General features: G+C 37.3%; 1 long non-coding RNA gene across 1 annotated transcript; it reads right to left on the bottom strand.

Moving 5' to 3' along the window:
- Nucleotides 1–22,888: 22,888 nt before the first annotated feature.
- On the bottom strand, nt 22,889–37,517 carry LOC308634555. The gene is made up of 3 exons (XR_014019025.1): nt 37,325–37,517; nt 34,636–34,711; nt 22,889–30,460 (listed from the first exon to the last, which is right to left on the bottom strand). It is a non-coding gene; the product is annotated as an uncharacterized lncRNA (long non-coding RNA).
- Nucleotides 37,518–72,089: the final 34,572 nt, after the last annotated feature.

Raw genomic sequence — 72,089 nt, 5'->3', positions numbered from 1 at the left:
TTCCAGTTCTGTATTTTCATCCCTCCCTCCCCCCACTCCTCTCTACCAGTGCAATTTACTCAGCAATCTGGAAATATAGCTGGTGCTAATTCTGGCCCAGGCCTGGATCAGATTGCCCATTTACCCATTACTACAAGCAGTATGGATAATCTTCAGATACACTGCTTGTGTCAGGCCACAGTTAAGTATATTTTGTTGAGTTCACCAAGTCTATGACCTAAAAGCACAAGAATCTTATCAATCAATACAGAAGTTAGGCCAAACAAACTGGGTGGTTGGTACTGGTAAATATATATATATATATATATATATATATATATATATATATATATATATATATATTCTGCTTTTATAAACCCAAAGAAATTATCCTTGCAGTATTCTAAGACAGTCTTCTCTTTGCTCACACGGAGCCCAGCCCAGCCTGTACCCCTTCTCTTCAGTGTATCCCATTCTACCTTTGAAGTCCCAGTTACCTCCAAAACCCATATGTTGAACAGGAATAAACTCAACTCATCCCTACTTCCCAAAATATCTTCTTGTGCAGAGTCTATGAACCTGAACTAGTCTCCTTGACCCATTAGGACTAAGTACAGTTATGCTTTCAGACCTGGAATAAAGAAAGAAGAAATCATCCTGATGATGTCCTACTGTCCTCTGCTTCAAAAGATGTCAAGAGGATGATAAATGGGATTTCCAGAGAGTAATGATCCAAAACACCTCTACACCTGCCTCTGTGTCCCCAAAGGCCAAGTCTGTTATGCTTTGGGGCCTGCAAATCCATATTTTCTACTGCCCAGTATTTTCAGATATATGATCTCTGGACCATCTGCTTCAGAGTCCACTGAGGGAATTCTACAATGCAGAGTTCCAAGCCCACAGAATGGTCCACACATTTTAAGACTGGGCATCACACATCTGCATTTGTAACAAGCTTTCCAGGAGATTCAAATGCACACTAAGTGGTTAGAACCACTCTTAGGCACTCCAGATGGACCCACAACCAAATGCCATGCAGCAGAATATTGTCACTGAGTGCTACTACCAATCATAGACTAAGGTACAATTATTCATGCCTGGGTCTCTAAAAGTCTCACAGAAAATAGTATGTCTTCCATATTATTCTGAGAAACACACTAAAACTTTACTACTGGGGGCTTCCTGGACTGCAATGGAGACATATGCTGAGAGATAGATCCAAACTTTACTGAGCATACGCCTATATGATTAAATAATTTCCTTAGACTTTGATTGGCCCATGGGTTCTATACAGTAAGGGAAGAGACTCACAGAGCCTGAAAAGAGGACTCAAATGCAATCAGAGCACTCCCATGAGTGGACACTTTATGAAGCCACCCTGTGTCCTTGAAGGAGTATGTGCATCCCATTAAAGGATCAGCCTTGATTTCTAAAATATTTACCACTTGACATGTCCAGTCACATAAACTTGTACTGAGGGTGCAAGTTTGTCCTATGTTCCAATTCAGAAAATCCAAAAGTCTTCAAGAGTTCATCAGATGGAGAGTCTTTGGGATGATTTCAGGGAACCTGCGATCCCTCAGATTTTCTAGAGAAAGTCTGGTAGATCTTGTACTGACCTTACATATTCCATCCCTGAGGCACACTCCAAGAAGAAGCTAATGGTGACACCTTGCAATAGAGTCTGCTGGCATTCTCTGGACTTGGTGATGATTGTGAATCCTAAGACCTAAGAACATTGAGGTCTATCCTGCACAGACCTGCTGTCCTGGGGGTTCACGGATTCTGCAAGCAGAAGGTTTGATATATGGAGTGAGTGACTAAGAACTTGCTGCCAGGGTACCACCTGCAAGCCTGGAGCTGAGAACCTTAACTGCTGGTGGTAGGGGCGAGATGGTATAAATAATATAGTAAAATTCTCCTCCTCAAAGGGACAGGCATGTCAGAAAGGAGCCATGCAGAGTTTCGTCTCCTGTCAAAGAAGACTGAAGGGAAGACTAGATGATTACATAATTTCATTGGACTTAAGTGGCCCATGGAGAGAGAACTGAATGCCATAAAAGAAGGAAAGGATAGACAATAAAAGTGAAAAATATCTGTGAATCCCATTTCCACCCATAAAAGACGTTTTCTGGGCCTCAAAAGTACAATATTGTCATTTCATGCACAGGAGTAGAATGGATGATATTTCATGCACAAGAGATGATACCCAATATGTATACAAGAGAATGTAGAAGGTCTAAAAAATTTAAAGAAGTTTAAAAAATCAAAGAACAAATGTAATCCATCAGTATGATATTTGTTGAAGGAATGTCCTTCAGCCAAATACACAGAGAGCTTTAGGAGTGGGTAATGGGATACAAGAGAAGGGCTGATGCAAACTAGATAACAACTTTAAGTAATAGCAAATGTACAGGGTGGGAAAGAGATAAAATTTGCTATGAGTAGAGGTATCTTTAAATAGAGTTTTTGAATGTCAAGGGGACCTGCAAATACTAGGGGAAAGAATAAAGATAAATAAAGAAAATAAGGGGAAAGAATCAAGAAAATAAGGGGAAAGAATCAAGAAAAGACATATTGATAATAATTTCAAGTAATATGAAGAACAGATAAGAGTGAATTAGTAGTGTTTACTTATTTATTTATGAAACCAACACTTATTAAGTTCCTAATATATTCATGTTATAATATGCATGCATGTATAATATGTACTTTGCTTGGCATATGTTAGGCATGTACACACACACACACATATATGTATGTATGTGTATATATATATATATATATATATATATATATATATATAATATCACATGTACATATAATTCCTGCTTTCACAGTACCAATCAAATCTACCCAAAAGTAAGTAGTGAATTTAATATTTTCTTTCTAAGCTCTGTTAATATTCAAGCACTTTTACTTTTTGATAATTATTAAATAGTCATTAGTCAAAGATCATTTTAAATCAGAGGTCAGCAACCTGTGGTCCAAGGTCTCTTCTGTTTCATCAACTATATTTATAATGAAAGATTCATGGGGACATAGCAAGCCCAATTGTTTATATACAGTTTGTGGCTATTTTTATAAAACAACAGCAGAATTGAATAGCTGTGATTGAGAACATGTGGCCTACAGAGTCTAACAAATATTTTTTTTCTCTCTTTACATAAAATGTTTGCCTATGCTTTGTTCAAATCACTATCAAGAAGTTGAACAGGTATATCTACAGTTAAATCTGACAGCACACCTCAGACTTAGGACAACCTCATTTCCTTCACCTTTTGCCCAGGTTCCAGTATTTTACTCTGCTGCAGAATAACTTACTTCCTACCTTAGCTCTTGGAAAGGAAGTAGGAGCATCCCTTTCCTCTAAACCTTAGTACACAGAGTGAGTGAGACATAATTATATCCATTTCTGGAAAACTAGTTCTTTTTAAAGAACTTTAGAATCAATACAAAGAAAACAACAAGAGTAAAAGAACTAAAATTTGCAAGTTTAAGTCACCTTAAATCTTCTTCAAGTAATATGAATTTAAGTTTGCAGTAATACAAAAATCCAAGTAGAGCTTTGTGGATTGGATTGTTCTTAAAAGTCAGAATCTGAACTATCTCTGATCTCAATATTCCACAATATTCTATCAATAGAAAAAAAATAGGAAAGGAATGGCTAATGTCCTAAATTGAGAGGAGTCTACTCACAGGTGAGAAATTTTTGGAGACAATTTTCTTAGATAAAAGACAGGTAGAACTAAAAGTACAGGCAAAATTATACAAACAATTCCTTGGAAACATAAACGTAGATGCTATGGTTTGAAAATGTGTGATACAATGCAGGAATGTTCAGAGGTGGAGTAGTTAGATTCTGAGAACTGTAACCTAATCAGCAGATTAAGCTACTGATATGGATTAATTGGGTGGTAACTGTAGGTAGGTGGGTATGGCTAGAGATGGTATATCACTGGGGGCATGGCTTTATGGTTTATATTTGGTCCCTGGTGATCAGAGAGCGCGCGCTCGCTCTCTCTCTCTCTCTCTCTCTCTCTGTTTTCTGGTTGCCACATAGTGAACTGCTTTCCTCTGCCATGTTCTTCCACCATGATACTCTTTCTCAGCTCAGGTCAAGAGCTATGGACTCAGTCAGCTATGGACTGAACCTCAGAAACCATCAGCCAAAATGAACTTTTACTCCTCTACATTGCTCTTGTCAGGTCTTTTGGCCACAGCGATTAAAAACCTGACTAAAACAATGAGGCTATGTTACAGAGAATAAACAGATGCCATCCAGTGAGGAAGTATTATATTTTATGAGGTCGGAGACCACAGAAAATAAGGCACACTTCCTTGAAATACCTTGAAATGTTCTTTTCTTTTCTTTTTTTCCTTAGTTGTAGTCGAACACAATACCTTTATTCATTTTTTTTTTTTTTAGTGTGGTGCTGAGGATCAAACCCAGGGCCCCGCACGTGCTAGGAGAGAGCTCTACCGCTGAGCCAGGACCTCAGCCCGAAATATTCTTATATTACCAAAATCAAGAGCACATAACATGAGAGTTGAAGACTGTGAGCATTCCTCAAATGAATCTGGCACCTACACCGAAGATGTGTGAGTTCTTTGAAATGAAGAAAGGGAAAAGGAAGTGGTTCTGTACAATCAAAAAGAACAATGGTGCCAGGAACATATAATGTGTCTGGAACAGAGACAGGAAAAAATAAAACCTGGGTATACAAAATTGGAGCTGTAGTAGAACTTCAATACACATAGAGACTCGAAGTCATAATTGAACACAGAGCCTGCACTTAGCCCCAATTCCTCCCTCCACTGAGAAGCCTGCATCAATCACAAAGGGAGGAATAAGCACAGATCTAGGTGATAATGGCAGAGATAAAGCAGAACTGGAAAAAAAAAAACAGAACATATCTCAAGAAGAGAAAATATTCAACAGGAGCTTATGAAAAGACTATTCAAAAGAGAAATAAACATAAAAGGAGGAAATATGGCATGAAAGTGGAAGGGATTTCCAAATAGATGTAAACTGGAAGTTCTATTTAATAACTATTTTGTATTCATGTTAAAAAGAAAAACAGAGATAAACTCAACAAAAGGAAAATTAGCTGATAAATGAGCAGATTCAAAAGAAGGGACTTGACAGAAAGGCAAACAGAAGGTAGGAAACTGAATATAATAAGGAAAGAATATGAAGAATTTAAAATTAAATAAAAAAAATTAAAATCTCCATTGAGATAATGGTGAGGTTGGCACAGTAGACTCTATCAGTTGACAAGTCTAGAGAGCATGTTAGAGGCAGTTTTCTGTAATTTGGGTTGAAATTTAAATTTCATCCTTGCCTGTTGGAAGCCCATTGGGAATAGCTGCCTTTAAGATAGAGCATTTGCTCCTCACCTTTGTGTCAGGTCACCATGACCTGACTAAGGAGAACAGGTTAAGGTCAGTGCGTACCGAAGTGAAGGTAAAAGTTTGGGGTGAAGAAGCTTTGGAAAAACTCACTTCTGCTCTTTGCAAAGAGTGAATGAGCATTTTGTGTGAACTGGACATTGCTCTAAGGGATATTGCCTCGCATCCTATTTCAACTTTCTCAGGACACCCAAAATACTTTGTAATCAGATTTTATTTTCAATTAAGTACAAGAATTCTGTAGCTAAGCAAACCATTCTGCCACAGAATCTGGACCTTAAATCACTTAAGTAACAACACAAGCTGAAAATTACACCTCTTCATAGAAAGCTCAGGACAATCCCTCAAGGACACTCATGCAGGTTTGGCTAAAGGGAAGACCAAAGTCTGGAAGGCAAGGCAGTGAAGAAGGATGCTAAGCATTAAAAATGTCTATTTTCTTTATCTAAGAAAAAAAAAAAAGACTGTTCTTTTGCCAAAGCTCCAAGACAGGAATTAGTAACCACTGTTAGAATAAACTTCAAAACAATATGCATGCTCTGAAATCAGCCATTCAGTGATGACCTCAGGCCACTTGTTTGCTTCTGGAAGTTAACCAATCAAGACAGGCCATCCCTCCAGACAACAGCCAGACACTGATGGTCTCACTCCAGGGACCATGCTCCTGGGTACCTGTCAACAGCAGTCTTAATCCTGACTACATTAACACAGGTGGAAATCTTCAATCCTTAAACACTCCCACTTCTGAAAATCCACCAATTCTGAATGCCAAGATTCCCTAAACCTTCAGTAAGATCAACTTTAGTTTGTTTAGGAAGATTGTGCCTAAGAAGGGCAATTCTCCTTTACTAGCATTTGGGACATTCACCTTGCTTTGCATTTGATTTTTAATTTATTGTTTGTTCACAAATTCTCAACCCTTTCAACAATTGGACCCCAGTTTACTGTTATGCTGTAAGCTTGGACTTGAGAGTGACAAGCACAGTGGAGAAAAGACTGTCAATCTTCTCAAGTTGGGCAGTTCTACGACCTATTCTTTATTTGTGTATATATGAACTCTCAAGTGCCAAAACATATGTGTAAATTTTGGATGAACTTTATGACATTTATCAAATGAGAAAAATGTCCTTTGTAAGTCTAAACAGTATGCAGTTGTTATTCAGTGTACCATATTGAAAGTCTATCGCTCTTTAAATCATATGCAATTGTTATTCAGAATTGAAAATTGGAAGTCAGATGTAAGCCACCATATACTGACAGCAAAGCTTAAGAGATGTATGATTTCCTCCACTACTTCCAAAGGAAGTGATAAAATAACAAATTTTTTGATTAAAATAAACTCAGAGGAAGAAGACAAAATAATCACAGCAGAAGTTGTAATGGCTTCCCACACTGTATATCATCATCAGTCTTTCAGTTCAAATGAGTGTTTGAACATACTACTACTAAAAGTATTTTCAGATTCCAAAATTGCAAGCAAATTTTCAAGTGCCAGGATGAAATCTACTGCAATAACAAAAAAGCTTAATAGTCCCACTTACTATTACAGAGATTATCAAAGATCTAAATGCTTCACCTTTTTTTTATGATTGCATGATTGCAAGCAATCACAATGAAAAAAAATTCCCGTTACTTGTGCAATGTTTTTTTCATGAAAAGAACTGATTTATAAAGCTGATATAAGTAAAATTCCTTCCATAAGACTTCAAAAACAAAAGCAAATTTTTATAGAAAACCCTCCTGTTTAGTAAGGAATTAATAAAATAATGGAACTGCTTTTGACAGAGATAATACAAATGTACATGTTGATACAAAGTTGGAACAAAGGGTCAGCCATTCTGTCCACCCTCTGCTTAATGCTGCTTGGACAGCATTTGTCTCCTTTCTGTTGACATTGAAGTAATATTCACGAAATTGTTCTCTGACTTTAACACTCTCCAAAGTGAATGACTGGAGCCTCTGTAATTGTGCTTCCATTCAAAATTCTTCAATTTTTTCAAATTCAAAAACCAGTAGGGCTTCTTCAACAAATGCCGTTGAGAGCATCCTGTTTATTTTGAAGCACTGAAGCTGTACTTAATTCTGGTGGCCTAAAAAGTTCTTGTTGACTTTTGAAATAACTCATCGAGGGAAGCCTACTTATTTCTTTTTCATAGTTTTCAAAATCTCTTTAGCAAAAGAAATTATGCAAATTTAAAGAAAAGTAAACAGTGTTCTTGAAGTACTCCTTGGTTTTACACAACTTATTGAATGGATTCAAGGAAGAATTGTTGAAAAACGGATCTCTGTAAGTGTCAAGGTTGTTCATACTGGGCACAGCATCATTTATGAACAGGAGAAGAAATTTTGATTTGAAGAGTATAATTATTTCAGTATTTACCATGATTATCTTTTGAAATGGATTTCATCTCAAAGAATTCAATTTTATACATGGATGTTAGTACTAATGCTCCTTCAGCATGGAAACAAATAAACTCATGATGTGTACTGCTGAAGAAGGGAATAAAATTTAACAATAATGCCCTGTTTGTCAGTGAAAAAAAGTTTTAAGTCAATGAAATGAAGAGATTCAATATAATCATGAACAATGGGAAAGCAAGTTATGTCATGAAAGATATATGTTAACATATCTAAATTGAGAAGCTTACCAAGTGGTAAACTTTAGTGATAGTAGATGTCCACTGTGCTAGGTCATTTTTTCTCATTAATAATTGTTGAACTAAAAAAAATAAAATAAGTTCTATGATACCATAGAAACTATGATAAAATGTAAATAGAATACGGATTTTAACTATAAGGAATTTTTAGCAGAGTCTATGCAACAAGGAGCCAAGACAGCAAGAATATCAAGGAAATAAAATTACAGAAATTTCTGTTTGATTTGGATGCTTACAATTTATTTAAGAAAATCAATGAATAATTTTTCATTTAATAGACTCATGTAGTAGTTTTCCTTTATCTCAATATACATATGCACAAGTTACTAGAAATAATCACATTAAACTGACATTTTTGCATTTTTATTTGGTAAATTTGCTAACACTAATCAGAAACGAGACTGGCCTCATTTGCCCAGGGTTGAGGGTGTTGCCTCTATGATGTTTTCAGGAACACACACAGATTGACTCTAGGACTTAGAATAGCTAACCTCTTTCAAAAGCCCAGGCTCCAAGTATTGATCTATGCAGGTCAGTCTAAGAGGGCAAAATTTTTCCTCCTTTTGGACTTTCCATGAATATCTCTATGTTACAGGTGAAGCTTAGGTAAGAAAATAAGGTTTAGGTTTACATTTCAGTAAAGAGCAAAGTCTGTGCTATGGCTGGATGAGAAACACATAGAACACTTAACAACAAAGCCTCAAAATACATGAAGCAAAACCTGACAAAACTAAGAAAGAGACAGACAATCCAATATCCCACTTTCAATAATCAATAGAACAAATGGGCAAAAAAACTAACAAGGAAATAGAACCCGGAAAAACTCTAAATCAGCTACACTTAATACATATATAATACCCAACCAATAACAGAAACAGGTCTCAATTTTAAAAGATAAAAAAAGATACAAGGTATCTTTCTCAACATGAAGTGAATGAAATTAGAAAATAGTAAATGTGGTATATTACATAATGCTCCCTGAAAACCAACTGGTCAAGGAAGAATTCATAAGAAAAATTACAAATAATTTTGAACTGAATTAAAATGATTGGATGGTGCTAAAGTGGAACTTAGAAAGAAATTTATAACTAAAAATTCCTAGGCTAAAAAAAGAGTATTTCAAATTAATATCCTAACTCCCCAACTTAAGACATTGAAAAGAGAAGAGCAAATTACATTTACAGCAAACAAAAGAAACATTCCAACAGAGCATAACAGAATAGGGAAACAATAGAGACATTTTTTAAAGTTGTTTTTTTAAAAATATTTTAAAAGTAATAATCTTTAACTAGACTGACCAATAAAACAAAGATGCCTCAGATTATTGAAATTTGAAATGGAAGAGGAGGCATTACTACCTACCTTACAGAAATAAAGAGGATTATAAGGGAATACTATGAACACTTGTATGCCAATACATTAAATAATTTAGGATGTACAAAGCACCAAAACCTGTCATAGGGAAAAAAAGGAGAGAATCTGGACAAACATTTAGTAAGAAGAGATTGAAATAGTAATAAAAATAAAAGCTACAAAGAAAATCTCAGGCTAAACAAATAACTATTATGAATATGGACACAAGAATACTTAGTAAGACACTAGCAAACCAAATCCAGAACATCAGCCCCTTGCTGCCAAAGATCTTACCTTCTTATTGCCTTTGGACCCTTGCCATGCACACCCAAAGAACACAGGGACAAAACTGAGGGCTTCAGTTGTGAGAATCTGCATGTGGGAGGATCTAAGGATGTTTTCAAGTATCCACATCTAGGACTTTGTGTGGGATTGTGGTTGTCTTTCACTTTAGGTACTGCGTCCTCTCCCATTGCCATCTTTTGAGATTTTTCCTGCAGATTTCTCTGGTGGATGCTGTGTTGGGGAAGGTGAGGAGCACCATAGCTAAGACTAAAATTCCAACACTGACTCAAGACACAGAATCAGAAGTCAGAGCCTCAGGGGCCATTGGGCAACTTTGCCCTTGCCTTGAGGGTGGGCAGAGTTGAGTCAGAAAGCATTTGTGGGAATAAATTTGAACTGAGGCAGATCTGGGCAGGTAGACTCCAGCCAAACTGGGGACACTAAGAGTTTCTTGCCTCCCCTGACTTTCTGTTTCTTCCTCTGTCAAAGGGATGTGGTGATGGCTGGATGAGGGGGCATGTGGTGGGTGCTTAGCAGTACAACTTTGCCTTCTTTGGGCCTTGATTCCCAAGACTTTTTTCATTCTGTTTTAATTCTCCATAGAAACATCTGTCACTTTACAACAGAGCTGTGATGGTCACCCCCTGGCCCTTTTACTCCAGTATTCTCCTATATCCCCCATCTGGCTCTAGTTACTCTGTGAAGGTCCAGTGGTGGGTAGACAAGCACTATGATGGGCAACTGTTGACCTTGGACCCCTAAGTCTTCTCTTGGTGTTTTGTTAAAAATACAACATGCAGCTTGATTTTCTTCAAGAAGATGGGCAACTCCTTGTCCAGGATGAGCTTCAGTACTTCAGAGACATCCTTGAGTGCGATCGTGGTCAATGTAGACAGTGTCCCCAGAAGATGCAGACCTCCATTCCACAGAGCATTCTTTGTGACAGGACGCCCCACCCACAAAGGGTACCCTCTGTCTTTATTTCCACTGGCTTTTGTACCAAGACTCGGGTCTGAATACTTAGATGAAGGCTCTGGACCCATCAGGTTCTCTCCTATTGGACTCCTGACTCCCTTTCCCTGAGGGACTTCACTGACTCCCACATTCATGTACTGGTTCTGCCAATTCCAAAGTCCTAGGAATTATTCTAATTCTCACTGCCTGCTTTGATAAATAGAGTCATTACAATATTTGCTTCTGAGAGGAGGACTTTCTTTTTATTTAGAAAGTTTCTTTATTATGCAAAATTTAGTAATTTATTCTTCCAGGAAAGTATCTGGAAGGAAATCTGGATTTCTGTTTTATTGCTCAAAAGAATATATTGATGAGGGCAGGAAGAGGATGGGGATTGGAGACAGGCCATGGATGATTTTTAAAACCTTGAACTAGAAACAAATCAAAAGATCACAGGAATATAAATGCAGGAAATGCATGCATTATTGCATGGTACTATAAATATAAACATTATTGTATATTCTGAAAGCTGCAAAGAATTTTCTGCCTCCCACCAATTGTAAAAGAGTGGACCTTTCTGAGCAGCTGCTATAAGAACATCCAAAGATTTGTCTCCCATCCATTAGTAGTAAATTGATAGGGGCTTCCTGGTCCGTGGAGGAAGACAAGGAAAAAAAGATGTCAGAAGAAAAATGAAACAAAAACTTACAGAGGTTGGAAGGAAAAACTATGACCCCAGAATTCAGTAGTCAATTATATATGTGCCTACATTTGGGTTACTTTTAAGACAGCAAGAATACATTTTAGAAGTAAAAGGAGACATAAATATTCTACTAGTGTTCTTCCCTTTTAAAAGTTACACTAGCTGAAATATAAATCAAAATAAACATACAAGTAGGTAAGAATTGTTGGCATAAAAGAAACCAGAGTATGTGCAGAGAGCAGGGAAAACATAAATTGAAGAGTAAACGTAGCTATAAATACGGGTATGAATGTCTTTGCCAAAATAATTTGTGAATAGAAGAAACAAAAATGGAGCATTACACAATGCATATAAATTTAACAATAATAAACTGGGTCTAAAATCCCATAATCACTAAGAAGAAGACAAGTTTTGAGAGAGTAGAATAAAAAAGAGTAACTCATGTAAATCAATGGGTCAAAAGTACAAAAAAAGAAGGAAAGAGTAAAAAATACATAGTGAATAGAAATGAAAAAAGAAAGATATCTAAGGTAAAAATGAGGTTATAAGCCCAGCATTTGATCTACTTTCTCAACCAATTGAAGTTTTCCAACTTTGTAATGGGGAAACTTTTAGAAACTATAGGGCCCTCCTTAAATCCTAAAGCTTCAAGTAATAACCAGACACAGAAAGGTGGCCCCAATGTATAATTTTAGTAAAAATATATTCTACCAAAAAAAGGATAAAAATAATTACAAATACTCCATCAGCTCTCAGGTTGTGCCAGGTATTACTTTTGGAGCTTTACACTTTTAATTTGCTGACTCTTCACAACAACCCCACAAAGTAGATATTACTGTTGTTATTTGTCTTCTGGTAAGGGTAATGAGAACTAGGCACAGGGGGAATTAAGTCACCTGTTCAAGGCCAAACAATTAGTAAGTGATGTGACTAGGGTTTGAACTCACTCATTGGATTCCAGAACCGGCTGATGTCATTTGGGGCCTTCTTTTCCCAATAGATATTGTAAAGATTTTCTTATTGAGATATATAATACATACAAAGGGTACACTTATTTTGAATGCATAGTTCAGTGATTTGGCACAGTGAACTCTCCTGTTTAACCAGCACCACTGAAACCTCATCACACTTAGGAGGAGACACTCTCCTAACTTTTAAGTTAGTTTTGTCTATTTTTGTCACTTATGTAATTAAAATCATTCAGTGTATAGACTTTCATGTTTGTCTTCTTTTGCTCAATTTTATGTTTGTGAGGTACATCAATATTTTTGTGTGCAGTGGGAACACTCATTCTCAGTGCTATACAGTATTCCCTTGGGTGCCTACCAAAATTTATTTTCCCATTTTGCTGTTGACAGGTGCCTGAGTAATTTCCAACTTGGGAATCTTGGAAATAGCATTGCCATGAGAGTTCTAGTACATTCTAGTACAGTTGGTTATGCTGTAAGGCTCACTTTGAAAACACTAACGGTAATGCATTCTGCTGTCATATACAACAAATTAGAATAAAAAAATTTAAAAATCACTAATTTGTTTCATTATAACTGGTATATTAGAGCACAAGTTGAGCATAAATGTAAGTTTTTTGCTCCACTTTTGTTTGTGCAAAACACTAGTTGAACACTTAATATTGCACCTGGCCAAACTAATCCATACAATACATATAAGACACACACATGCAAACACTTCAGACAGTTATCTGTCATATCAGTTCATTAAGTATGTTCTACAAAGTTATATTTTATTATTATTTGTAAACTTCTGTCTATTAAACACACATCCACACCCCAAACATTTCTAAGTATCCTATGCTTAGCTGAAAAACATCAAAAAGAATACACAACATTTAAGTTCTAAATATTTAGGAGAACCTAGAAATTTGACATTTTAAAATAAATGAAAGAACATACGATAACTTATGAGCAATAGTCATAAATGAATGCACATTTGAACCATGTAAGACAAGGCTATAAAAATAATACAAAGGGTTTTTTATTTCCCAGAAAGGCTGGAACCACTTCAAATGCTATGAAGTCAATAAGAACAAGCTGAAAGAAATGTTTTTTAAAAATAGTAAGAGAATATGGATTGAAGACCAAACAGTAAAAAAAAAAAAATTACAAGGTCAACCTTTCTTGCAATCAAAGAAAAAGCACCATCTATGCAAAAAGACTTTAAACAGAAATTTTCAGATCCTGTTAAATTGACTATTTTTGGTGATAGTAGCAACTATTTTGTGGTTTTAAACATGCAGCAATTTTCCAAGACTTCAACTCTCACACAAAGCTGAGACTGCAAACCAGAAAGCCACAGTAGAATTCTCAGCAGTGATACAGAAAAAGTTAACTGAAGAAGAAGGCTATGTGCTAGAAATTTTGTATGTGTTGTTTGTTTTTCATGAAACGGGTATCTATTATGCACACATGCCTTAAAGGACTTTTATTTCAAAGACAGAAAATCACAGTCCAAGATTGCAGATTTTGATAACCCCCTGTAGTGGGTTGAATGGTCCAAAAATGCACCTCCGTGACCTAAATCCCAGACCCTGTCACTGTGAATTTATTTGGAAAATAAATTCTATCTATGCAGATAGAAAAGTTAAGAATCTCAAGATGAAATCATTCTGGATTATCCAGTTGAGTCCTAAATCCATTAATTCCCTAGATGGAAGAAGAGAGGACATAGAGAGAAGAAACAGTTATATGGAGATAGAGACACAGGTTAGAGGGAAGTAGCCACAGATCTAGGACTGAGAAAAGAAAAAAAAAAATGATTCACCTAGCAGCCTTCAGAGGAAGTGAAGTCCTGCATATGCCTCGATTTTGGACTTCTGCTTTCTAGAATTGCGAGACAATAAATGTTATTTTAAGCCACTAAATTGTGATAATTTGTTATATGGCAGCCATAGAAACTAAATACACTCATTCTACCATTTCATAATAATTCACAAGCTGCAATCCTTGACATTCACTTCAAAAGGAAATTTTAGATCTTTTTCAACTTAATGTATCATGTTTATTATAGTATTTATGTATTTTACACTATTTAATGTGCTTAAAATTGCACTACCATTATTACGTTCCTATCTTCTTTATATGTCACTGATGAAGATTTTGCTTCTAATTTTACTTGTCCCAGAATCCCTACAGTTTTATTATGTGCTTTTGAATAATGCTGTGACTTTTATGAACATGTATGTTAACATTATAGCAGAATTGACTACATACATTTCAGACCCATATACATACAAAGTTTGCTTGAGTATGTATTCAAAAATGGAATTGTTGGCTCTTAGGCTTTAGATAATGTTGCTCATTTATCAAAATAAATATTCTGCCACTAGTAATGATAAAAGTTCTAGATTTTGCACATCACGTCCAACAACATTTTTAGTGCTTGCCATCTTAGCCATTAAGATGAGTATGTACTGGAATTATTTTATGATTTTAATATACATTTCCCTGTGACTAATGAAGTTGAACGTTTCATTTGTTTATTAGCCATTTGAGTAGTCGCTTAGTGAAGTGTCTGTTGAAATCGTTTGCCTATGTTTTTAATATATTATCTACTAGCTTTTTACTGGTAGCTAGGATTTCTTTATATATTTATGAATATCTTCTCTCACTCTGTTAGTTGCCCTTTTGCTCACCCAATGATGTGTTCTGGTAAACAGAATTTCTTCATTTTAATGGAGTCCAACGATTTTATATTAATGATTAGTGCTTTTATGTCTCATTAAAGAACTCTTTGAAACCTCAGTATTTAAAAAACTCTCTTGTGTTTACTTTCAAAATTTTAGCTCCTTGTTCTTTTGTGTTTAGTTGTGCAAGCTACCTCCTGTAATTGATTTTTTATGTGAGGTAGAGATTAAAATACATTTCTTCAGATGTATAGTTCATTGACTTGAAAATATTTATTGAAAAGACCACTAGTCTCCTCTCCACCATACCATTCCAGTAGGTCTATTTCTAAGTCCTTCATTCTGTTTTATGAATAATTTATCTAACCTGGTACCAATAACACACCTTCTTAATTCTATCATGTTGTAATATGATAGTTTGAGAGCTTCCAGATTTTTTCTCCAAAATTGTCTTTTACCTTTTTAATTTTTTTTTTTATTTTATTGTTGGTTGTTCAAAACATTACATAGTTCTTAATATACCATATTTCACAGATTGATTCAAGTGCTACATGAATTTTTAATTACCTATTAATTTCTGAAAAAAAATGGTATTTTTATTTGCAATACATTGAATCTATAAGTTAGGAACATTGATGTGCTAGTCCTACTAACTCTATTCCATACATATCATGCATGTGCATTTATTCAAGTCTTCTCTATATAAACTTTTGTAGTTTTCACTAGAAAAGATTTTCATATCTTTTATTCAATCTAATCCCAGCTTTTTGTTTGTTTGTTTGTTTTAGGTACTTATTACAGTAAATGCAGTATTTTTAAAATTTTTATTTTTTCTTCTTTGTTGCTATATAAACAAAATTGATTTTTAATACCTATTTTATATCAAGTAACTTTACTAATTCATTAACTATTTCTGATAGGCTGTTATTTCTAAAAATTTGGGGGGTGTTTTAGGTACAATAATATCCTCTACAAATAATGACTATATTTTCCTTCTTTTTCAGATCTCGTGATTTTATTTCTGTTTCTTGCCTTATTTCGCTGGCTAAGATCTCCAGTGTAATGATGAATAGAATTAATTAATAGCAAGCATCTGTGGCAGACAAATAAATGACTTCCAGAGACACCCATGCTCTAGATCCCAGAATTTCTGAATATGTTATTTTCACAGCAAAAGAAATTTTGTGGATGCTATTAAGGGTACAAATCTTGAGATTTAGAGATTATCCTAGATGATCCAGGTGGATCCAATTTAATTAAATGTGTTTTTAAAAGTTAAGATCGGTTTCTCAGCTGTGAACTTCATCTCAGCTCTTTCTCTGTGACAATGTCACAGCTCAGAGAAAAGCTTGATGATGTTTCTGCATTTGACGGTGGAAGAGAGAGCCAGAAAGCAGCTAAGAAATGCATGTGGCATATAGAAGCTAAAAATAGCAAGGAAATGGATTCTCCCCTAAAATCTTCAGAAAAAAATCCAACCCTGCTCTGCTGCTCTGTAGAAAAATACTTTGGAGAAGATAATGCTAAGTGAAGTTAGACAATCCCCAAAAAACAAATGCCAAATATTTTTTCTGATATAAGGAGGCTGATTCATAGTGGGGTAGGGAGCATGGGAGGAATAGACGAACTCTAGATAGGGAAGAGGGGTAGGAGGGGAGGGGAAGGGGGATGGGGATAGAAATTATGGTGGAATATGATGGACATTATTATCCAAAGTACATGTATGAAGACACTAAATGGTGTGAACTTACTTTGTATACAACCAGAGATATGAAAAATTGTGCTCTATATGTATAATATGAATTTTAATGCATTCCACTGTCATATATTTAAAAAATAATAATAAAAGTTAAAAAAAAGAAAAAATACTTTCCTTTTGAGAATCAGCTTTTGACTTGATAGAAAATGAACATTTAAAATGACCCTCCAAGCTTTAATACAACCTAAGCTGCAAATCATAAACAGAGTGTTGTCTGGCTAAACAATCATAAAGTTGGGCATGCACCGTAGTACTCTGTTCTCAGTTGAAAGTAGTATATATGATATTGAGATCAAGCAGGACTTGCAGGCACAAGTACATTGCAAGGGGACATGGCCCAAATGCTCATGGACCCTACTACTGCTATAAATCCTTTCTCTCCTGGCCCACAACAGTGGCTTCACCTGCAGTTTCTTTTGACTAATTGGCTAAGAAAAATAAAACTTCTGTCTAAGGCTTACAAATAACTGTGCATCATATGCAACATACCCAAAAGTGGATGCCTGTGACACCACATCTCTTTCTGGACATTCTTGAAAGACAATAGTCAACAGGCATCCTCCCAGTGATCAGGAATGTTAAGCAATGTTGAGCAATGCATTGATGTTTATTTTTCTCAAAAGTAGAAAAAAAAAGTGAGTTGAAGAGCTAGAGACAATGGCTTATCTGAATAGTCAGATATTTGGAAAGAACATGATTGGAAAATTGTTGGCCAATTCTGAATAAGAGGTATGTACATAGATCCCTCTGAATTGGTAAAAAATGTGAAGACACTTGGGTCATATCTAAATTATTACCAAATATAGTCATCCTCCGTAAAAGAGGATTTTGATTTTCAAAATAAAATCAATAAGATGACTTACTGGGATGCACACCAGCCAGCCTCTGCCCCACCATGTCATTACCCAGTAGGCTCATGGTCACAGTGGCAGTAAATGAGGTTATCAAAATGGATTTCCACTCATCAAAACCAACTGGTTACAGTCATGTTATGTGCCCACTCTACCAGGAGCAGAGACCTACACTGAACCTTTGATAGGGCATCAATCCCTGGGATGATCAACCACTTACTTGGTGGTAAGATGATTATATAATAGACCACTATCATCATGAAAGGGGTGTAACTGTTCTCTTTGGAAAAAGCACTCTAGCTGTGGATTTGCCTGCACACAATGCTTCTGCCAAAACGATCATCCATGGACTTAACAACACCTTATCCACTGACACTGTATTCTGAAAGTGATGTGCAGTAATGAGCTGATGCTTACAGAATTCAATCGTCTTGCTAGTTTTCCATTGTGCAGAAGCATCAAGCCTGATGTTTGATGTCCCTTTGAGGATACAGTTACAGAACCAAGGTTATGTGGCTGTGCCATGCAGGTATGAAGCAATGCCTTCCATGAACTTCCATGAACTTCCTTAAACAACATCCAGTACATAGCTAAAATTCATGGATCCTGAAATCAAAGGATAGAAATATGTTTGTTCCCTTCATGGTTACCCTTAGTGATTCTTGCTACATAGCTCCACATAGAGTCAAATTTGATAAATGTTCCATGGACACTTGAAAACAATATCCATTATCCTACTCCTCCTCGGTAAAAGTTTCTAAATTTTATTAGTTTATTAGTTCAAAAACTTTAGTTATATCTTTCAAATATTCCATATTCTTTCACTGTGATTATAGATTATAAATTTATCTAGTTCTTCTTTCAAGTCTCCCAATTTTTGTTTTACACTTTTGAAGCTATGTTACTATGTGAGAAAAATTATTTATTTTTAATTCATATAAAATATTGAATGTATTCATGGTATACAGAATGATATTTTGATAGCTGTAAACAATTTGTAATTAGCCAATCGGGGTAATTAGTACATCTACCACCTCAAACAGTTATCATTTCTTTTATTGTGAACATTCAAAATCCTCTGTTATAGCGATTTTGAAATTCACAATGTTATTTTAACTATAGTCATCCTATGTACTATATAACATAAAACTTATTTCTTCTATCCAACTATAATTTTGTATCCCATAACCAACCTCTATCTTTCTCTCCTCTTCCCAGTCTTTGGTAAACACTATTCTACTCTCCACTTCTATGAGATCAACTTATTTACCTTCTACGTATGAGTGAGAATATCAGTATCTGTTATTCTGTGTCTGGCCTATTTCATTTAACATAACACCCACATACTTATCCATATTGCTACTCACCCCCTAGATTCAGCTGTGGGAGGGCTTCATCACACTTCTATACTCCCTAAATTCTTCAGCATGCATATTTCATAAATAAGGATATTTCTTCTTTTCTTCTTTACCATCCTAACATGTTGGACAGTTTTGTATAGTATTAGAGAATATCTGTTTTAGTCAGGGTTTTTTTTTTCTGTGACCCAAACACCTGACAAGAGCAATTTTAAAGAAGGAAAAGCTTCTTTGGGACACACAGTTTCAAAGGTCTTAGTCCATAGACAGTCAACTCCGTTGCTCAGGACCTGGGGTGAGGCAGAACATACTTTCAGAAAAGTGTGATGGATAGAAGTATTTCAGAACATTACAACAGGAAGTTAAGAGAGAGAGAGACCTCTTCTCACCTGGACAAAATATAAACCCCAAAGGCATGCCCCTAGGGACCCACCTCATCCAGCCACACCCTACCTACCTATAGTTGCCACCCAGTTAATTCCTATCAGGGAATTAATGCATTGATTAGGTTAAGGTTTCACAGCCAAATCATTTTACCTCTAAACTTTCTTGCATGTAAGCTTAGAGGGGACACCACATATCTAAATCATAACAATATCAATACACAATAGTTCTTGCTTATCTGTGGGGGACATTTTCCAGGACCCCCAGTAATGCCTGAAATCATGGACAGTATGGAATTCTGAGGATACTACATCTTCTCCTATCTCTACAGCCCTGTTATGAATAGGATATGAGGTTTCTCCCCAGAAGCACTTGTGTTAGTGCAGGAATGTTCAGAGATGGAATGATTAGGTTATGGGACCTGCAATCTAATCAGTACATCCTTATTTGGAGGACTAACTAGGAGAAAACTGTAGGCAGGTGGGGTGTGACAGGGAAATGGGTCACTGGGGGTGTAACCTTGGGGATTATATCTTGTCTTCTTGGCTTCTTCCTCTTTCACTTTGCTTCTTGGCTGCCATGAACAGAGCAGATTTCCTCTACTCTGGACCACAGCAATGCAGTTGGCCAACCATGGACTAAACTTCTGAAACTGTGAGCCCCGAATAAACTTGTCTTCTTCTAAGCTGTTCTTGTCAGAGATGAACAAGAATATCTAATAACAAGAACATCTAATAACAATATTATACAATATAAGAACATACTATAACAAGTTGTGTGTAGGTGGATACTTTCTGCCTACCCACCTCCCCGATCTAACTGTCATGCAGCAGGTAGTACATGCAGCATGGATCTTCCGAACAAAAAGATGATTCATATCCTGGTCAGGACAGAACAAAACAGTGTAAGATTTCATCACACTACTTAAAACAGCATTTTAAAATGCATGAGTTATTTCTGGAATTTTCTATTGAGGATTTTCTCCACCAAAGTTATCTAAAACCACAGAAAGCAAAACTGTAGCTAAGAGGGGAATACAGTCCTATAGTTACAGTTTGGCTAACTTATGCTTATATATTCACAATGTATTCTAAGTAGTAGGATTGCTGGTTCAAAACACAGATATATTTAAAATATTGATAAATTACTAGCATATTGTTCTCCAGAACATTTGCACCAATTTGCACTCCCAACAAACTGTCTATGGAACTCCTTTGAAGGAGAGAGCTTTTGATATTTCTCTCTGGGTGTCTCATCTGGTGATCCCAGCATCCTGTGAAATTCAAAACATGTCAATTAGCACTTGAAAGTCACCATCTCTGTTAAGGCACCCAGAGCTTCTTGAACCCAGGGTTGGTTTTCAGAACCTTAAGCATCCTCTAAAGGAAACAAACTACAGGAAGACATGAATTCCAAAATCTCAACTCTGATTATCTAACTATATCCAAATCACAAAAGGATCTAGTCAACTGTCTCCAGATAAAAGAAAATTCAGTTTCACAGACACACTATCAAAGAGGAAGGAAAAGGAAAGAAGAACAGACAGCCAGGCAATCTTATTGGGAAAGATTTTGAAGGAGATCATTCTAGTGCCATTTTAATCCCCATTGCACTCTCAGATCAGAGAACCAAATTAAAGTTTCATTTCACAAATGCAAGAAAAAAATTATGATAGCCACAAAACTATTTGTTTTAGATAAAACAATGATTAATAAGTCTTATTACACTTAATAAAGCTAAAAATTAATTGACCCTCTGTAACATCAAACACCCTACTTTAGACACAAAAGAAAATATCATTTTCCCAAGATGTGATTAAAACCATTTAAGTGTTGCCACAAGGCTGACAAAGGAAATTGGTGGAGAAGAGGAGCCTTCTGAACTCAACTAGTTGTGCAATAAATAATTAATTACAGCAGGATCTTTGTTTTATTTTTCGATTTTATGGAATATTTTCAACCATCATTGAACACAATGCTCTGGATGTTCTCCTACAACTTTATCACATTAGCAACTAACATTTGAAAAGAGTTGACAAAATTGCCAAAGGGTTTGCATATTTGTTTTTAATTTGATCTTCAGGTTTTGTAGATAAGCAAACAAAGCCTCAGGAAAAAAAATTAAATAGACTGTTTCAATATGGCTAAGAATTTTCAAAGCTGAAATTAAACCCACATGATGCCATTTACATTTAAATATTATCTAATTTAAATATTAATATAAGTTTATAATAGAAGATACAGAAAATCACAAAAGACTTCAACAGCTAATTTTATTTAGAGATAGAGAATATTAATATTTTCCTACCTACAAATAGATGTAAATATCTATAATTATTTATCTTGTATCAAAATAATATTCGCATTATTTTTTTAAACTTTGTAGAAATAAGAGAGACCTGAAAAACAAAATCTTCCTAGTGTGTCACTGTGTGTGTACATGTTGGTGTGTAGCTTTCCAAAAACGTTTGCATTTATTGATGGGTTGAGAATACACTACACAAAATATGGCACCTTGGCATTTGAAGAAATAGCAGAGGCAGGAGGGCTATCTGATCTTCCCATCTTTTCTCCTGAATCAGACCATAAAATAATTCTGAGCCGTTCTCCCAAAGTAAGTTAGAAGATGACCCTTACCTCAGAGGGTCCTCCCTACTCCTGGAGGAAAGGAATGTCACTTGGGGACACAGGAAAGGAGCTGAACAAACAAGTTTTGCTAGTTCCCAGTTTATGACCCCTGGATTTCACCCTTTTGTCTTTTGATCATATTTCTGAATGAGTGTCCACAAAAATAGTTCTCTATTTTTTTCTGGGTCTTCATTTCTGAAGGCTCCCGTTAAATAAATCTGTATGTTTTTTTCTTTTTTTAACCTTTTATTATAGGTGCCTCAGCCATGAACTTTGCAATGAATGAGAAATCTTTTCTCCCCTAAGATATGTCCACAAGAATTGCAGGATGAATAAGTGTTTCCTGTTGGAACTTGCTATTTTCATTTAAGTATGTATTGAGAGTGGTTTTCCACATCAATAAATATTTCCTGTTTGTATTTATTATGATGGTGCTTTTATCATTATAAAAATAACAAAGAACTTAAGAATTCAAGCAGTTTAAAAAAGTTCCCTGCTACTCTATCTCCATCAATAATCTTCATCAACAGTTATATATTCTCATATATAACATATACTTTTCTTTTTATATAAATCAACATGCAAAATATGCACTGTTATGAAGTTTCTTTTTTTCACTTAATCAAGTGTTTTTGAAACCTTTCATTTTATTATACACATAGGATGTGCCATTAGACGGATATATCACAATTACCTCAACTGTTATTATGATAAAATTAATTTTTGAGTGGTTTTATTTGGATATCAAAAATATTCTTTCAATAAACATAACGAATAGTAGCCATAGTAATCATCATAATACTGCTGTTGATAGTAGTATTGTCATTGTTGCTATATACCAGGCATTCTTTTAAGCAATTCACATATATTCACATCAACTTTATAAAGTAGTCATTATATTACCTAACTTTTACATATGAGGAAAATAAAGGATTTGGAAATTAAATAAGTAACTTAAATTACACTTAAGATAAAATACATTTGCTGATAACTACAAGAATAATTTCTAAAACTTCTAAGTCAAATAAAATATACTTTTAAAATTTTGATTAAAATGGCCAAATTGTCTTTTGAATGTGGTTGTACCAATTATATACTCCCAAATCCACTACTCAACAGTGTTGGAAATTGTGAAACTTTGTGACAGTTTAATAGGTGAAAAAATCAAATTATTCTTGTTTATGTTACTTTATTATGAATAATTTCAGGCAACTTTTCACAAAAGTATTAGCAATTTGTAATTATTTTTCTATGAACTGACTATACTATAAATGTTTCATGCTTATAAGGTTGCTTAATATGCTATGAAACATGATTTTGACTGTCATATATTTTGCAAATATGCTTTCCTAGCTTTGCTTTTTAATATTGTTTACAAAATTTTTGCAACTGTATTTTTGAGGCACTTAATTTATTTTTTAAATTTTTTTCTATGTTTTTCATTGATACATTAGAGTTGTACATATTGATGGGATTTGTTGTTACATATTTATACATGCACACAATATAACATTTAACTTATTATTTATGTACCCTTTTCATGAAATACTACATATTACTTTTGTAGAAATACTACATATTACTTTTTCACCAAGGGGGGTCAGAAGCAAAAAAGGAAGCACCTGTTCTTCCCAAAGTGAAGCCAAAGCAAAGTCTTCAAAGTCCAAAAAGGAAGTACCAAAAAATGTCCTGTCACAAACAGCAACAACTACAACAACAAATTAGATCAACCACCTTTCAGAGGCACAAGGCACTGCAGCTGCAGAAGGAACCCAAATATACTCCAAAGAGTGCCCCCAGGAGAAACAAGCTCACCCACTCTGCAATCAGCAAGCTCCCCCTGAACACTGAGTGCCAGAGGAAGACAGAAGACCACACACTTGTGCTCACTGTGAATGTCAAGGCCAACTAGCACCAGAGAAAGTTCTGTGACACTGATGGGGCCAAGGTCAACATCCTTGACAATCAGGTCAGGCCTGATGGAGAGAAGAAGACACACTTCCCACTGGCTCTTGATTAGGATGCTTTGGATGTTGCCAACAAAACTGGGATCATCTAAACTGAACCTGACTGGCGAATTCTAAATATACATTTTTTTATCATAAAAAAACTTATTATTTAGCTTTTATAGTTTATGTCTGCTTTCATATCTACTGGATTCATATGTTCTTCTCCTTGTGTCTCTTTTTCTGTTCTTCCCTCCTTCCCTCCCTGCCTCCTTCCTTTCTTTGTTGATAATGGGGTGGTGGGGTTTTTTGTTTGTTTTGTTTTTTCTTTCCTGTATTTCATTCTATTGCCCTCCATTCAGATAATTGTGTTAATCATGCTCTTCAGAATAAGACACACAATCATCAAGTTTGCAAGTTAGGCTTCCCATTTTTTAATTTTATTGCATTTACTCTCATTCAGTCCCTACTACCTTCCCTCCTCTATAGCAATCTTCTCAAAGATGCCTGATGTATGTTCCTGGTAAAGTCTCATATGGAGGGAAATGACCAACAACCCTTTCAGATGATCTACCAATCAATCATTCTCATTGCCATCTCTGTTTACATATACAGACTTACATTTGCCATGCAATTTGTTATTTTAAATAAAATATTTTAATTTATATAGATGATGTTGCACATAGATATTTCTATTTATTAATAGCATCACACAGCACTGTGTCTTAAAATCTGATCATATGGTTTTATGCCCATATATCACATTTCAATTATCCATTACCATGGATGTAGGCATCCCTGGCCCCTTTCCAACAAATGGCAATAAATATTCTCACCCTTGTCGGCCTACTATCCTGAGTGAATGGGATCCCTGGCTCCCATAAAATACTCAATCTCCATTTCTCAAAGTGTTGCCAGATGGCTCTACAAAAAGAAGACATCATTTTCCATTTTCAATAGCAGTTAACATTTTCTTTTCTCCATCTTGACCAACACCAGGAATTATCCAGCATAACAGTCTTTGCAATATTGAGCATAAAATTAGATTTATTTCTTTTAAATTGCATTTCTCTGATTATAACTAAGATTGAGCATCTCTTCAATTTTCGTTAACTATTTAAGTTTTATATCTTTTCATAGTCTAATCATTGCAGTGCTTGGCAGTTGATGGAGAGATTGGTGACTTGAAATGAATAGTTGCCAAAGCCCAATCTCAGGGTAAGCTTCTAAATTCAGTTATGATTTCTCAACTATATGTTCACTTTCAATTCATTATCTGTCTGTCTTCCTAGCTAGGGCTGTTGTAAAACCAAATCCATAGTCCAGTATGGTTTGTTCACCCTGCTGGGCATTCTGATTGCTCAGAAATTACTTCTGATTGGGCCATATCTAAAGCAAACAAGCTCTTGATTTATTTGTTTGTCTGTTTGTTTGTTGTAGATGAACATAATATCTTTATTTTATTTATTTATTTTTATGTGGTGCTGAGGATTGAACCCAGTGCCTCCACATGCTAGGCAAGCGCTCTACTACTGAGCTACAATTTCAGCCCCTTGATTATTTTTAATATCACCTTTGTTTCTAACACTTAAAATTAAACAGAAGTCTTCTCATTCTTTCCCTCTTTCTTCCATAAAAACATTTTTATAGCAGTGTGATAAAATGACCTTAAGGTAAAGTTTGTGACTAAGCCTAGAAAACTGATAATCAACATGACACCAAGAAATGGAATTTGTGAGGAAATGGATTGGAAAGGTACAAAATAATGAATAAGTGGTACTGAAGAATGGTTGAAAAGTTTGGAAAGTAATGTGGGGGTGGGGATCAGGTGACAACTGGTTTGGTCCAACAATTACACTCCTAATTTGCCACACAAAACAATTCCAAAGAGTAAACCTAGGCTTTACCCAAAGATATGCACTGTTGTCATGTTTATTTGGGGGCAAGAAAGCTACATTTGAAAAGGAGGTTAATTTGATAATTTGATTATTTTGGGTAAAGCCTGAACTAGGAATTCTTAATTTTATTTTCATTTTTAATTTTATCTTGCTATATTTGTTATTTTATTTCGTGATAAAGTTTGAAAAATATATAAGTTAAAAGACATAATCTTTACCTCTTAAGACACAATAAAATTTTCAAATGTCTTAATTGTGTGAGGCAAGGCTTAAGGGATAGAGAGAGTGCTTGGACCAAGTGCAGGTGAAGGAACAGAAAAAAACAGCGGCAGTCAGAGTCTCTAGCATCTGAAAATCAGATGTTCACAAGAGCAATTTGGGGTTTATGTATTAAATGGGTCTTCAGGAGCAACTGTTCTAAAATGAAATACGTGCTGAGCATCCTATTAAGAGCCAGCACAAAGTCAAGAAATGCTATCTGCATCCATAATTGTAGGACTCAAATTAAAATATCGACCCAGCTTTGCTCCCACAGCACCTGAGCAAGGCGTCCCTTGTTAAAGTCTCTTCTTTCTTAGATTGCTGAGCACTGGTAAAGGGAAGCCTTTCACTGAAGGAGGCCAAGATTTCTCTTCTGGCATTCACAACTCTAATCCATCTCTTTTGAGTGTGAGAATACATCTCCACCCTCACATAAATTCATATCCTAATGATGAAGGTAAATGGGTTAACTGTTCAGATTTCACTATGGAATAGTGAGCTTACCCGGGTCTATTTAAATAGGAACACCTGGATGTGAACTAAAAATTTTGACAAATTCCTATATTGCAACCATAGGTCTTCTTTGAAGAGATTTATATTGCTGTCACACCGTGGAGATGGAAAAGTTATTATCTATATGCTGATGATTCCTAAATACTAATCCCCAAGTTAAAACGTCTATCTCTGTAGTACAACCCATGTAAATCAATTGCCAACTGGCCATTTCTATTGGGAGTATCTTGAAAACACCTGAAAATAATTACATTCAATAGCAAACACATCACCTTCCCACGCAAGACCTGCTACTCTTCAAATCTCTACCCCACATAACGTTACCACTATCCACCCGTCCTCCCAAGCAAAGTTATTCTTGGTTTCTCCCTCTCTCTCACCTCCCACAAGCAAACTCTCGCTAAATTCCACCCATTATGTCATCTATGTATCGGTCAGATCCATTCCTTTCCCAGCACCCCGTATCATCGTGGGACTTGTCAAGCTTCATGGTAATTGGATGTTTAGATGTGAGTTCACTTGAACCACTGAACAACACGTTCCTCAGAGTTGTGTTGCTTACTATTGTGTTCCCAGAATCTAATCCAGTCTGGAGTATAGAAAGCTTTACATAAACATGTTTAAATCACTTAAACTTTCAAATTAGGAAACTTGATAGTAAATAAAAATTCATAGGAGATAAAATTCTACTAAATGATAAAATATTTCCAATGGCTGAAAATACAGATGAACATAAAGAGAGCCTATTTATTTTATCTTACTACTTAAATAAAATGTTACTTGGTTTTTTGTTAACGCTGGAAACTGTGCTATAGATGCCTGTAAAATGTATTTCATTATAACAACTTTGTAGATTCCTCACACATAAAGTACTAAGGTTAAAAACAAAATCAAGTACCTTATAAATAACAGTATCTCCTATATTATATTACTTGTTTTTTTACTAACCCCTTGGGAAATAAATAGGGATATTAAAACTATAATTATTTTACAGATAAGAAATAAAGACTTAAAGGAGATGAAACTCAAATGTGGGTTTCCTTGGTTTTCATTTGAAGTTATCTACATTGTGTTATGAAGTATATAAAATAGATTGTCAAAAAAATGACTTAATCCAGCTAAACCTATCAATATAAGATAATGGACAGAGGAAACTACTTGTTTCATTTTAAATAAGAATCTGAGTCTTAGCCAAAACTAAAATTCCCCAAACTACACCTCTAGATGTTTCCTTCCCCTAAAGATGCTCAAAACAATATATACATTAAATTAAATTCATATTAAACTTGGGACCCCCCAATTGACTTCTTAGTTTTGTAAGCGATATACATTTAAATAACAATTAAAAAGGCCACATTTAAATGTTTGCATTACTTCCCCTGGCTCAAAATCAGATGAGGGGATGTTATTTTTTTTTTTGGGGGGGGGGGACAAAATTTTATATAAAAGAGAAGTTTGGTCACCACAACACAGCATTATTTGGATTTTTGCATCTTTCTCCACTAGAATCTTCTTCTGTGAGTACTTAATTCAATCCATGGAAAATCTGTTACAACACCACCAAGGAAAAACCAGAATACATTGTTCCTGACTCTGATCTTTGCAGTTAGCAATGCAAACAGCATTCCAATGGGTTTATGCTAAGTGGTTAAGCACATAGTTTTGGAGAGGAATATCTTGGATTCTGGTCCTAGCTTCATAAAAACCTATTTTAGTGTCCTGAACAAGTTGCATAAGTTGCCTAAACTTGTTTTATAATTTATAAATTTTCTATAATTATTCGAAATACTATCCATCATGCAGCTAACAAAGTGTCAGACATATAAGTTATTAATAAGCTTACCAGCAGTTCTTAAGAGCAGAATTACATGTAGCCAAATGTGGGAGAAGCCTTAACAATCACTTATCTAGCCCAGCATTTTATCAGCTTATAAACCAATTACCAGAGAGTAACAAGTAATTGGTTCAAACTCACAAACTTAGATTTTCAGTGCAGCAGGGGCTTCTTAACTTTGAGGTCATAGAGTGACTCTCAGGGCTTCTTTATCACTGATTTCTGGGCATCACTTCCAGCGTTTCTGATTGAGTAGGTCTAAGTCAGATCCAGCAATATTTGTGTTTCTTTTTTCTTTTCTCTCTCTCTCTCTTTTTTCTTTAAACCAGAGACTGAACCCAGAAGGGACCTAACCACTGAGCAATATACCCAGCCCTTTTTAATTTTGAGATAGGTTTTCTCTAAATTGCTTACAGTCTCATCAAGTTGCTGAGGCTGGCCTCAAAGTTGTGATCCTTTTGCCTCAGCCTCCCCAGCCGCTTGGATTACAGGGGTACACCACCATGCCCAGCTAATTTTTGCACTTCTGACAAGTTCCCAGCTGATGCCAATGCTGTTGGTACACAGCCCACACTGCAGTGATCTTTCTACTGTGCTGCACAATACTACTCCATATTCCTGTGGCAATCAGGGTGGGTCAGTGTCCCATCCCAGTTGGCCTAGGTTGTGTGCTTCATGAGCCAGAGTTAAAAATCATTTTAACATATATACTGATTTTATTTCATTCTATCACATAATGATGAGCTTAAAGATTAATACACTGTCGATCTGGTTTCTCTAAAGTCTGTATATGGGGAGGAACTGTGAATGACTTCACTATCAGCCCATCTGACACCATAGTCTGTCTACATTCTTACTCCAATTTCAAATTTAGCATCCTTTCCGTTATTCCACATTAAATGAAATTCTGCTCCTCATTGTACAGTGTTAGTAAGCATCCAATTGGTAGTAGGGAGTGAGAAGTGAAGATTACATATTAAAATGACACCTTTCTTTAGGCAGTTAGAATCCAGGGGAGAGACAACTGTGCCCTTTGTACAAATCAAGGCAAAGCGTTGGATCAAGGCCACATCCCAGGAACTACTGAGTGCAGGAGATGGGAGAAAAGGAAGGAGGGAAGTGGATGGAGCTTAGAGGAGGAAAGAGTGAGGCAGTTCAGCAACAGGGAGGCCTTCGGCAAGCCCTGTGTTGAGCCTTAGCTCCAACACCTTCCTCTGGAATCCATGAGCAAGGCACATTGTCTTCTGGACCTTTGGGATTATCATACTGCCTGCCTGTGGAGTTGGAAACTCTTTGAAGGTTAGCACTGGATTTTTTTTTTCTGTTTCCATAACAGTGTTTTACCAGGATCTGAGAATATGGGCCTTATTGTAGACATCCTATGAGCATTTATTAAATAAACTAGTGAGGATGAGTGAACATTAAATGAGATAATAGATGCAAGGCAGTATAGGACTTCATTCTTCCTAAGACCCTCAGTGTATGCTATTTACTACTATCATTTTTATTAAAGACTAGAAATCAGTATCATAGGATGAGGAACTTTGTGAGCAATGACATGAAGACCTGAAATCATGTTAACACAACTATTTCCGAATTAGTTATATGGTTAAAAAGAATAGTATCGCCTCCTTTGAAAGGTGACTTGTTTCCTCTATCAGGACTAATAGGATCTAAATCCTCACTCCTGAGTTTCAAATTTATAAAAAATTTACAACACATAGATCAGCTGAATTACCAAGGAAAGGCTTAGGTTTTCATCCTTATTGTTATTTATCAGTGTTCTTTTTGTTTACTTTGTGAAAAGCACTAATTTACTGAGATTCTGCAATCCAAGGAAAGCCTTCGTTGACGGGAGGCAAGTTCCAGGTACTCCTCATACTTGCTTTTGTTGACTTTCAAGAGTTGTTTTCTTTGTTGTGTGGTAGGAATTCATTGATTTTGAGTTGTTTTTCACTCACAAGTTAAAACTCTAAAAATCTAGTGGAACTTTCAGAATTTGTGAATATTTCTTCTTAGAAACAGTAAAGGATTTCTTAGCTTGAGCTATAAAGAGAAAAAAATAATAACAAATTCAGGCAAGGATTTTTTTTTATGTCAAAAACGTCAATGTGATATTTAATATGCTTTATTTTCTTACTTGATTTGATAGGATAAAAAAAATCATAAGGGAAATCAAATCTTATCTTTTAATGGGTAAATGCAAAAAGAAGTCCTTTCTCAGTTTGTCCTGAGGCTTTGCATGTGTTTTCTGGAAATAAGTAGAAAGCTGATTTAGCTAGAGCTCAAAAAGGAAGTTTACATTTTTGTTTTCAATGAGTACATTTTTCTTGCTTTCTCCACCGCCATAGAATTCATTCTTAACCATATCAAATAACCTGAGATCTCACTGTGAAATAAGCCATGAGAGTAACAAATCTTTGTTTACTCCAAAATAAATATTATTCATCTATTTTCCTCTTTCGTTCATTTTATTTAAATTTTGTAACCAAATCCATCGTGTCTATGTTATCACCGGACCCAAAGTATCTTCCTGTGGTTCTGCAAGAAAGGAACTGCGGGGAAGGAAAGCTAATTTTTCCCTCCACGCTTCATGAATTCATAGCTGGGACTCCCTATAACAAAAGACAGAACAGCAAGAGAAAAACAAACAGAAGTGTCACATGTGCACAAATGGTCCTGACTTAAGATGGTTCAACTTACAATTCTTCAACTTTACAATGGTTTGAAAGCAATACAAATTTAGTAGAAAGTGTACATTGGATTTTAAATTTTGATTTTATCCCAGGCTATCAATATGCATGATGCTAGACAGTGGCAAAGAGCTGCAGCTTCCAATCAGCCCAGCCACAGGATCACAAGGATAAACAGTTGACACAAAGTGACTAAGCTATGGTGTTGACACCAGTGGTGAGAATCAGGGCCAATTCCCTCCCCACTTTTTTGAAGGTAGAATACCTTAGAAACACCAAGGCAAGCTTAAGAAGCTTTATTTAAAGGATGGAACAGTGAGAGAGAGACAGAGACTACTCTGCAGAGGAGGGGGTCCAAGGGTGTGGGAGTGTCCTGCCCCTTTTATATATTTTAGATTTCCTTTGTTCTAATGCCCTTTCCTGGCATCCTGCCTACAGGATCCAAAACTTGAGTGACCCAAGGGCTGGAATAAAGCCCCCAAAAGGCCAGAAGGGAGTCACCCAGGGCTACTCATTAACAACTCCTTGCAGAGAGGAACAATCTCCCAGAGGCCGGTAACCTTAGCAACAGATTGGAGGAGGGGAAGTGTCCTGAAAGGATTAACATTTTATTTTCTTTCCTTTCTGAATCAGCCCCCTCTTCCCAGTTCAACCTGATCATTCATTCTCTATACTGACTGTGCTTTTGCCTCAGTGTTTGATATGTTAGGTATATTAAATGTATCTTCAACCTACAGTATTTTCAACTTATGATAAGCTTATCAGAATGCAATCACATTATAATTAAGGAGAATCTATACCCCCTGTATACATTGGAGATGATATAGCAAAGAGTCAATCTCTAGCATAGAACTCAAAAAAGAGTTTCTTAGACTTTAGGCTTAACTATATCCCTGATAGTCAGTTGACCATTACCCTAACAAAGTCTTCAGATAATCAACTTATAAAGAGAAAAGGCTTATTTTGACTCACAGTTTAGGAGGTTTTAGTTTGTAATCAACTGGACTCTTGGTTCTGTATCTGTTGTGACAAAGTATATCATGGTGGAAGCATGTAATATAGAAGACCATTCAGCTCATGGCCAAAGGCAAGGGAGAAGAAGGTGTGGGATCTCACTGTCCCCTTTAAGGGCACACCTCTGTAATCTAGGGCTTCCCACTTCCCCTTACTTCTTGAAGTTTCCACAGCTTCCCACTAGGAACAGGCTAAGAACCAACCCTTATATGCATGGACCTTTGAGTGACATTTAAGATCCCAACTACAGCACCATTCATCTTCTCTAAAACAAAGAAAAAAGGGTGTAGAGAAAACCTCATTCAATGATAAAACAAAAGTAAGGTCTAACTTGCTTTTATAAGTCTGATGTCCTCTCCACTGACTAAGTCTCTCTGCTGATTGAAGGGACACTCCTTGCATTTGAAGGGAGGGAGTTGCACTACCAAATGGGAATTTCTTAGAGGGATGAATATTTCTCTTGTTGACAAAATGGAAACTTCTCAGGGCTTCTCCTGTGTCTACAGTCACTCAAAAGAACAGCTCAAAGACATCTTTATGCCAAGGGGGCATATTTCGGGATTGCATATTTTGGTCTCCTACAACCATATTTTGGGGTGACATGTCCTCAATCCTAGCCAAATGGACATGTCTACAATACCCTTAATGGTGTATCTCTTCTGTTCCATGACAACAACCCAGAATTAAAAACTAACGATGGAGGTGGTTTATGGTGATCAAAGCAGTTGTGAATCAGAATGATGTGACTCCTACCAAGACAAGTTCTCCATACAAACTCTGTGAATATGAGCTGCTGAGACCAATGAGGGAAAACCTGCAGAAAGAGACCTCCAGTTGCCATTCTCCATCCCTCATTTTTCTACTCATTTATTTAAATAGAATAAATCACCTTATGTTATTTTTTTATGACTTGTGTTCTCCAAGATCAAATCTCTGAAGAAAGAGGTAAAACTTACAACCTGAAAGCTAATACTCAGAGAAAAGTGATTTCAAAATCATGGGTCACTGTCTTTGAAAAATAGAATAATAATTAGATTTTCCAAATGAATTCAAATTATACAAAGAGTTTAAAGATTCAAATGCACTTAAAAGAAAAAAATAGATGGTTCACAAATGTAGGTACAAGTTAAAACTCAGTGGTAAGTAAATAAATAAAAGTGAAAATCACATGAATTGGCCCATGAAAAACTGTAGTTTTAAATGCTTTTATTTAATAGCATTGTTTATGCAAGAAGAAATATGTTCCATCCCTTATAATCACCAATTATATAGAACATATATAATAACTGCTATTATATATAATAATGTGTGTATGCATAGAAATTTCATAGCTTCAAGTTGAAATCTATATATTAAATTATAAACCATTTATTTCTGGGTGGTGGAATTATCAGTGATTTTTATTTCTTCTTTTGGATTATCCATACTTTCTACCTTTTCTACCATATATATGCATTTCCTTTGTAACACAAAAATATTATTTTCAATATAAAGGAATAAATTCCTCTTATAGGTCTACAAAAGTAGAATATTAAAAAGTCTTTTAATACTCCACAACTCCACAATTAGTTCCTGAAATTTTGAAAAAATGCACCATAAACATTTGTGAAATTGTCTTGAACATAAGTTATTGGGATAGTTATATTCCCTCTACAGTTAGAATTCAGAAAAAAAAATTAGTATCATTGCATTTCACTCCAAAAGTAACCATGGCAAAGGCTTTCAGGGAACATCACATGGAATCACAGAAGATCTGAGTTTGGAAGTAACTTTGCTTAAATTTTGAGAATTCTCTTATAGTCACCTTCTTGTGAAAGTCACAAGGTAAAATTTCATGAAGTTGAATATTTGATGTAGACAATGGATCATCCTCTTCCAATTGAGGCCCCTCTTATAAACATAATTAAGTTTTGGGCCCTGGTACTACTAAAAAAGCTTGCTGCTTTTGGTATATAGAAGCCAATACTACAGCACTAGGTTTCTGCAAAAAGAAAAAGTTTCATTATGTAGCCAACCAGCAAGTAAGTCAGATCTGCCTCCCTATCATTTGGTAACCTAAGAATGTATAGGAATGTAGAAGGGGAAAGTTACTACCATTTAGATGGATGAAAAGAGGAATTTGGGAGGTTCTTTGGTGCAGGGATAGGCAGTTCATGCCTCTTCACAGTCACATGTTCACTTTTGAGGATAGTTATTGTGATTTGAAGTGATTTTAATCTTATGACATCAAGATCAGTGCCAGAGGAGCTGGCTGCTTTGGTTCATGTTCATTCTTGAAAAGCTGGTTTTGAACCATCCAGCTTCTAGAGACTTTTCCTGAAAGACAACTTTAGCACTTCATTATTTAAGGCATTTATGCCCAAGTATGTCCAGGCTGTCGCTGGTTTCAGTATCAGATTCTGTAGTAATGCTAGGGCTCAAAAAGTGATACCCCAAAGCATGGCCTCTAGACATTCGTGGCACATGGAGGTAAAAAACTGATCCAAGCTACCACAGACCCAAGTTCCCTCTGACCTTCTCTCGTCTCCCCCACTTGAGTGAAGGGGGGATATTTTCTCAGAAGTTTCTTCTTCTGCAATAAATATGGAATCTGCCAAAAAAGGAACAAAATTACCTTCAGTCCTCATGTTGAAATTTACTCAAGGGAAATGAAATTCATATATTTGAATGAATTTGAAGAGACTAAAAGTCAAATGCCACTCTTAGAGTCCAGAGGACTCTATCCCAGGTAATTGTATGTTATGTGGCCACATTCATCTTCCATAAAATTTATTTATTACCCTTTTAAGTTATCTACCCTCCTATTTTTCTCTCCTCTGTGGAGAAGGAAATACACGTTTCTGAATCTATGGGGTTATTGTGTGGTTACCTTTCTGTAATGTCCCCATGCATGCAAAGAAATTTATATGAGATTCTCAGCACAGTACTTGCCTAGCATGCACAAGGCCCTGGGTTCAATTCTCAGCAAAAATTTCTTCAAAGTTATTTGAAATTTAAGATAATTTTCTCATTTTATTTAAACATAAAAATTTCCATTATTTCATATTTGTGCCAATTATCAAGTAACTTACTCAATTCTTCACCATCTCTGTTCTAAACTGTGTTTCTCCATATAATCTTTGCTGATTTAATGACTTTTTTTTTTTTTTTTGCAAAACAACAACAAAAATAGTGGGATATGACCATTATGTGAAGCTTTTTTTAAAAAGTTTCACTAGTATTACTTGGAAATAATTTATTATTAAACTGTCTTTGGTCCAAGATAGGATGCAAGGAATACTTGTGAATATATATTAGTTAGTGACTCCCATTATGTTGTGAAATACAGAAATGCTGGGGCTGAACCACTGCCACCTTCTTCTTTTGCCAAGTGTGCCTGTGAGGCTCTGCCAGTAGAGGGAGACTGCATCAGATTGTGGGATGGCTGTAGGAAGTGAGGGGAATTTGCTTCTTCCCATTTGCTTCTTGACTTCTTAAAACCAGCTATGGCTCAGGGTTCCTTATATCCTGGCAGCAGCACAGTGGCAGTGCAGCAACTCATTTGCAACTTTTTCATCACTTAGAAACCAGCCTCCTGGTGGCCCCAAGCTTATAGACTAGCACAGCCCTCAGAGGTCTGGGTTTCAGCTCTGTCAGACTCTTCTTCCAAGTCACCATGTTTTAATAATTCAGATTTTTATCCTTCACTCCCCTGCCCCTAAGAATGGAAATTAATTGTGACAATTGCTACCACCCATATATCTTAAAATTGCCTTTTTTGCCCTTTCATTTTCCTAAATGGCCTTTGTATTGGCAAAGATTCTTTGCCTGACCTGACTTCAGTCATACTCCTGAATCCTCTTAATCCCAACCATGTACTTCCTCACAGAATGCAGTTTTAACAAGAACTCTGTTAAATTTAGCAAAAAATTGTCACCCTATATATCAGATGTCTCATCACACTCCTCACCAAATCTCCCCTGAAAAAGATATGTGATTACCTCCGCCAATCTTCAGCTAGAATTCTGTTAGGTTAGTTCAACTGGAATCCCCCAGACCCCAAGTTTCCTCTTGGTAATATTCCATACATCAATGTCCATCCTCCAGCTCATTCCTTGGCTATAAATACCCATTTGTTCCACTTGTATCTGAAATGGAACCCAGTTCTATACTGGAGTCTCTCTTCTATTACAGTAGGTTTTGTTTGTTTATTTGGTTTTTTTTAATTTTTTTTAAAGATAGTAGATAGATAGATAGATAGATAGATATAGAGAGAATTTTTTAATATTTATTTATTTTAGTTTTCGGCAGACACAACATCTTTGTATGTGGTGCTGAGGGTCGAACGCGGGCCGCACGCATGCCAGGCGAGCGCGCTACCGCTTGAGCCACATCCCCAGCCTCTGTTTATTTGTTTTTAATAAAATCTATCTTTGCCAATTTAATTTCTATCCAGATATGTTTTTCTTAACAGAATCTAGTTAACAATTTTTATATTAAGTTTTTTTCTGTTCAAACAACCAGTTTGTTTTCCATCTCCTCTGGTACCCAGAACAGACTTAATATTGGATATTTGAAACAATAAATTAAATTTTTATTTAAAAAATATATTTGAGCTAAGAATTTAGCTGTTCAAATATTAAAATGATATAATAATCTCCTAAAATAATGATGAATTTCAAGAAATGTGAAAAGTTGGAAATCCTGACACTCTGATAGGGCCATGGAAGCATGTTGAAAATCTCTGAATTTACATGAAATAGTAAATCCAAATTGCACAACAAATCTGAACTCAGCAAAAGTCTAACCAATCCGACACTATAGAACCAGAGATGGGGAAAGTAACTGCAGGAATAAATTACAGCACAAAGGACCAAGAAGAAGGAAGACTGTACACCTTAGGTACTCATTCTATGTTTAAAATATAGTATTTGCTGTTTTATAAAATTATAAAAATAATTTAAATTCATAGGGTAAAAGGATAAAAACTAGAAAAGAAAGACTCTCACACACACACAAAAATATTCCAGATTATCTACAAGCCTACTACTGTGCAATTGGAATTAACTTTTGTTCAGGTTTTCAATATTTTTCTATATTATTATAATTTACTTACTGTTTTGCAACTTTATGCTGTAATAAGATATGATCATTTTACTATGTCAGTAACTAATTTCAATGTGTTGCTATTTTGAACATTATTAATATGCTCTCTCTCCCTTACCTTATCCATCTTCCTGCAGGGAGCCGAACATATGTTTCAGAAGAAATGAAAGGGGAAAGAACAAAGCAATAATCAGCTTCTGATAAGAAAACTAGCATTTTGCCACAGAAAATTAGCTTGAGAGGCAAGCACTGCTACAGCAGGGTTTACAAAACTCCTTTATCTCCCCCGTTTAAAATTGCAATAGCCATGCTTGAAGGATGCAGAGTTTGGCAGAGATGTGCCTTCCACATATGACAATAAATTCATAAAGCCTCCTCTTGACAGGAGGAGGCTATGACATAGAAGATGTTCTAGGACAGGAGAAAGGCAAGACAAAAGGACAGCACTGAGACAAGCAGATCCATGTTCCTGTTTCATCTCAGGCCATGACCTGAAAACAGTGAAATCCGGGTTTTCTTGAGCCAACTTTAGTTTCCATGTGATCCAGGCAGGTTAAAATTTTTGAACCTTGCTATTGAGCCTGAAAAGGCAGGGAGCCAAGGGACTAAGGCTGTGTCCACAAAGCAGTTTCTCTGAACTGAACTGAAGCTGAGACTCAGCCAGACTCATGGAGTCTTTTTCTGCCAGGCAGAGAGTGGGGAGGGGAACAGTAAAATCAGCCAGCCAGACAGAAGACCAACATGACTCAGAAAGGGAAGAATAGGAGTCACACTACCAGTTTCTGGCCTGGGTACCTCCTGGGTCTAAGAATCCAGGCAGAAGGAACATTGTCCTGAAAACGAACACATCAAGTATAAATTAAGTCACCACTAAGGCTACATGGCTCTTTTCCCTCTAATGCCATGAGCTCTCCTTAGTCATGCATTCCGATACGCTTTCGAACATAGGGCATCTTAGAAGGGGAAGCAGGAGAAGAGGAAGAATTTAAGAAAAACAGCATTTTTTTATGAAAAGAGTGACTATTACCTAAAAGGAAAAGGAACCCCTTAAATTATCAGTCTTGAACTAGGCTTAGAACTAGACTAAACATGGATCAATCTTCCCATTAAGCTTTGGATGGAGACTTGAGAGAGAAAGCTGAAGAAGTTTATAGATGAAAAAAAAAAAAAAGAAAGAAAAATCTAATTACATTTCCTTTACATGTTGAAGAAATGGTTTGAGTTTAGTTTTGCAATTCTACTATACAGTTATCTTTAACATAATTTAACATGTTGTATGATATTTTGTATGATTTTATATGATCATTTTGTATGATACGTTGTATGATATATTTGTATGATATTTCATACAATGCGTTAGCTATCTGAGGCTGCCATAAAAAATTGCCCACAAATGAACAGCTGAAACAGCACATTTATTATATCAGTTTCTGAGGATTTCACAAGATTAAAATCAAGGTACAGGTAGGAAGCTACAGCTCTCAACTTGAGCTTGGGGTCTATTTTGCAAGCTCACTGGTCATTGGCAGAATTCAGTTCCTTTCAAGTGCATGATTAACACCCTGTTTCCTTTACATAGGGTCACCTTCACCTTCAAGCCAACAGGGGTAGCAAATCTTTTTGTGCTTTGTAACTCTCTGGATTCTCTTTCAATCGCCTTTCTCTACCTTCTTCTTCTGCTTTTAGGGGTTTATGAGATTACATAGGGCTCACACAAATATCCAAGATAATCTTCCTATTTTAAGATAAACTGATTAAAAACCATAATTACATCTGCAATCTGTTATTTTACTCACAGGAGTAACACCCAAGGTGACAGAGATTTCAGGGACCCAAATTCTGCTTCTTAGCCTACATGGAATATGTCAAATAGCTTGTTCTATTTAATTTCCTACTGTTATTCATTAAGATTCTTTGTGTTTTTGTTTATAATTAACATTTGAACAAAAACATACTTCTCTGAAGCTTGAGCCTAGGGCCTTGGCCTGGGAATTTTGCAGAGGAGCTGTTGCTGGTTGTGTTTCCAAGAAGCATGATATATATTAAATATTCACAGGCATTCAGTTCATAGGGATCTTTCACACCTGCAAATAACGGGTAGGAAGGCTGAATGAGGCACTGTGCTGTCTATTGCCATTAATAAATACCCCAATCGTGTTCTAAGAGCTCCCCTTCTCCTTGGAGAACACACCCTGAATACTTCTGTGACATAAATCCAGAGAAAAGTGTCTTTTTCTATAGTCTCTTGTGTCTGAACATACAGAGTTAAGTTGTAGTTTTACATTCTTGACCAGGATGCCATAGTTACAATATCTACATCATAGAACGGCAGAACATACCAAACAAAAGTATAATGGCCCCGTGGACCCACTCTCCCCCCAGCTTCAGGCTGCAGACGTTCTGCAATATAGGTCCACACACATGCCTTGGGTGACAGGGTGTGTCAGTTCAGCCAAGGACTTGCCTTAGTTTGTGCTGCTAAAACAACATACGTGAATCTGGGTCATTTATAAAGAAGAGAGATTTATTTTTGCTCAGTGTTCTATCCAAAATCAGGCAGCCACATCTGGTCAGCTTCTGGTGAGAGTCATGTACTGTGTCATATAATGATGGAGAAGCAGAAAGGGGAAGCACACTTGCAGAAAGAGCATATGTGCAAGACAGGGACAGTGAGTAGACGGACCTGCTTTATAAAGACCCCCACTCATGCTAACTAATCCAGTGCCTCAAGATCTGACTCACTCCCAGGACACCTAACCCCATCTCCTAGAAATACATTAATCCCTTCCAAAAGAAGTGCCCCCATGACGCAGTCACCTCCAACTAGCCCCCACCTCTTGAAGGTCCCCTCACCTCTCTAAACCACTATATTGGGAACCAAGCCTGTGCACACAAATTTTTGGAAGCCACATTCGAACCATAGCAGAACTAGTCACTATCTCACTCAAAGTTTGAGAAAGAAGTTCTTCTGCTCTTGGATGTATTTCAACTTCAATGACGCAAGTAGAAAATCCCTCATGATCCTTCTGGCTTAATCTTTAGTCTTAAATAAACAAACTTAACTATAAATAAATGTGTTTATGACCACAGATGCTAAGGAAATAATTAGGTGTAAAAACAAAACAAAAACAAAAAGAATGTGGTGTTTGTGATCCTATATTAGTAAGACATAAAATTCTACTAAGGTAGATAATTGTGCAGAAATTTTTAAAATATGCACTTAAGATTAAATAGAAATGTGAGTTTACCAATTTTAGTCCCTATAGATGGTATATGAAATCACTGGAGAAGTTGTAAAATGGACTGTGATAATAAGTTAATTATTTGGAAATTTATTTATATACCCCTTTACCTTATACCCTGTGCTAATATTTAGTCCAAAGGGATTTAAAAAAAGAGAGAGAGAGAAACCATCCAGTATAAGACCACAAAGCACCAGAAGAAAATAAGCATGACATTTAAATAATCTCATGGTACATTATTCCTTTCCAAAGCATGATATCAAAGTAAGAAGTAATCAAGTTACTTACAAAGTCCTTTCAATCTGATGGTGAAGATAAAACTGAGTCATTTTTGTTTTCTATTTCTTTTTGTTTCAAAGGCAATATAGCATTATGATTAAAATCCTGGATTTCGATGCCAGCCATGTGTCCTTAGATAAATTCCATAACCATTTCATGGCTGACTCTCCTGGACTGTAACATGAAGATTATAATAGCATTTACCCTGCAAATGAGAATTAAGAGTGTAAACACATGTTGAGTAGTTTGGATGGGCTCTGGCCCCATAGTAATCACCCAACAAATGCCTCTTTAATCTTCACTTTATCAGTTAAAAAGGCATCCTTAACCAGTCTCCATAAAGAGAAAGTGGCGATTGGAATACTTTCCGGACCTTGATCCCTCAACAATCTTTGTAAATCACATCTGACTTGATCCCAATCACTGTTATTAAGAAATCCCCCTGTCAGAAACCAAGGACATGCCTGGGCAATAACTTCAACGAATTCTGTTGCAATTTTTGTTTTTGTTCCTGTTCCTTGTGTGTTCAATAGCTCTCTGAGTTTGTTGGCCAGACGAACTTTAGCTGCTGAATTACCATGGTGCGCACTTCTTTTCCCCTTCTCTTATGGAAGGTCTCTTTTCCCCTTCTCTTATGGAAGGTCTCTAATTTTCCCCCTTCTCTTATGGAAGGTGAGTCCCGTAGTCCCGTCCGCTTACCTCCGCTTTCCGATCTCGGTGGAACCTCCAACTGTCGCACGCGTTCGGCGAATGGGCCGAGTCCGGCGGGAGACGTCGGGATTAAAAAGACACAGGAGTCCGAGGTCCTTCATCCAGGGGGAATCTGACTTTATTATCTCAGCTCATACTTATATATTTCTTTCAGATAGAATGGAAAGTCACTAGTAGGCGGGAGCAAGGAGGAGGGGAAAACAGGTGGTTCATGTCGACTCATAATGAGCCTTCAACCAGGAGCCTTATCAGACCCAAGCAGGTCAGGGCGTCCCCACATGACCATTATAGGCTGAATAATATGAAAACAGACACCACAAATACTTCAAGGCCTTGTGAGCTCCTTCAAGGCCTTGTGAGCTGGCCTCTTTGACGTGCACAACAAGAAACCAGGGCTGGATCCAAGCCCTGGGGGCCGGGGGGAGTCCGTGCCAGCAGTTCCCCCTCTTTTGTTTGTTGCACGTCAAAGGGAATCAAGTAGCCCCTGTCTTAGGTCGTTCACTGTCCTTATACTGCTTACCCGTCTTTGGGGAGGCCCCATTCCCCTGTCTTAGGTTGCAGTGTAAGCGTGAAAGTTGCCCGTCTCTGGGTACTACAAGATCAGCTCGTTGTTGTCAAGGCGTTTAGTGGTATCTATTCAGCCAGTCATTATTGGGTTTTTAATTGGTTCCGGTTCAACAAGGCATAGAGTCAGAGGAGAGGAATAACAAAAATAAAGAAGGAAAAGGGGGTAAAAGGAGGAAGGCATGAAGCAGGGATCATTGTAGAAAAGTCATCTTCGGATTGGTCAGAGACAAACTTCAGCAAGATCATCCTTGGTTTGTAGGCGTTGATAATGGACCTGTATTGGCTTAGAAGTCAGAATGTTAATTTGGTCTTTAATAAATTGTGTCATTCTATTGACAAGGCAGGGGCCTATAGCAACTATAAGGAGAAGGCCCGACAGGGGTCCAAGCAAAGGAAGGAGATAAGGCAGAAATCCATTTAGTCCCGTCCAAAGGGGATTTTCAAGTAACTCCTTTTTTCTTTTCTCCAAGTCATCTTGAAGTTCCTTAATTTTTGTACGGACTATGCCTGACTTATTAGCATAAAAACAACATCTCTCCCCCAAGGCCAAACAGATCCCACCCTGATTAGCGGTTAGCAAGTCTAAGCCACGTCTGTTTTGAAGGACCACCTCTGCTAAGGAGTCTATTTGATCTTGTAAGTCCTTAATGGTCCCTGATAGGGTTTGTACATCGTCTATGAGTTGTTGGGATAAGCGGCGGTACGAATGTATAGCCGTGCCTAATCCGGCTGTACCGGTGCCCACAGCAGCGGTCACTCCAAGGCCCACAAGAAGCGGCAAAAACTGAACAGCCCTTTTATGTCTCCTGATCAAAGTGTCCATGCTGGGAATAGGCAGGGGCTCATCACCTGAGACGATTGTTACATCAGGGAGGAGAAGTGCCAGGAAGTGCCAGTTGGCCGGGAGCCTGGAAAAGGCAAGGTTTCCGCCACAGACAAAGACAGTACCATTGGGAGGACAAAGAGGTGGGGTTGGTGAGGAATACTTAGTGACCACCGAGCAGTTCCTTACATTCAGGAACCCTACATCAACATCATTAGAAGTGTTTTGAAAAGATCCTATAAGGCACATTATAAAGCCCTCCACAACTTGCACCCTAAAGGGTAACCCAGGGCCACACGCTGTGCCCTCTTGAATGGTATTATTAACAGGAATGGCCAGTGGCATCATTACACCTGTGGTCATAAAAAGCCAGCAATCTCCGGCAAGAGTGGGATTGGAGTCATTAAGCAGGGAAAAGGTGGTCTCTAAAATACCTAGGGTGTTAGCGTCTAGATCAGGGAGTTGGGATTTAGGTAGTGCCAGGGGGTGATACATAAGTTTGGGGATCTCTGGTTCCAGTCGCCTAATTACCTCAATGTGTTTAATGGCATCTGTGGGCCCCCCTCCATCAGAGATCCCTACAGGGGCCGTGCTAGACCAGCAGGAGGGCTTGCCAACAATACCATAACAACCAGCCAGCTTCATGTAGCCAGATATGTCTCCCCCTCCGAACATAGGTTGAGAAGAATAAGCACTATTTGGTGGACCCTCCCCTTTGACGGCAGTCAGCGTGGCCTCAAAATATGTTTTCCCATTTTTAATGCAAGGGGAGGCCTCCATATAGCATGAGGAATGAATTGTTGACGTAAAATTGCAAGTTGAAGAGCATTGTGGAGTGCCCTCCGGGTTTGGAGCTTTAATTTTTGGCTTATTGATACAAACCCAATTGGGGTGGGTAGCACCCGTGGTCTGGAAACTTGTACTGAGGTAAGCCACCCTATTGGTACAATCAGAAGTGGTGATGTAAAAGCCTGGGGCCTGCGTCATTGTTCCCCCTTTGCATTCACAGGGGGTTCCATAGAGGTATGTTAGAAGATTTGTGCCGGCCGGGGGACCAAGGCCCCCATGAACTAACTCACCCAGAGGGAACATCACCAGCAGAGTCCATCTCACGGTCCGGAAGATCGGTGGCAACGGCAGGCTCAGGTGTCTGGGGGTCTTCATCTGGAGCCTCATGTTTGTCATTCACCGGCCTTATGCAGCGTTCCGGGACCCAAATGGGCTTTTCTGCTCCTGGAGGGAAAACACATACGGCTCCTCTCACTCTCGCTAAGAGTGGAGCCAAAGGCTGCCACCTTCCGGTGGATAAATCTTTCTACTGTACTTGAGCATTTTGTACAGTTGGAGGGGAGAAATGGCGCTGTGCGGCCGTGCGTCCCCTCGCATCAGTGAGCAAAAAATTCAAAGTGAACAAGGTTATGGATAATAGTGCTTGTGGTCCCTGGCAGCATCTATATATCTCCCCCTCTTTTGTTTTTTGTAAATAGGTTTTTAAATGTTGATGGGCCCGTTCTACAATCGCTTGTCCCTGGGGGTTATATGGAATTCCAGTTTTGTGTTTAATCTCCCACTGGGCACAGAATTGTTGAACTGCTTGGCTTGTATATGCGGGTCCATTGTCTGTTTTGAGACAGTGTGGAGTGCCCATGCAAGAGAAAGCTTTTAAGAGATGTCCAATTACATCCTTAGCCTTTTCCCCAGTATGTAAGGTAGCAAAGATATAGCCAGAATATGTGTCAATAGAAACATGCACAAAAGACAGCTTTCCAAAACTTGGGAAGTGGGTAACATCAGTTTGCCAGACATCATTGGGGTGTAAGCCTCTAGGGTTAACACCTAAACTGGGAGAATGAATAAATGGAGCACATACTGGGCATAGGGAAACAATATGTAAAGCCTGATCACGCAAGCATCCTGTGCGGAAGCATAAAGATTGTGCATTTAGATGGAATTTAGCATGGAGTTGTGAGGCCTCATCATACTTGGTTATGGTGTATACTAGGCCCATAGTATGAGTGGCGGCATCTGCTTTAGTATTACCCTCCGCCAGAGGGCCAGGAAGCTCCGAGTGTCCTCGGATATGTCCAATGAATAAAGGATCTCGTCTAGCCCAAACAAGGAGCTGAACTGTTTGTAGTTGTTCCATGATGGTAGATTGTCTGCCAATATAAGGGGCTGTTTCAATAACTGAGGTCAAATTAGCAACATAGAGACTATTAGTATACATATTAAGTGGGGTGGAATTGTAAAGTTTAAGGGCCATAATTAGAGCCTCAACTTCTGATCTTTGGGCAGACAGTTTAGGAACAGGGTGTCGAATTACTTGAGATCCATCAAAAACAACAGCAAATCCCCCTTTTGCTCCGTCTGTATAAACAGTCTGAGCCCCCAGGATAGGTTCCCCTTTAATAATTTTAGGAAAAATAATAGAACATTTTTTAAGGCCTTCTAGAAGTTTATGTCGGGGGAAGTGATTATCAATTTGACCTTTGAAATTACAGAGAAAAAGACACCAAAGATCATGTTCTTGTTGTAATTTTAAAGTCATATCCTGGGTATAAGGCTGAATGAGAATGTCAAAAGTTTTTCCAAACAGTGCATCACCCAAATATTTGGCTTTCCAGATCAGATTTATCACTAGTTCATAAAAGGGAGTTATCACCCGAGAGTTAGAAGTGGGTAGATGGACCCAATAGATGGGACCTGTTTGCCAAAACACTCCAGTAGGAGTTAATTTTGATGGCAGGATTATAAATAATAGGGGTATAGAATAATCTATCTGGGTAACCTGTATCTTTTGTGGGGCTGTTTTTATTAACCTGAGTGCCTTCAAGGCTTTTGGAGTAGGTTTTCACAGGGAGGTGGGTGAGGGGTCTTTTCTCAAAAGGTCATACAGGGGTTTAAGTTAGTAGTTCAATATACTTAATATTTAATCAACAATGTGAATTTATTTACCAAAATTAATCTTTATCTTAAACAGTAAGAATTATTAGGCAATAAGGATCTTTCTTTAAAAAATAAACTTACATTTTAATAGGTGTTTATCATATCAAAATATGGACAAAATTTTTGCTCACATTAGTATAGTTAAATTAGGAAAATAACCTGAAATACCCTTAAATTAATTATAGTCAGTTTAGTATATATAAATCTCTTTTTTAATTGTTCTAACTTTTTACATCATCTGTTTAGATAACAATATAAAAATTTTTCTCCCCCTTTTTTTTTTTTTTGGAAAATGAATATAAAGACCTTGTTTTACCCAAAGATGATTTCTTTCTTCTTTTTGGGATCCATGTGTGCTTTTTTTTTTTTTTTTGAAGCATCTTTTTCTTAAAAAAAAAAAATATACTTTGGAACAATTTCTGAAAACCTTAGAATCTATAAACAAATTATTATACTTTGATAAGAAATATCAATGAAAATATAGTTAAAACCCTTAGATATTTTGTAGAAATAATTATAATAATTTATCATCTTGTAAGTTTAAACAGTAACCTTGAGAATTAGAAATTACTTGATTGTATTTTCACTTAAAAGCAAATTTATAGTAAACACACTTATCTCAAATATCTGTAACTGAAAAGGCAGAGTATCTTGATAAATGTAAATATAAAACATAAATTATGGGTTTCCTGTTGAAGAAAAACAATTAGGCAAATATATATTAACTAATCAATTAGGCATGTGCTAATTAATTTATAGATTAACAAATATAGGTTATTTAAATATCTAAAAAATATATATTAAAAATAAAATATATATTAAGAATAAGAACTTAACTTATAATTGTATTAACTTTATGTAACCACGTGGTCTTAAAATATTTGGATCCATTTTAATTTATTTTTAACTAGGAGTGCACTCTTTTATGTGACGTCACTTGATGTAACTGAAATAAGATCCTTGAGTATACATTTTTATTTTTATAGTTAGCAATGAAAATAAGGATTTTTTGGTCATCACAGGAACTTTGCCGGCTTGTTCCTGTGGCGAGCAAATGCATCCTCATAACCTCCAAAATTAAAGGTAAAATATAAAGAAGCATATTTCATTTAATATGTCCCTCTTTCCCACATCGGGAGCAGCTTTTGGGTTGGGCCCCTTTACCATTAAACCCTGACAATCCCGTTTTGAGGGCAGTAGCTAAAATCTGTCCGGTAATATGAGCTCCATTAATATACTTACAAGGTCGAATCATGTCATCAACACTCTTTGGTCTGGTAGATTTAATGGCACTTTGGCAATAGGAATTTGTATTTCCAAGAGCCAATTGCTTAATGACCGGCATGACTTGTTTCAAGTTAGGGAATATTTTTCCTGCTATCTGCATCAATCGGGCTATGAAGTCAGAATAAGGCTCAGAGGGTCCTTGAGCAATTTTTGAAATTTTTGTTTCAGCATTTGAAATAGGTAGAGCCTTCCAAGCCTGAACGGCTGCTGTAGCTATCTGAGCATAGACCCCAGGATCATAATTAATTTGTTGATTTATGATAGCATATTGTCCCGAGCCTGTTAACATTTCAAGGTTACGCCGTGGGAAGCCGGTGTCCTGATTGACTCGGGCTAGCTCGCGACACCTCTCTTGATTTTCACTTTTCCACAACAAAAAATCCCCTCTGGACAACACAGCCCTACAAAGCTGTTGCCAGTCACTAGGTGTCAGCTGATTGGCAGAGAAAGACTCGAAGAGAGTCAATGTAAAGGGGGCATGGAGTCTGTAATTAGTAATTGCCTCCTTTAGTTGTTTAATATCCTTAAAGGCTAAAGAAACATACACTCTGGCCGGCTGTCCATAGGCATCCAGGTTTTCAATTACTGGAAAAGTTTGGGCTGTCTTAGGCTGCCACTGAACATTTCCCCCCCCCCGCCTTTTGGGGTTGTCCTCGTCCCAATCGGGGTTATAAGGAGGGAGCGCAACAGGGATCGGGGCCGTAGGTGCTTTAAATCTTGACTTCTTCATTCGACCCTCTAGTTCCTCTATCTCCCTTTCCAGTTCCTCCTCCTGCCAGCTGTTACCATGGAGCCCAGTTAGTAACTCCCTTATCTTAGAAATGTACTCAGCACTGTGAAGCCCAGCTCAAGGCCAGAGGCCTTGTTTACATATTTTTGTGAAAAACTAGTAAGGGAGTGTCTAGCGCCTGGAGTGTTGATCTTTTCAGACAGTAGCCAAATAAAACAGGGCAATATGAAAATACGAAATTTATCCACATTGAACTTTTTTGTAGAGATTGTTTTGTAGAAAGTCCTAAAATAAGCCATGGTGAATACTTTGGAGAAGGTCAGTTAAGACTTTTCTGTGAGCCTATTAGGGAGGGGGAAGATGAGAAGGCGGGGTTGAGAGCAGCTAGGGTGGATCTAAGAATGAAGAAGGAGATGTGAAAGAATAATGGGAAAGGGATAAGGACTCTGCCATTTGCTCTTCCTGGACCTGATTAAGGGCCTGTTCACATTCAGCAAGCTGCTCTTTAATCTTCACTTTATCAGTTAAAAAGGCATCCTTAACCAGTCTCCATAAAGAGAAAGTGGCGATTGGAATACTTTCCGGACCTTGATCCCTCAACAATCTTTGTAAATCACATCTGACTTGATCCCAATCACTGTTATTAAGAAATCCCCCTGTCAGAAACCAAGGACATGCCTGGGCAATAACTTCAACGAATTCTGTTGCAATTTTTGTTTTTGTTCCTGTTCCTTGTGTGTTCAATAGCTCTCTGAGTTTGTTGGCCAGACGAACTTTAGCTGCTGAATTACCATGGTGCGCACTTCTTTTCCCCTTCTCTTATGGAAGGTCTCTTTTCCCCTTCTCTTATGGAAGGTCTCTAATTTTCCCCCTTCTCTTATGGAAGGTGAGTCCCGTAGTCCCGTCCGCTTACCTCCGCTTTCCGATCTCGGTGGAACCTCCAACTGTCGCACGCGTTCGGCGAATGGGCCGAGTCCGGCGGGAGACGTCGGGATTAAAAAGACACAGGAGTCCGAGGTCCTTCATCCAGGGGGAATCTGACTTTATTATCTCAGCTCATACTTATATATTTCTTTCAGATAGAATGGAAAGTCACTAGTAGGTGGGAGTAAGGAGGAGGGGAAAACAGGTGGTTCATGTCGACTCATAATGAGCCTTCAACCAGGAGCCTTATCAGACCCAAGCAGGTCAGGACGTCCCCACATGACCATTACAGGCTGAATAATATGAAAACAGACACCACAAATCCTTCAAGGCCTTGTGAGCTCCTTCAAGGCCTTGTGAGCTGGCCTCTTTGACGTGCACAACAAGAAACCAGGGCTGGATCCAAGCCCTGGGGGCCGGGGGGAGTCCGTGCCAGCACTTGACCACACTAACATTAGTCAACCTCAGGGTGTGTCTTTAATAACTCAAGCAGATTTTTGTTTGTTTGTTTGTTTTAAGGAACAAGTACAAGACAAACTCAGGTTAACAAAGACATTAACCATCATGGGAACGAGAATTTAAAATTCTACTCTTTCCAATGAGTCAGAAAAAGACAACAATCAAGAAGGATTCTCCAATGAAAGTTCAGTTTTGCATCACTGAGTATAAAAACCCCTCGACAATGGCCACCCATTGGCATCCCTTTCTTGGGACCCTTCCCTCTTCAGGAACTCTGCTATTACTCAAAAAAAAAAAAAAAATCTGTTACTTTGCTCTCTCTTACCCTTTTTTCTGTGGATTTTATTTCTCAAATTCACAAGACAAAGAGCCCACCCATATATGCTCCATGTTAAAGTAGGGGAAGCCCACGACTGGCTGAGACCATCAGCCAGGTGATTGGTTGATCTTTCAAAGATTCACAAATAATTTCTTTTAGAGATTGTGTCTCTCAACAACTTTTAAATCTTATGAAACAATAGCAAGTTGGTTTGGAATTTTACTTTCCCTTATTAGAATTCTAATTTGCAGTGGGGAGTTGAGAATAGGTATTTTGTTACTTTGCCAACTTATTGTTTTATTGAGCTTTCCATGAATGCATGAGGTTAGTTGGTGCAGCATTTCTTTTCTCTTAACTAACAACCTCTGGGTAAGAAGGCAACTATGAAAGTTCCCCTTTACTTTAGCATGCCAGTCCTCAATGCACTCACCAAAAGCGTTGAATTCATTTCCTCCAAAAATGTCTTCCAGAGTCCACCCTCCTATCTTGTCTCCATAACCATAGATGACCATCTGACTCATTATATATTCACAGGTTCATTTGTTTACTGCCTGTCCCCCATCCACCCACACACACCAGATTTTTTTGACACATAGTAGGTGCTGAAAAATAAATATTGGTTAAATAAATGTTTTCCTCCAAATAAAATTTATCTTGGCCCATTACTTCTTTCCTAAATATGCTTTCCTGGTATGTCTGCTGGAAAGACATTCTACAAAATTAATTGCTGGCATGGCTTCCAATGCTAGCATTTTGTATAATTTCAAGGGGAATTGTTATAAGCTGGATGACGAATGCTGTTCTAAAATTGCCATATTGAACCATTAATCCTCCCTTCAGTTAGTTTTTCTTGTTTCAACAGTCTTGAATTTTATTTGCTGTTTAACAGTGAAAAGCAAATATAATAAAAGTGGTTTGTAATATAAAATATTCCAAACTCCTCTTTACCTTTAATGCAGAGACTATTACTTTTCTTACTTTTTTGTATTTGGTTCTTTCAATGCTTACTTTAATGACTTCTAATCTGGGGTGCTGGGTTCCCCAAGAAACAGACTCTGAGACAGAGAGTCCATATAAGTTTGTAGGGGTATATTCTTTGGATTATAGAGGCAAAAGGAATTTTTCCCCCCTCTGAATGTTCTCATCTTTTAAATCTGCAGAAACAAATTCATAGGGAAAAAAATGAAAATTCCCCAGTGTGCATGGGGCCATCATAGGAAGGTGAGCACTTAGTAACCCAGTGAGAATCAGAAACACATTCTACACAATTTAGGGGTGTAGTAAATGATTTTTAGGGAGAGAATTGGCTCAAAGAAAGGACAATGATCTGGCACAAAGTTTGGTTTCTAGGTGTAGTGTTTGGTTTTCAGTTTCTTCCTCAGTGATGTGAATTTAATCTTCCTTGAGCAATGAAATCTCAGTCAAAGGATGTAAGCAAACTGGGTTCCATTTTGGTGGATCTGGTCTTTAGAACTTCAGAGAAAGGCCAACCCTGGACTTGGGAGCAGGATAAGGGGAGAGAAGGGAAAGTCCGAGTGCCTTGGTTTGGAGGCAGCTTCCTAAATTTTTCAATTCTTCAATGTAAAAGTGCTGGGCATATTTTGAGGTATCATTTTCCAAGCCCCAACAGGATCAACTCCTGTAAGACATTGAAGAAAACAGGACTGAGCAGGATGAGAAGATAATGTGATTCAGTTATGACAGGTCTTAGGTGTTTCCATAGGCAGTTCTGCAGCTGACCACTGCTTCAGAGTCCTTGCAAATCAACACAAAGGAGATGGGTTTCTTTATACCCTCGCTGAACAGTCATTCAATGTGGGCTCCCCCAAGGCCGGTGGACCTTGGGCCGTGCCCAAGCCAGGAGCAGTTCCCAGAGGGCAATATACCATAATCCACCCAAGTCCACTCTCCAAGGGCAGGAGGGGGGACAGGCTTCAGTCCTGAAGGAAGGACCCAGAGGGAACACCACAGCCCCTACTACACTGTTTTAGATCATCACGTGCATTTTTGCCTCATGTGTGTATCTTGTACATGGTTCTGTTGCAGCATTAATTAAGAAAGAGAAAGAAGGAGAGGAGAACAAAGAGAAGGAAAAGGAGAAGAAAATTTGAAAAATATAGCTGTTAGTTTATTATTTGAAATGAAGGATATGATGGCAAAAAACATGAAAAACAGAAAATTCAAAAAGACCATCGAATTGACAGCAATATATTCTCAGCTGTTCATATACATAAGGGGTATTCACACACACACACACACACACACACACACACACACACACACACGGGGTCCCCAGGGACAAGTACTTTTAACTTCTGTTGTTAAATACAAATACTTCCATTTTGCTTAGTGATATGTTTGCATATCTATTATTTAATTTTTATTGGTTTTTAAAAAAATAAATGACAGTGGAATGCATTATAATTCTTATTTCACATATACAACACAATTTTTCATGTCTCAGATTGTATATAAAGTAGACTGACACCAATTTGTGTCTACATACATGTACTTTGGATAATGATATCCATCACATTCCACCATCCTTGCTAATCCCCTGCCCCCTCCCTTTCTCTCCTACTCCTCTGCCCTATCTAGAATTCATCCATTCTTCCCATGTGCCCCCTCCCTACCCCACTATGAGTCAGTCTCCTTATATCAAAGAAAACATTCGGCATTTGGTTTTAGGGACTGGCTAACTTCACTTAGCATTATCTTCTTCAATACCATCCACTTACCTGAAAATGCCATGATTTTGTTCTCTTTTATTGCTGAGTAATATTCTATTGTGTATGTATGCCACATTTTCTTTATCCATTCATCCACTGAAAGGCATCTACGTTGGCTCCACAGTTTAGCTATCGTGAATAGTGCTGCTATAAACATTGATGTAACTGTGTCCCTGTAGTATGCTGTTTTTAAAAAATAAATAAATAAATGACAGTGGAATGCATTACAATTTTTATTACACATATACAGCACAATTTTTTCTATTTCTGGCTGTATATAAAGTATGTTGACACCAATTCATGTCTTCATACATGTACTTTGGATAATGATGGCTATCACATTCCATCCTGTTTTTAAGTCTTTGGGGTATAGACCAAGGAGAGGGATAGCTGGGTCAAATGGTGGTTCCATTCCCAGATTTCCAAGGAATCTCCATACTGCTTTCCATACTGACTGCTCCAATTTGCAGTCCTACCAGCAATGTATCAGTGTATTATTTTGAGACAGGGCCTCATTAAGTTGCTTACGGACTTGCTAAGTTGATGAGTCTGGCCATGAACTTGCAATCCTCCTGTCTCAACCTCCCAAACCATTGGGATTACAAGAGTGTACCACATGCCCGGCTTATTCTTTGTATTCTTTTTTTTAAAAATTTTTTTATTAGTTGTTCAAAACATTACAAAGTTCTTGACATATCATATTTCATACATTTGATTCAAGTGGATTCTTGATGAGTGTGATTCTAACTGAAGAGAGAGGAAATGTCAGTGTAGTTTTGATTTGCATCTCCCTGACTGCTAAGAACGTTAAACATCTTTTCATGTATTTTTTTGTCTATTTGTATTTCTTATTTTGAGAAATGTCTCTTTAGATCTGTTGCCCATTTATTGCATGTGTTATTAGGGGGTTTTCATATTAAGTTTTTTGAGCTTTTTATATACTCTGATTATTAATCTGCGTTCAAAAGAGTAGCCAGCAAAAATATTCTCCCATCCTATAGGCTCCCTCTTCATGCCTCTAATTGTTTCTTTTGTTGTGCAGATGCTTTTTAACTTAATGTTATCCCACCTAATAATTCTTGGTTTTATTTCTTTCAAAAAATTTTTGTTGTCATTCTTTTTAGTTAGACATTACAGTGGAATGTATTTGAACATATCACACATACATGGAGTATAACTTCCCATTTCTGTGGTCACGTATGATAGGAAAGTTATGTCCAATTAATTCAACTGTCTTTCCTATTCTCATCTCCCCTCCCCTTCCCCCATTTTCCTCTTTCCAATCCAGTGAATGTCCCCTCCTTTCTTCTCCACTCATCCACCACCTGCCTATTGTGAATCAGCACCACATATCAGAGAGAAAATTCGGTATTTGGTTTTCTGGGATTGGCTTATTTTTTTTAGCATGATAGACTTCAGTTCCATCCATTTACCAGTAAGTGCCATAATTTTATTCTTCTTTATGGCTGAGTAATATTCCATTGTGTATGTGTACCACAGTTTCTTTATCCATTCATCTAATGAAGGGCACCTAGGTTGGTTCCATAGCTTAGCTATTGTGAATTGATCTGCTATGAACATTGATGTGGCTGCATCACTACACTATGCTGATTTTAAGTCCTTTGGGTATATATGAGAAGTAAGATAACTGTGTCAAATGGTGGTTCCATTCCGAGTTTTCCAAGGAATCTCAATATTTCTTTCCAGAGTGGCTGCACCAATTTGCAGTCCTACCAGCAATGTATGAGTGTACCTTTATCCTCACATCCTCATCAACATTTATTGTTACTTGTATTCTTGATAATTACCATTGAGACTCAGGTTAGACAAAATTTCAGTGTAGTTTTAATTTGCACTTCTCTAATTGCTAGTGATGTTGAACATTTTTAAAATATATTTGATGCCTTTTTTTATTTCTTCTTCTACGAAGTGTCTGTTCAGTTCTTGGTTTTATTTCTTGAGCTTTAGGAGTCTCATTAAGGAAGTTGGTGTCTGCACCAATATGATGAAGTCCCTGTTTTCTTCTAATGGTTCCATGGTTTCTGGTCTAATTCCTAGGTCTTTGATCCATTTAGAGTTGAATTTTGTTCAGGAAGAGAGATGGTGATCTACTTTAATTCTTTTCTATACAAATATTCAGTTTTCCCAACACCCTTTGTTAAAAATTCTGCCTTTTCTCCAACATATGCTTTTGTCACCTTTGTTAAGGATCTGATGGCATTTTTATGTGGATTTATCTCTGGGTCTTCTATTCTATTCCATTGGTCTTCATTTCTATGTTTGTGCCATTGCCCTGCTGTTTTTATCACTACAGCTCTATGGTAGGATCCCAGTATCTATTTCTTGACTCATATACTGTATTAAACATGTATTGACTTAATAATTATGAAATACTATTATTTAGTCCCCTATGCCATCTCTCACATTTATCTCTCTCTCATCTACTCAGAATAATTTTGGGAAGGGAGTTCTTCTGAATTTGTAGAACTATCAGAAATTATATGTAATCTTAAAAAGCTCTGTATGAAGTTGTGATGGGTAGTCAGGATGGATAGCCATTGGATCTGATCATGTCTACATTATTAAATAAAAAGGCTCAAGAGTGACACAAACATATCACACTTGCATCCCCTGTGAGTCTGATGCCAACAGATGCCATACAGAAATAAAGGTTTCCATTTTGCCATTCAGCTGAGCTTTGAAGCAATGAATGATTCATCCAAGATCAACCAGCTAAGTGCGAGAATCACAAGTCACATCTTACTTTGATACCAAGCCCAGTTCTCTTTCCACAGCATCAGATACTATCTTTGATACTGTTCTGCCCATACAGTTTTTTCTCATCCCTCATTCCCAACACTCCTACGATTGACACCCTTTGGAAACCCACATCTTTTAAATTATCTGTATTTTAGGGCCATGATCATACTTTTCCCTATCTAGTATAAATATTGTGATTCAACACACCCAAACATACTCTCACTAACATTGACAAAGCTTCTATCCCTTACACATTCCTGCCATTAAAGCTTTCCTCCTTACATCAACACTGTCTTTCCTATCCTAGTAATCTTTTGGGATGGCTGCAGACTAGAAAACTAACCATGTTAAAATTGCTACTTACAGTCCCATACTCATCACGAAACTGCCACTCAGCATCCACTTCAGGGTTCATGCTTCACTCTCTGCCAGTGCCTAACACTGTAAGACCCCTCTCACTTCCTACTCACTTTTCAACACACCGTCCTCAGACTTCTGTCCTAATTGCTTCACTGAACCCACCTGTGCAAGGAGTCCCTAATATCTAAATCCAGTGACATGGTCCCAGTTCTGATCTTATTTGACATCTCTGTGGAATTGGATGCTAGACCCTTCCCTTTCACTTGAAATTGTTCCTCTTGTCCTTTGTACTCTTCTCCACAGGTCATCTTATTTCCTCCTTAGTAATTTTTTAAGGTTTCTCACCTTCTTCCTGTCCATAGTGTAATGGTGTTTTCTGAGGAATCTCTAAGGTTTGGTCCTTAGAGATAAGGTCGCTTCTTCTTACTCTGCATAGTTTCTCTCAGAAAAATCACCCACTCTTTTCACATGGAACATCCCACAAATCACCTAACCTGTAGAGAATTCAAAGGATTTGGGAACTGATCAAGGGAAAGCATCTGACCACCAGGGGACAGTGGTATACACAAGCTTTATCTGCATGCCAGTTTTGAAAGGTTTGCATGTGGAGGCAAGTCCACATAGCAGGGGACCATTTTGGAGGAGGGTAAGGGAACTCTTGGGAAAGTGGGGAGTCTGAGGGGGGCTTTGTGTCTAGGTGATGTCTCTCAGCAGCTCAGCAAAGGGAGACTCTAGGTAGTAGAGACTCCAAAAGCTAGCAGCAACGTGGGGTCTTAACAACCCAGCATTTTTTTCTTATCCAGCAGATGTTGATGAAGTTTCTTGGTGTATGCAAAAACAGCAGTCTATGATTGGCTAAATATCTGCTTGTTTGGACTATATTTAAAACAATTGGATGTGTAAAAATACGAGTTTGGCACAAGCAGGCTGTTGAGCTCATGAATGTCAGCCTGCTGTGAAGAAATAAGCAAACTAAAGGCCAAAAAGCAAAGGACATTTTGGGTTCACCTGTGTCATTGCAGCTCAGATTTCTGTTTGAACCTCAGGAACCTCAAAACTAAACCTGATATCTTTCAACTAAATATAGTTTCTCTTTATTTTACCCTACTCAGATTGTGTCGTTGAAGCTAACATGCTGCTCCTTCCTGACTTACAGGCACTCTGATTAATCCATGACTGTGGATTAGTTATTAATCATACTCTGTGTACATATTTTACTCCATTTCTTATGCACTATTTTTTTTTCCATTTTCAGTACCTTAGATCATGACTTCTCTATATCTTGACTAAATTATTGTCAAAATCTCTTAACTCATCCTCTTCTTCTTAGTCCTGCTATTGTTTGGTACCCTTAAACAATCTTCCTAAAACTCAAATATGATGATGCTCTTTGCTTGATTAACACTCTTTTGTAACTCTCCTTGGCATATAATGGGGACCTTCAGGACAGACCAGGTCATCTGCTGGTTTTGTAAATAAAAAGCTTTTGGAATATGAACACTTTTCATCAGTTCTCATATTGTCTATGGCTGTTGTTATGGTTTAGATAAGAGTGGCCCCCAAAGACATGAGTTGAAGGCATGGTCCCCAATGCAACTATGTTCAGAGGTAGGGATTTGGGGAAGTGATTGCATAATGAGAGTTCTGACTTTATCAATGGATTGAGATATCGAGGGATTCATAATTTGAATGAAGGTGGTGGGAACCTAGTTGAAGGGAATAGGTCCCTGGGGCATGATCTTAGTGACTGTATCTTGTTCCCAGACTCCCTCCCCCAGTCTCTCTGGCTGCCATGGAGTGAGCAGCTTTGCTTGGCCACACCCTTCTGCTATGATATATTATCTTACAACAGGCCAGAAACAATGGAGTCATCTCACCAGGGACTGAGAGCACTGAAACTTTAACCAAAACAAACCTTCCCTCCTGTAAATTGATTTTCCTATGTATTTTGTCATAGCAACAAAAAGTGAACAGCTGTTTTTTATTCCCAATAGCTGAGTTGGGAATAAAATAGCTACAAACAAGACCATATGTTTTCATATGGTCAAACATATTTACTATCTGGCCATTTACATAAAGTCTGTCAACCCCTGGTGTAACGGTAAAGTTCACAAACTTGGATAACCCACAGGACCCCCATGAGGTGGTCACAGTTCATCTCAGTTATACCCTATACCACATTCCCCACCACTCCTGGAAATCACAGACAGATGAAACAACCAGTAGTTTACAGAATGTATCGAGAGTTTTTACCTTGACTCCAGTGTTCCTACTCTTTCTATCCAATATGTATCTTTCCTCCTTAGACATTTTTCAGTCACCTATTCATTTTTTAAGATTCAAGGGCTACCTGTTCTGTGAAGAACTTCCTAAAGCTTTCTTCCATAGTTACGCTGACTTCTTTCCGCCTCACTGTACAGATTTTTAACATAGTACTAACAATTACATCTCTTGTTAAAAATAGTTTAGTCTATCTATACTCAAATGGCAGTTTGGTCAGATACACATTTCTACATTGGAAATCATATTATCTTGATGTTGAAATCATTTTGCCATTGTTTTTAGATGTGTGATACCAGTCTGATTCTTCATACTGCATTTTATAATCCAAGATCTTTTTATCCTTAGTGGTTTTGTAATTAATAGCTTTGTTCTATAGATTATTTTTAGGTTTATAGAAAAGTCTAATTGAGCAGAAAGCACAGAGAGTTCTCATACCTTGTTTAACTCTCCCACCACACATGCCCCCATTGGTTTCTCCTGCATTAGTGAGGTAATCATTTGTTACAACTGACAAATCAATATTAACACATGATTATTAACCAAAGTCTATAGTTTATGGTTCACTTTTGGTGTTATACATTCTATGGGTTTTAACATAGGTTTAATGACATTTAATCACCTTTACAATAATACACAAAATAATTTCTCTGTCCTGAAAATCCTCTGTGTTCCACTTATGTGTCCCTCCCTCTCCTGACTCCTGGCAACCACTGATCTCTACTCTCTCCTTAGTTCTTCCTTTTCCAAAATGGCCTCCACAGTTGGAGTTATATCTCTTGCCATATCCCTCATTTAGTGATGTACATGTAAGGCTCCTTTGTGTCTCTCTGGATTCATGGCTAATTTTTTTTTTTTAAATCACGGAACATTTCACTGGATGTACCGCAGGGATATATTTTTAACCATTCACTGGTTGAAGGATAACTTGGTTGCTTCCAATTTGGAGCAATTATGAATAAAACTTTCTAAAAATTTGAATGTACTTACATGTTCAGCTCTTGGATTAAATACCAGGGAGTGCCATTGCTGTATATGTGGTAGGCATATGTTTAGCTTTATAAAAACTGTCCATACTGTCTCCCATAGAGAATGTATCATTTCAAATCCCCACTTGTAATGAATAAGAGTCTCACTCCTCCATATTTCCACCAGCATTTGATGTTGCCAGTGTTTAAATTTTAGTCATTCCAATAGGTATATAGTGGTACCTCATTGTTTTAATCTGCATTTCCCTAATGACGTATGATGTTGAGCATCTTTCCATAACCTTATTTGTCATCTGTATATCTTCTTTACTAAGGTGTTTTCTCAGATTGTTTGCACATTTTTCAATTAGCTTGTTTGCTTTCTTTTTTTTTTTTATTGTTTGTTCACAACATTACAAAGCTCTTGACATAACCCACTTCATACATTGGACTGAAGTGGGTTATGAACCCCCAATTTTACCCCAAATGCAGCTTGCAGAGTCACATCGGTTACACCTCCACATTTTTACATAATGTCCTATTGGTAATTGTTGTATTCTGCTACCTTTCCTATCCCCTACTATCCCCCCTCCCCTCCCCTCCCAGCTTCTCTCTCCTTGTTTGCTTTCTTATCATTTAAATTTACCCATAACCTTTTAGTACTTTTATAATTATCAATATTACTCATAATGAGATCAAATATTTATGATTGCTTAACAAGTAACAGTGTATTAGTCAGCTTTTTCATTACTGTGACTGAAATATACAACCAGAACAACTATAGAGGAGGAAAGTTTTATTTAGGGGCTCACAGTTTCAGAGGTCTCTATCCATGGACAGGAGACTCCATTCCTCCAGGCTCAAGGTGAGGCAGGACATCATGGCAAAAGAGTGTGGCAGAGGAAAAGAGCTCCCAGATCATCATCAGGAAGCAAAGAGAGAGGTCTCCATTTGCCAAATATAAAATATATACCCCAAAGCCATATCCTTAGTGAAACACTTCCTCCAGCCACACCCCACCTGCTTCCAGTTACCACTGAGTTAATCCCACCAGGGATTAATTCATCGGTTAGGTTAAGGCTATAACCCAATCACTTCTCCTCCAAACCTTCTTGCATCGTCTTATACGTGAGCTTTTGGGGGACACCTCACATCAAAACCATACTGGTCTGCCCCTGGCTCCAAAAAGCTCACAACCATCTCACAATGAAAAATACATTTTGACCATTTCCAAGAATCCCCATAGTCTCAACAGTGCTGAGATTGCTCAAGGTTCAAATCCAAAGTCTTTTCTGAGGCTCAAGGCCATTTTGCATTAGAAGATCCTATAAAATTAAAAGCAATTTACAAGTATCTGATATATAATGGTACAGAATAAACATTTCCATTCACAAAAATAGGGGCATAGATAAAATGGATGGAACCACATCAAGACTGAAATTCACCTGGTCAAACAAGTTCTGTAGTTCTGTGTTCAGCATCTGGAGCACATGGCACGATGTCCTCTCCAAAGGGCTTATGTAGCTCTGCCCCTGTGGCCTTGTTGTTTGCAGCTCAAGTGGCCTTTCTCTTGGCTTGTCTCTGCAGCTTCCTTAGGATGAAGTCCCACATTACTGGCATTTCTTAATCTCAGGGGTCTCCACTGCAGCTTCGGCTTCCTCTTCACATCTGCATACCTTGCCTTCTTAGGAGTGCCTACAGGGACTCCGACTCTGCTGTACTTTGCCTGGTTTCCAAGGCCTTCCTTTGAAATCTTAATGGAAGCCTCCATGACCCCCTGACTGCAGCATCCTGCATTCCTACAGAAGCAGCACCATGTGGTTGACACCAAGGTCTACTGCCATCTCCAGCAGTAGCCAAGCCTACAGGGATCCTGTCTGCATTAGCCTCTGAGTGCCTGTGTGGCTGAGAACATTGAAAAAACTTCCTCTGCCCTCCGGTGCAAGAAGGATTTCTCCATTGGTCTTTTCTCAAGAGAATTTTCACTTTTACTCCCTTGAGCTAGAGATGGTGTGGTCTTGCCAGCTCCTGAGATGCCCTCAAGCTATCTTCCTTATTGTCTCTAGGCAAAGTCTTTACCAATTATTTAGTGGCAATAATGTCTTTCACAATTGCAACTTCCTTTGCCCCAGTTTTACTCCTGCCTCTCAAGTCCAAGTTTTTCAAATATTTCTGCTCTGCTTTCTGCTCCCGATTATCATAATAAATGTGGTTAAAAGCCACTATCAATATCCATTCCACTGCTTGAATGCTATGCTGCCTAGACATTTCTTCTGCCAGATAAAGAAGTCCATCACTTTTAATATCAGCCTCACAGAAAGTCTCAGGATAAGGGCAAAGCCAGAACTTAACATGAATGGTCTCTACTCCAAATTCCAACAGAGTCCTCCTTTTCTGAACCCTCATGAGTCCTGTCTTCACTGTCCACAGCCCTATTGGCATTCTAGTCTTCTGAGCTCCCAGCAGAATCAGCAATTAAGCTCTGCTTAAAACAATCTAAAGCATTTCCAGCTTGCACTGTTAAGCATCTCAAAATTCCTCTCTCCAAGTCCAAAAAACTCAAAAAGCTTCTGAAGCACGGGGTCAAATTAGTCACAGCAATGACCTCACTTTTCAGTACCAATTTCTGTCTTAGCATTTTCACTGCTCTGACTAAAAGATTTGACCAAAACAATTGTAGAGGAGGAAAAGTTTATTTGAGGGCACATGGTTTCAGAGATCTTCATCCATAGAAGGACAGCTCCATTCCTTAGGGCTTAACGTGAGGCAGAACATCATGGGGGGAAAGTGTGTGGCAGAGGGAAGCAGCTTGCATGGTGATCAGAAAACAGAGAGAGAGGGTATCCATTTGCCATATGCAAATATATACCCCAAAGACACATCCCAATTTCCACCTCCTCCAACCATACTCTACCACTCACTTAATCCATATCAGGGGATTAATTCACTGATTGGGTTAAGACTCCAACAACTGAATCATTTCTCCTCTGAAACTATCCTCTTTCAGTCATCCCCTCCACCAACCCATCCCCACCCCTTGTTACAAAATAAAACTCCATGGAATGGTATCATTCAGAAACACTCACTACTGTTCACTCTGAGAAGAACGAAGAAGAAAATGAAGAGAAAGCAATGAAAACCAACTCAGGAAAATGGCAAGGATTCTGGAAGTCCACACCCATACTGTTATGGAGTGCCCTCCTCTCGTCTATGGTCTTTGATAACATGATCTTTTTTTTTCTTTAATTTTTATTGTTGGTTGTTCAAAACATTACATAGTTCTTGACATATCATACTTCACATTTGAATAAAGTGGGTTATGAACTCACGTTTTTACCCTGTATACAGATTGTAGCATCACATCGGCTACACATCCACTGTTTTACATATTGCTATACTAGGGTCTGTTGTATTCTGCTGCCTTTCCTATCCTCTACTATCCCCCCTCCCCTCCCCTCCCATCTTTTCTCTCTACCCTATCTACTGTAATTCATTTCTCCCCCTTGTTTTTTCCCCTTTCCCCTCATTTCCTCTTGTATGTAATTTTGTATAACCATGAGGGTCTCCTTCCATTTCCATGCAATTTCCCTTATCTTTCCTTTTCCCTCCCACCTCTCACCCCTGTTTAATGTTAATCTTCTTCTCATGCTCTTCCTCCCAACTCTGTTCTTAGTTACTCTCCTTATATCAAAGAAAACATTTGGCATTTGTTTTTTAGGGATTGGCTAGCTTCACTTAGCATAATCTACTCTAATGCCATCCATTTCCCTGCAAATTCTATGATTTTGTTATTTTTTAATGCAGAGTAATACTCCATTGGGTATAAATGCCACATTTTTTTATCCATTCATCTATTGAAGGGCATCTAGGTTGGTTCAACAGTCTTGCTATTGTGAATTGTGCTGCTATGAACATCAATGTAGCAGTGTCCCTGTAGCATGCTCTTTTTAGGTCTTTAGGGAATAGACCAAGAAGGGGAATAGCTGGGTCAAATGGTGGTTCCATTCCCAGCTTTCCAAGAAATCTCCATACTGCTTTCCAAATTGGCTGCACCCATTTGCAGTCCCACCAGCAATGTACAAGTGTACCCTTTTCCCCACATCCTCGCCAGCACTTGTTGTTGTTTGGCTTCAGAATGGCTGCCAATCTTACTGGAGTGAGATGGTATCTTAGGGTGGTTTTGATTTGCATTTCCTTGACTGCTAGAGATGGTGAGCATTTTTTCATGTACTTGTTGATTGATTGTATGTCCTCCTCTGAGAAGCATCTGTTCAGATCCTTGGCCCATTTGTTGATTGGGTTATTCATTTTCTTATTGTTTAATTTTTTGAGTTCTTTGTATACTCTGGATATTAGGGCTCTATCTGAAGTGTGAGGAGTAAAGATTTGTTCCCAGGATGTAGGCTCCCTATTTACCTCTCTTATTGTTTCTTTTGCTGAGAAAAAGCTTTTTAGTTTGAGTAAGTCCCATTTGTTGATTCTAGTTATTAACTCTTGTGCTATGGGTGTCCTATTGAGGAATTTGGAGCCCGACCCCACAGTGTATAGATCGTAGCCAACTTTTTCTTCTATCAGACGCTGTGTCTCTGATTTGATATCAAGCTCCTTGATCCATTTTGAGTTAACTTTTGTGCATGGCAAGAGAAAGGGATTCAGTTTCATTTTGTTGCATATAGATTTCTAGTTTTCCCAGCACCATTTGTTGAAGATGCTATCCTTTCTCCATTTCATGCTTAGAGCAATTAGATGAAAGAAATTAAAGGCATAAAAATAGGAAAAAAAGAACTTAAATTGTCACTATTTGCAGATGACATGATTCTATACCTAGCAGACCCAAAAAGGTCTACAAAGAAACTATTAGAGCTAATAAATGAATTCAGCAAAGTGGCAAGATATAAAATCAGCACGCATAAATCAAAGGCATTCCTGTATATCTGCAACAAATCCTCTGAAATGGAAATGAGGACAACCACTCTATTCACAATATCCTCAAAAAAAAATAAAATAAAATAAAATACTTGGGAATCAACCTAACAAGAGGTGAAAGACTTATACAATGAAAACTACACAACCCTAAAGAGAGAAATAGAAGAAGATCTTAGAAGATGGAAAAATATACCCTGTTCATGGATAGGCAGAACTAACATCATCAAAATGGTGATATTACCAAAAGTTCTCTATAGGTTTAATGCAATGCCAATCAAAATCCCAATGTCATTTCTTGTAGAAATACATAAAGCAATCATGAAATTCATATGGAAAAATAAAAGACCCAGAATAGCAAAAACAACTCTAAGCAGGAAGTGTGAATCAGGTGGTATAGTGATACCAGACCTCAAACTATACTACAGAGCAATAGTAACAAAAACAGCATGGTACTGGTATCAAAACAGGCGGGTGGACCAATGGTACAGAATAGAGGACACAGAAACCAATCCACAAAACTACAACTATCTTATATTTGATAAAGGGGCAAAAAGGATAACATGATCTTACGTGAAGATTACCTGAGGGCCTTTGGATTCTCTGCCTATACTCAGGGACACAGCTCTTATATCTCCCTTATTGACAACTCAGCACTTTCCCAGATCCAGTCATGATAAATAAAAAACATTATCCTTTGAATACAGACCAGGAGTAAGATATTGAGAGGTTGCTCTTTGTGATCTTTTTTGAGCCTCTTTGGGCTATCTATGTTTCATAGATGGAAAAACTGAGATTCAAAGACATTAGTCATCTGCCCCTGAACTCAAAATGCATGTATAGAGCATGGATTTGAAATGATGACTTTCTCATTCCTTAATCCAGCCTGCTTGCTTCATTGTCTATTCTTTCCTGAAGTCATGCTGGAATATTACATAAAAATAAATGGCATTTGTTGTCCCTCTAATCTTAAATTGGTCACTTCTTCTATTGCCAGGCAAAACAGTAACTCCCCACTGTGCCATTGGTAGGCAAAATGGAGAGTGGGGGACTTTTGTTGAATTCTATTTCAGTAAGGGAATCAAGCCATTTCCCTATCTATTCCATGAAATACAAAAATCTCTAAGGTCCCATTCCCTAGATCATAAGCCTCCCTGGAAGAGAATCCACACATCATACATCACTCTATATAAAGCATTCTCTATGAGGAGCACATCCAGCAGATGCTCAAGCATTTTTTATTAAAATGCTGAAATGAACTATTCACATTCCTATAATTCAAGGATGCTATGTTTCATCATCTTCACAGTCAATAATAATAAAAACAATAACAGGAAAACATAGCCCAAATTTCAGTGGCATCTAATTTAATGCAGACTTTATGGAACACTTCAAATAAAAGTTCTCATTAATTCATCTTCCAGTCTGTCAGTTAGCAAATAAGAAAATATTGAGGGAATGGAGGTCTTATTGAATAGTCCAAAATTATGAAGTTCTGTAATATAGATTCAAATTCATGACTTGGTTTCCTTTATTTTTTATTTATTTTATTTTATTTATTTATTTTTAGTTTAACAAATAGAATGTTATTGCCCTGTCTCTGGGCAACATTAATAAGAAGGAAATAGAAGCATCAATGCAAATGTGTTTTATATTACCTTAAGTACTGACAATTTGTAATAACAGCAGGATGAAATCAAAAGATTTTCTCAAAAACCTAGAAAAATTAAACACACCAATATGCCCTTGCTACAAATATATCATTCATCAGAAACACCCCTTCTAATAAGTAAAAAATTGAATTGTCAAAAGTCTCAGGACACAGGAGGGGAGTAGTAGGCTGCTATTTTATCAGAGATGATACACACACACACACACACACACACACACACACACACACCTTCACACTCTCCTGGCTAACTTTTCTGTTCAATAGTATCTCTTAGAATTACCAACTAATCTATGATTTTAAAACAACAACAGAGAAGGCAGACACAAAACTCCTGTAAGGGAGGACTCCTGTAACTTTTCATGATGTGTTCCACTCCCATACATCTTTGATGCCAGAGTTGGAGGAAAGGTATTGACTACAGAATGTGAAGATATCACATGTCAGAATTCTCAAGTACATTTCTAATAGTAAATGCAGAATAATTCAACTTTGGTATTTTAATACAATAGACCTGTAATTTTAATTTCATTTGAAATAAAAAAAATATTTTGGTCACAGTACTCTTTTATTTCTCACTAAATATAAAGGACCTCAAACATAATTTAGTTTGAAAGATTGCTCACACACACACACACACACACACACACACACACCCCTCAAATATAGGATATCTTTTCATAAACCTATTTTCTTCACATATACAATGCGTTTTTAGTACATTGGCCTTGCCATAACAGCATTTTGACTGTCTACATGATATTTAAGCATGTGGGTATATCTCTGGATTTAACCAATCTCAATATGTGATAATTTGGATATTTCCAGTTTGGGGTTATTTTAAATTATTATTTTTTATTTTTTATCCGTTCTTTTTAGTTGTACATGACAGTAGAATCAATTTTGACATAATTATAAAGCCATGGAATATATCTTCTTCTAATTCAGATCCCCATATTTTCCCTTCCCCTTCCCTCACACACCCTCTTCCCATCCCTCTATTGATCTTTCTGCCATTTACTTGTGGTTATTTTTAAATTATTTGAGGAATAAAAATGTGAGGAAACATTTGTACACATTTCACATAATTTTCTTAGATAAAACTTGAAAAAATAGAATTATTTATGAGAAGCACATGAGCATATTTAAACAATTGTTAGCACATTGTCATGATGCCGGCTGGAAAAGGTCACATTCTGCAGAGAGGATGGTGACACTGGATTAGAAAACTTTGATGCATTGGAATGTAGAGCATCTTGGAATTAATAGAATTTTATTTGAACCTTAGATTAAATAGGATTTCATAAATTCATTGAGTATTTTCATCTCATATTTTGTAAATTACCCAATTGTGTCTATTACTAATTTCCCATTGTTTTTGGCCTTTTACTGATTGATAAAGACACTTTATAAGACTTAAAAATTAGTCCCCTATCAAATATTTTACAATAGTTATTTTGCTAGTTTGTAATTTATCTCAAAGGTTAATTGTGGTTTAGGCTATAGAGCTTTTTACATGATCAAATATGTTAATAATTCATATACAACATATGATATATTTTTTCGTCCAATTTAAGGCTTAGAAATTTCTCTATCACCAGGTAATGTCTTAAATATATATATTCGACTGTGTTTCACATGGAACTGATTAGTCAATAGAGAACTTCTTGTCTTACATCAAATATAATTTTATCCAAATATGTCAGCATTTTCAGAATTCAGAAACATGAGATCTGGCTAGATTTATTTATGAAGCAAATTAGTGTTTCTGTGTTCCATATAGTTCCATATACTTTCTTGTAAGATTTGTTTGTAGGAAAGAGATGAGGAAAAGAGAGAAATAAGATAGTATATTTGTAAGAGCTTATTGTTCCCTTATGAATTAATCCCTTAACCTATCTATCATTAATTCAGTTCATAGACTGGATTTAGTGACTCGAGGGAAAATAAAACTAGACAAGAAGAGAAACTAAAAGGAAAAAATCATATCATCTCTTCTGACCCCAGTTGGATTCTGTGAAGATAAGGTAGAGAGAAAAAGAGTGCTAGGAGGCATTTCTCATTGCCTCTACTATTGTATAAAGAGGGAGGCGGGGCTGGGGATGTGGCTCAAGTGGTAGCATGCGTGCCTGGCATGCGCGGGGCTCTGGGTTCGATCCTCAGAATGACATAAAAGTAAAATAAAGATGTTGTATCCACGAAAACTAAAAAAAAAAATATTAAAAAATTATCTCTCTCAAAAAAAAAAGAGGGAGGCTACTATAGACTGAATGTTTGTGCTGCTCCAAATTCATAGGTGAAAACCTAATCTCCAATATGATGGGTATTAGGAGGTGGGACCTTTGAGAAGTGATTAGGCCAAGAGGGTGGAGTCTTTATGAACAGTAATTAGTACCCTGATTAGAGAGAACTCAGAAAGCCCCTTGCCCTTCTGCTATGTGAAGGACATAGTGAAAATACAGCCCTCTATGGACCAGGAAGCGAGCCTTCACAAATACAGCATCTGCTGGCCCCTTGATCTTGAATATCTCATACTATAGAACCATGAGAAACAATTTTTTTATTGTTTATAAGCCTTTCAGACTTTGGTATTTTATTATAGCAATCTGAAAGACTAAGACAGTGGTAGTCACTTAAATATATCCAGACAAATTTATGGGGAAGTCTAAAAAGTGTGACACCAGCAGCTGGGCTTATATGACGTGTTTGTGGGAGGCCCTGAGTCTCCCAGATATGACCTTCATGCAGCCATTGGAAATTCAGTAAGAGCCCAGGGTGTGACAGACAAGGGGGACCAAGGTAGCACTCCTGGTTCCCATAACCTGAGACCCAGCTGTGTCCCTGATTCTGAAGGGGTGTGGAGGTACCAAAGACCTACATGGTAGTACTTGTAGCCTAAAAGAAGGTTGGGTTCAAACAAAGATACCCCACAAAAGGTGGGGAATTTGAAACCAGAGGCAAACTATGACTATTGGCCAGAGTGGATAATGTCATCAAAGTTCCTCAAAAACCCAGCTGGGATCAACCATGCCACAAGTCACTGAAAAGTGATCCACCTTGGTTGTTCATTCCAAATCAGTTACATAAAATGATCCAGGAGACACTGGGTAGCTCCAAGGAACCCACTTCTTCCATCACCACAAACTCATGACGTTTAAATGACCCCTCTCCATGCTACTAGGAGAAAAGGACAAATGCAACAATGATCATATACTTAAGCCATCTAAGCAGAGAATAATTTTCTTTTTTAAAAAAATGACAGGTTAAACTATTGTAAATAAGAGAGTCTATGGTGTTGAAATAAGGACAGTTATTCCTTCTCTTTACTTTTCCTTCCCACTCATTGGTGTGAGAGAGTAGAAGAGAGCTCATGCAGAAAATTAGGACGGTTACAAAGAAATAAATATTAAATTGCTCTACACATCCCTGTTCATGAGGTTGAATTTGTTATCCTAATATGTATGCATGTACAGGTGTACACACACACACAGCAGACACGCTTTTCTCTCCTTTTTTATTTTTCCAGTTGATTTAGAATGATAACACATTACATTTTCTCAGAAGACAACAAACCTTCATTTTTGAAAGCTTAACTAGTTGTCTCGGAAATTCCCAAGCATCTATGTATTTCAATATCCTTCAAAAGCAGTTGGACATTTTACTTAAAACATCACTTCTACATTTTTATTCACAACTTCCTTGGCAAGTCTTAGTCTAACCAATATAAGTATTCTGCATCTTGGGCTGCCACTATTTATAATTCACATCTTAGAAGGTTTTCCCAAACTTTCCAACTGAAAATTGCATTTCTTAAATGAATTGGACAAGAGAAGAGAGGTATAAACGTTTACCTTATCCCTGAGTGTGATCTAATTCTGTTTTTGAGAGAGCATGTAGGCAAGCCCACAGCTGTTGAAAAAGACAACAAAACCTAATAAATTATTTTAAGCGATTTGAAAATATGAAACAACTTTTCCAGGCCCCTTTTGAGTAATCCCTAAATGTATTTATTTCACCTTGAGTTAGACTCAAAGTTGTCCTCAGATATAAATAAGAATAAAAACGAGAATAGTATAGTAGAAGCATTCACTTACCGTGTTCCAAGCACTTTAAATGCCATATGGGATTTATCCTTCCAATGACCTTTTGAAGAGGTGCTATACTTATTCATATTTTAACAGATTAACAGACTGGGACTCAGAAAGAAAAATCAACTTGCTCAGGTCTCTACCTAGGGAACATCATATCTGATATCCAATCTTAATTCCTCAAAGCCAGAACCCATATTTTTCCTTCAGTTTTTCTCCCTAGGACACATTTGAGTTTATTTAGCAATGAAAACAAAAGCAAAGCACTTAGTAACTGGAAATTCACGTTCACATCTACCTTTGCCAAGTCTTTGTCACATTATCCTAAGCAAATGATCTGTCACATGCCTGGCTTTAAATGAATCTCATGTTCCTCTTCTATTAAAAAAAAAACAGTATCTATGTCACTGTTTTGAGAGTTTCACTAGATAATATACAGATAGCACTGAGTACAATGCTTGCCATATTCAATGAAGCCCCTATACATCATAGTGATTATTATTAGTTTTGTATATTTAAATCCACTTCAATTTCAAAGCATGACATAGGTGTAAGAGATGATATTCTTTTAGAAGTAGAACATGAAATAATGAACATGCCCTTCTTAGGGACACATAAATGCACAGATGATGATAAATAAATGTACAAGGCTGCCCCAGAGAGGAGTCCCTTCCTGACTGTCCAAACTTGTGACTTCTTGAGAGATCCATTTCACAGGTACTTCAGGAACCTGAGGGTTTAACCTGCCCTCTGTGAATGTCTTCCTAATCTCCTCATGAATCTGAAAAGTTGCAACTTCTCCAAGACAAAGTCTCAGCATGAATCAGGGCCCTTTGGGAATAGCAGTGGCTGGGATCAGGATGCCAAGCTGAGGGCCACTTCTACCTGAAGCCACCATAGAACTTGCAACTTGCCCAGGTCAGTGCCTGCACGGGCAAAAGGACCCTCAAGGTCCCTTGCTGCTTTAAACATCTTCTATTTAATAATTCAAATAAGCTCATCCATTGAACTTTCTGCAACAACACTCTTCACAACATCAGTGTCCTGCTCCCCATTCATACTGTTTAGAAATCAGAATCTAGAGTTCCAAACAGGCTTCTCTAAATGTTCCCTGCAGAGCTGGCCTAATTCACCAGCTCCTTGGGCCTCAATACTGCAGGAAGACTCTTTTCTCACCACAGGCCCAAGGTGGTTACAGGGCTCTGCTACCATTTTGCCACCTAGAATTCTTGGAGAGAAAGGTACAAGGGTAACATGTTGGAAGGAGGGCACAGCTGAGCTGGCCCCATCCAGCACTGGGAAACAGCAGGTGCTGTGTCTAGGCCATGGAGCAAGTCTACTTACTGGTGAAGGGGGAAAGTGGAGCTCACCCACCCAGATCCCTGGCCTCAGATACCTGCCAGAGTGCTAGGGGAACACAGGGTGATCAGTAGATCGAACGCTCATCTCTTATAGACCTCTCCATGTCTTCAGAAGAAAATATATATAACAAATTGTCTTCACAGGTTATTTTAAAACCAGCACAGTTGTAAAGACATAAGAATTTATTTTTATAGAGAGGAGAGAGAGAATTTTTTAATATTTATTTTTTTTTTTAGTTTTAGTTTTTTTATGTGGTGCTGAGGATCAAACCCAGCGCCCCACACATGCCAGGCGAGCACGCTACTGCTTGAGCCACATCCCCAGCCCAAGACATAAGAATTTTAAGTGTAAAAAATGGTAAGTACTCATGCATTGCTTTTTATTGGCTAAGACCTTGTCATGTTACTTTGCTTCCATAAGTCTCATTTCCTCTTTTTAAAACAGTGGCAACATTATCTTAGGAGCCAGCCTGTGGTGGGACTTTAGGAACTCAATGAGAAGCTGCTGTTGCAAGGACAACTGTGATGACTGTCTTCTCAAAGTCATCTATGGCCCTTAATTCTAAGACGAAGGAAAGAGAGAACAATAGTCAAACTTTGAGTGGTGAAGAGTTTATCATTCAAAAAAAAAAGAACTTTCTCTTCAACATCTTGCTAGTATAGGATATTGCCTTTACTGTAGACGCCATTTCGTTTTTACATCTTTGCTTTTGACTGACGTGCCTTAATTGTATGTATTCATGGGGTTCAATGCGATGTTTACACACAAGCTCACAGCATGCATTGATCAAATCTAACCTCCCTTTCTCCACCCTCTGCCCACAAAACACCTTTTCAGTCTATTATTAATTGCTACTCTGAATTCAGCTTGACCTTTCATGCTTCCACATTGAAGAGAGATCATGTAGTACTTATCATTCTGATTTCACTCAGTGTCCTCCAGTTCGATCCATTTTGCTGCAAAAGACCGAATTTCATTCTTCTTTATGACTGAATAATACTCCACTGTGCACATATCTCACATTTTCTTTATCCAGTCATCCACTGATGAATATTTAGGCTGCTTCCACATCTTAGATATTGTGAATATTTCAACAATAACCATGGATGAGCAGGTATCTCTTTGGTGTGCTGACCTCAATATATATAAAGAGATGCATCGATAGATAGATATAGATACATTGAGAGAGAGAGAGAGAGAGAACACTTTGGCTATATATATACCCAGAAGTGAGAGAGTTGAACCATATGGTAGATCTATTTATACTTTTTGGGGTTTTTTTTCCCCCTGAGGAAGATTTTACTGATTCTTTAAGTATAAACATAGAACAGAATATATATCTCTATTTCCACTTCATTCTTTTTTAATTAATTTATTTATTTTAATTAGGTCTATATGACAGCAAAATGAATTTTGATTCATTGTACACAATTGCAGCACAACTTTTCATTTCTATG

The sequence above is a fragment of the Spermophilus citellus genome, assembly GCF_964194105.1.
Source record: "Spermophilus citellus genome assembly, chromosome: 15".
Lineage (NCBI taxonomy): Eukaryota > Metazoa > Chordata > Mammalia > Rodentia > Sciuridae > Spermophilus > Spermophilus citellus.
Note: the sequence above shows the minus strand (reverse complement) of the source record. Positions and strands in the feature narration are given on the sequence as shown.